Genomic DNA, 72,089 nt, shown 5'->3' with positions numbered 1-72,089 from the left:
TGATGTTATTATCATATAAAGTCATTCTAAAATGGGATCACCTACAAAAAATCTCTAATACAGAACATGAAGAATTTTAATTATTTAATCTATATAAAACAATTAGTATTTTTGTCACTCTTATGAAAGTTTTTTCAGTTTTCACATAATAGTTGCTGATATAAAACATATCAGTCAGATTTTATAGTTATGCATTAATAAAAACCTTTTTTGTTATATATATATTTTCTAGATAAAGTATCATCTCAGACATTGCAATATTTACCATTCTATTCTACTACACATTAGCACAAGAAGAAAAAGACAAGTGCTTTAATCCTATGATAAATGATTATTTCCAAGGAGCCAGTCATTTGTTCTCAAACACAGTCATGGACATTCTCTATATCCACCAGTAGGTCAGGAGTAGGGCATCAGCTATGAATGTTTGTCACGGTGGAAATTCTTTGGATTGTATTTAGTCCTCACAGCTGCATCAGTTAAAGGGATGCTTTCTCATGAAAAACAATGGTATGAAATAATATGCTAACGATCAAATGCATTTCACTGAAAACTTTTGCCATTTTACCATGATATTCTGTAGATTTGATCTCTATCAATATGAGATCAACTGACTTAACTGAAACTAATTTTGATGAAGTAATACACAGACACACAGACACAAACATGAATGCAGGCACAGGAAAAAATGTATTATAAAATTTGAAGTATGCTAAGAGCATGTATACAAAAATGCTCATACATTCATGTAAAATTGGTGTGCGGAAAATAATAAAACAAAAAAATCTGGGTATTCCATTTTGTTCTTTCTTTTTTAAAAGCCATGAATCCTGTGCTTTATCAGGAAGGCCAAGTGCTGATCCTCTGATCTCCTGCATTATGTCAGGGGCAATGCTCAGCATGTAATTACATTATAACTGGTGTTCATGCAAATGGGTCATGAAAATTCTCCACAGGTTTTTTTTTTTTTTTTTTTTTTGTGGTGGGAAAGCAGTTCTATCAGTCTTCACATTTGGAAAATAAAACCTATTTTCTTACTTTGACACTTCTTTCTATATAAAATCTAAATATATTTAATGTAATTTCCATGTTCATATCATGAATATAGAAAAATTTATGTACATATAGAAATTTTATTTTAAAATAGTAAACACAATATTATTTTTGCTGCATATATATATGTATATATTTAAAGAATTTTGCATGGGTCAAATAGTATATGTATGTGCTATGGTTTGGCCTGAAGTTATCTGTATTTTGATGCTAATTCCATTGCCCCAAGGACAGCTGCCTAGTCACTACTCAGGAATCATGTGACTTCACCAGAACCTTCTCCCCATTGAATTTGTGAAGTACAGGAGAGGGGCAGGTACAGGATAGATGGAGGCCTGTTATTGGAGGAGAAGGAAGGATGGGCGGGAGAGAAGTTTGAAGGAAGAGGAGACTGGACCAGAGAGAGTAGAAGAGAGAGGGACAAGCTGTGGCAGAAAGATGGAGGCTGACATAAAGATCTCGCTCTGTGTATTTACAGGTTGTTATTAATGTTCGCAAGGGATGGATGGTACTGGGCTTTGTATGTTTAAGTGGGCAATTATATCTTACCAATTGGGTCAAAGGTTATTGTGTTGTGTGTTCTTTTATGTGATGGTTTGAGTGTAGGAAGGTGTGTGGCAGCAAGAGACACTGGGCCGGGGAGGAGTTGGGTTGTGTTTCCGCCAAGATAACTAGCAGATATCTTGGGGCACTTCGGTTTGGATCTAGCAGGATAAAAGACACCAATACTTTTTATCATATATATATATATATATATATATATATATATATATATATATATATTGCTGTTGTTTTTTTTCTTTATTGAGTATTTCTTATTTACATTTCGATTGTTATTCCCTTTCCCGGTTTCCTGGCCAACATCCCCCTAACCCCTCTCCCTCCCCTTCTATATGGGTGTTCCTCTCCCCATCCTCCCCCCATTACTGCCCTCCCCCCAACAATCACATTCACTGGGGGTTCAATCTTGGCAGGACCCAGGGCTTCCCCTTCCACTGGTGCTCTTACTAGGATATTCATTGCTACCTATGAGGTTGGAGCCCAGGGTCAGTCCATGTATAGTCTTTGGGTAGTGGCTTAGTCCCTGGAAGCTCTGGTTGGTTGGCATTGTTGTTCACATGGGGTCTCGGGCCCCTTCAAGCTCTTCCAGTCCTACAACAACATGTATGTGTGTCCCTTTGTGTGTAGAGAATATGTGTGAGTGCATATATGGGTGGAGGTTTGCATGTAGTACCCAGAAGTCACTCTCAGTGGTCTCTGTCTATCATCCCCTACCTCATTTTTTAAAATTTATTTTGTCAGCTCTCAATAGAATATCTGTGCCATACTTCATATTTTTATGGCTCAGTCATCATACCTGAAGAATGGGTAGAAAGATTGTGAGAGTCAGATGTGATAGATAACAATAAACTGTTATGTTTCCTGGTTACGTCAGGGTAGGTGCATATATGACTTATAGTAGTTGTGACACCACGTGCAAGACTTTCACAAACTCCAAAGAAAATTTCTGATGGTCGTTCTTTCCTTCCATCCTGGGTGATAGGGATTGAACTAGGGATTTTAGGTTGCCAGGGTTTCATGGCAATTGACTATAACTTCTGAACAATTTCACTGGCACATCTAATCCATTTTGGAAGAAGGAGCTGAGAGATCACAGATTTGTTAAACCTGACTTGCTAGAGAGCCCTGGAAATTTGCCTATATCCATCTCCAAATCTCAGCTTTGGGATTGAAGATGCACACTATCATATCAAGGTTTATGCAAGTACTGAAGCTCTGTACACAGGGTTTTTTTACTTGGTCAGCAGGCAATTTATTGACTGAGATCCTTTATTTTTCTTATATAAATTTATGCAAAATTCAACTCATTCTAATTTCAAATAAAACAACTCTATTTTTAAGATTGAGAATTCAGGCCACATATATATTGTATTTTATAAATATGAAGGACAAATATATTACAATGTAGCTATTATGAAAGATGAACTATTATCCAAGTTTTAAAAGGCTGCTTCCTGTCTCAGCATTGACAATGGTATCAGCGATTATCCATTGATTTCTTTCTTCCTAAGACAGAGCCTCTAATGACTGACTACAGCTGGCTGCCTCAGCTGAGGGTGACCTTAAACTTCTGACTCTCTAGCTTCCAACCTTTCAGGGACTGGGATTACAGGAAGCATTGCCATGACCATTGTTCTTGCACGGTGCTGGAGATAGCACACAGGGCTCTGCAATTTTAGGCAAGCCCTCTACGAGCTAAGTTATATTCCAAACCATCTTTCCAATTCCATTCATAGTTTATGACATAACAGTGAGACACTAAGACTTAAGACAAAACCCAACAAGAAATTCTCTTATCAGTCATTCATTTTTAAGCCCCTACATGGGAGGTGGTAGGGGAATATCTGTAGGAATACAATTTATTGTCTGCTCTTCCACTCAGATGTAGCACTGCATCTGTCCAGTCCACACAGAATTTTATGTTCATGAGCAGCTAGATTGTAGAGAGGAGCCATACAACTTTGTGTATCTCATGGCTTCATAATATTATCTAAAGAGCCTGAGATCAGCTGCAGTTGATGGGTAGGAGACCACTTCATAGATGTTACCCAGCCTGTAACTACCACCATCAATATTTTTCTGATCACAGATTTTCTCATCGACCTGTGTCAAATGTATGCTTATAGTTGCAAAATGAAAGTAGGTTAAATAAAGCAATACATAGAATTTGGTGACTGTGGATATACTTCCTTATTACTGGAATTTCTCTCAGATGAAAGCAATCTATTTTACATTTAATAAGTATTTTAAACTTACCGTCTTTCAAACACTGAATTACATTGGGTGTGGTTCTTCTGAATTTGTTTCATGGGCCCTTTTCTCCATTTCTGTTGACAAACTCTAAGTGTATTTGACACATAGATATGTTAATGCACAGATGCATGATAAACAATATACCTATGCCTCCAATTAAGTTCAGAAAACTACTTGATTGAAAAGAATAAATTGATGATATTACATTTTCCAATCAGATATTGAAGGCATGGTTTTGTTACACTCTTTCTAGAAACAAGAGGTATAAATACAGTATACAGGTTCACATACAGGATGAACTAGAGTTATTTAATTAGCAGAGGGTGTGAACAGAAATGTAAGCAAGAGTGTTTGGTATGGATTCTAGAGAATGAACAGGCGAGACAACATAAACATGTGCAAATTGGGATTGAATAGTCTAAATAAGGTCAGAAGCCCATGATGTATAAAGGTTGTTCTGAGCTGCCTGACACCATGGCTTTTAATTAAGTTAGACAGTGGTTAAGAACCTAAGTACCTCTGATAAGGAATATGATTGGACTATATGTTCTGGATAAATTAATTTGCAAGTGAAAGTTGTTCTATCTTTGTATTTGATTCTCTAAATCTTGGAAATATTTACTCCTAAGAGTTGCAGCAAGGCAATGTGTGAAGTCATGAGAACACAGAAAATAAAATCTATCATTATTGAAAGTGTGTACTCAGGATGAAAGACTCAGTTTACTTGTATGAAAGGTTTGTGGGATCTCCTAGTGAGAAACTGTCTTATTTGTCACCTTGTATTCATGTAAAACATAAAAATATCTCAACCTAGAACGATGTAATAATAGAAAAATTTTAAAAAATTAGTGTATTCTATGGCCTAGCTTTTACTACTACTATATTTTCATTCCATATATGTATATATGTAGAAACCAAAAGATCAGTGTCAACCTCTAATTTATCTCATAGTAATATTAATCAGTAATATTTCTAAAGTACTTATGAATTTCTAAGTCCTTGTATATGCTTACTGGTAGTTGATTGGCATGATTTTATTTTCTTTTTTAATTAGATTATTCTTTAATCTTTTGTTACAGTCCAGTCATTATTCCCATTCTGGTCTGCCCTCCAACTGTTCCTTACCACATACATTGTCCCCTTCACCAAGAGGATGCCCCCCCACCCTCCCATCAATTCTCCTCACTGGGGGGGGGGTCAAGTCTCTCAAGAGTTAGGTGGTTCTTCTCTAACTAAGGACCTACCAGGCAGTCCTCTCCTGTATGTGTCAGGGGCCTCATTTCAGCTGGTGTAAGGTACCTGGCTGGTGTCTCAGTGTCTGAGAGATCTCACGAGTCCAGGTTAGTTGAGACTGCTGGTCTTCCTAATAGACTCGACCACAGGGTTCTCTGGCTTCTGTCTATTGGTTGTGTGTAGGTATCTGTATATGTCTCTTTCAGCTACTTGTTGGGCCTCTCTCTGAAGGTAACTATGCTAGGTTCCTGTCTGTAAGCATACCATAGCATCAGTAACAGTGTCAGGCCTTGGAGTCTCCCCTTGAGCTAGATCCCAATTTGATCATGTCACTGTATCTCTTTTCCCTCAATCTCTTCTCCAGTTTTGTCCCTTCAGTTCTTGTAGACAGGAATAATTCTGAGTCAGAGAGTTTGATTGTGGGATAGCAACCCCACCTCTCCACACGATACCCTGTTTTTCTACTGGAGGTGGACTCTACAATTCTCTCTCTCCACTATAGGGAAGTTCATCTAAGGTCCCTCTATTTGATTCCTGAGAGTCTCTCACCTCCCAGGTCTCTTGTATACTCTAGAGGCCGTCCCTCTTACCTCCCAAGGTTGCCTGTTTCCATTCTTTCTGCTGGCCATCAGGGCTTCAGTCCTCCCCTCCCTCAAACTTGAGCATGTTTCCATATTTACTCCCTGTCCAGTTTCCTACCCAGGTCCCTCCCTCCCTCTGCACCCATGATTGCTTTCTTTTCCCTCGAAAGTGGGATTCAGGCATCCTCACTTGGGCCCTTCATTTTGCTAACTTTCTTGAATTTTGAGGGTTTTATCCTGGGTATTCTGTAGATTTGTTTTGGCTAATATCCACTTATTAATGAGTACATATCATACATGTCCTTTTGGATCTGAGTTAACTTACTCAGGATGATATTTTCCAGTTCCATCCATTTGCCTGAAATACTCAGAATGTCTTCATTCTTAACTGCTGAGCAGTATTTCATTGTGTAAATGACCCATATTTTCTGTATTCATTCTTCTTTTGAGCGACATCTGGGTTAGAGTGGTAAACTTGTGTTTTCAGGTAGATCTAATTCCAGTTTTCTCCACATTGATTTCCAGAGTAGTTTTATCATTTGCAATTCCATGAACAATGGAGGAGTGTTCTTCTTTCTCCACCTCCTCGCCAACATGTGGTGTCACTTGAGTTTTTGATCATAGCCATGCTGATTGGTGTAAGCTGGAATCTCTTTGAACATTTCTTTAAGTGTTTCTGAATCATTCGAGATTACTCTCTTGTGAATTCTATATTTAGTTCAATGCCCCATTTCTTGATTGGGTTGATTGGTTTATTGGAGTTCTCAATATATTTTGGTTATTGGCCCTCTATCACATGTGAGGTTAGTGAAGATTTTTTCCCAATCTGTAGGTTGCCAATTCGTTCTGTTGACTATGAACATTGTTTTACAGAAACTTTCCAGTTTCATGAGGTTCCATTTATCAATTCTTGATCTTAGAGCATGAGCCATTGGAGTTGTGTTTAGGAAATTTCTGCCTGTGCCAAAGAGTTTGAGGCTCTTGCCCACTTTCTCTTCTATTAGATTCAGTGTATCTGGTTTTATGTTGAGGTCCTTGACCCTCTTGGACTTGAACTTTGTTTAAGATGACAAAATGGATCTAGTATCATATTTTTTTACATACAGACTTCCAGTTAGAACAGCACCAATTATTGAAGATGCTTCCTTTTTTCAAAGTATACTTTTGGCTTCTTTGTCAAAGATCAAGTGTCCATAAGTGTGTAGTTTTATTTCTGGGTCCTCAATTCTATTCCTTTGATCAACCTGGCCATCTCTGTACCAATACCAAGCAGTTTTTCTTACAATTGCTCTGTAGTATAGTTTGAGATCAGGAATGGTGATTCCCCTAGAAGTGCTTTTCCGTTAAGAATGGTTTGCGCTATACTGAGTTTTTTGTTTTTCCATATGAAATTGAGCATTGCTCTTTCCACCTCTTTGAAGAATTGTGTTGGAGTTTTGATTGGAGTTTTGTTCAATCTGTAGATTGCTTTTACTATGTTAGTTCTACCAATTCATGAGCACAAATGGCACATTGGACTCAGTTTTTGAACATATTGAGAAATGCTACCCACTTTCCTACTCATGTCTCACTTGCTAAGTCTCCATTATCTTTTGTAGCATTTCTGTGCCTGTTTCAGCTCACTACCACGGTGCTTAGGAGATCAAATAGATATGTCAGTCAGTTTGACAGCAACCATTCATTAAGCCTGCAGGGGAGCATATAAGCCACAGAGTGAACCACCATGAATAAGAAGAACTGAGCTAAATTACTGTTGCCAAAATGAGTGTAAGCAACAGGCTTCACTTTAAGGATGAGCAAATTCAAATTGTTCTAATTTTCAAGGATATTTTTGGAGTAATGAATTCAGAAGACTTTGTCAAGCATTATCCCTTAAGTTTTAAAAATTAGATTATCTCTGAGGAAATTTGAGTGCATATAAGTTTATCTCCTATGATTTTACCCAGTATAAGTTTATAAAAGCTGACTCATGTTCTGTAAAACTTTTGCGATTTGTTAATAAAATTGTTAAATTAAAAAGAAAAGTATCTAAGAAAAGTTATTCCAACACTTGAAAGTTAATAACTTTTTAATTGAATTTTTTTATGTGTAGGAATATTTAGCCTGCCTGTATGTCTATGCACCTTATGGGTGCTTGGTATATGAGGAAGCAAGAGGAGATTTTTGGGTCACCTAGTATTAGTTACAGATAGATTTAAATTGCCACTTTGCTGCTCAAATTTCAATAATGGTTCTCTTAAGTGCTAAGCTACTCCCACATTAATAACTATTAAATATATTTCTTTAGGTGTTTAGATTAAGACCTGCTTATTTCTTTCTAAATTGAAAGTGAGAGTTGAGAATTCATGGGGAGGAGTTTTATATGTTTTATAATCACAGTTTTTATTCTCACCCAGCTAGAATAAAAAGTATATATTGTATTATTCAAATGATTCCACACACAAATGAGTCCACACACTTCTAGTATCCTTTAATTTGACAGTGTTTTGTATGTTGATCAGACTGACTGAGAGGAAAATTTTAAAGGAAGATTTATTTTGACTCATAGATTCAGATGTTTCAAGTTATGATTGTCTTACTGCATTTTTTTCTTTTTACCTTCTTGAATCAAAATATTAAAATAGAAGGATACAAAAAATAGCTGTTCAATTCATAGAAGTCGAAACTAGAAAGAGGCAGAAAGAATGGTCCAGAACAAGTGTGATCTTCAGCAACGTATCTCCAAAAAAAATTATTTCCTCCATCATACTAGTCTTTCCACAAGCCTGGCACCTCCAAATCATCTACTAAAATTTCGTTATCTATCAATGGGTTAACTATTCAATTGAGCACATAATCCATTGTATTATTGTATGTGAAAACAATATTACAAATGCATTATGGAGGAGTCCAAAGCATCTTTCATTCAATTCAATTAGGTCGAATATCAAAACAACTCACCACAATTTGTGAATCTATTTTTGAAACTAAGAAAGAGTACATCGCATATTCAAAGGCCTTGAAGCCAAATCAAATGATCATTATTTGCAACTCATCTCTTTCCTAACAACCCACTGTGTTGTGGGACTGAGCACTATCTAAATCAAGTAAGATCTCAATCATTCCTCTGTTTAATAGATGATCGCAGATGAAATAGTGATATAATAATAAGTTGAGGTGATGAAGACATAAATGGACTAAATCCATGAATGGATATCTATGAAACTAAATATATATTTATGTAAGATGTTGAATTCCAGAAACAGTAAATCTATCAACACGGTAGGAAATCAGTGCTTTTAATATGTCATATGACATATGGATCAGTTGGTTCTGGGAACTCTCACAATTTACTATTATTTTGGGCTAAAATAAGACATTCGGTTAGTCCTTTACTTACTGAACTATTGTGTTTTAGTTTTCTTTTAAATTGTTGTTTTGTTTTTTACAACTGTTGATCTATTTATCAATATGGAGTGGGCATGTTGTGCATATGCAGGAGTTGTTTCTCTTTTCCCAAAATGGGTTCAAGGGATTAACTCTGGTCATAAAGCTTAACATCAGATGCTTTTATCTGCTAAGTCATTTAAACACTCACCTTCCTCAATTATTTTACTGTTACATAATCACACAGAAAATGTAGTTATGCTATAAACCGAAAGTAAAAATGTGCTCAGGTTAATTCTACAAATAGTGGATCTAATTATCTTTATGTAGTGTAAAATATAATTTTTTATCCTGGATATACCATAGTATGTTGGGATGAAAATATCACTTTGACTTGATCAACATAAAGGGAAAAAAAGAATGTTATTTTTCTATTAAACCTCATGGTTCATCAGAGATATAAAATGCCACTCAATGAATGAACTTCCATTATGGGACTTCTTCATATATATATCATTTAATTATATGATATATTAAATGTCTGTCTTCACTATTAATGCAAAATATCACAATCTAAACCTCCTTTTAAAGGTATAGAGTCCTTCGATACAAATCAATATATTCTATGATCATATAGTATGCTAATATATACTACTGTTTGATCTTTACTGGGAAGATTTATTAATTACCACAGGCAGGATACTAACAGTAGACCAAATAAATTATTATACCAACCAAATTTTAGTGGACCAGTGAATTGTTTTGGAGTTATCCACAGGGATATGAATGAACATTGCTTATAGGTGAATGGGTGACTCAATAATGGCTACATTGCTAAATATTCCAATCCAGCATAGTTAAAAACTCACAAAAGTCACATTAATGGAGTGCTGTTGCATGATGTGGTGGTTTGAATGAGATGTTTCTCCATAGTTTTGAGCATTTAAATATGTGTTTCACAGTTGGTGGTGAAGGGTTAGAAGGTGTGGCCTTGTTAAATGAAGTATGCCACTTGGTATGAGTTTTGAAAGTAAAGCAGGCTTGTAGAATCCAACTTTGTTCTCTCTGCTTCAAATTCAGGATTCCAAATGGCATCTCCCGGGATTGTATTCTTGTCATCATTCCTATAGCTTGGTCTTATGCTTTTCCACTATGAGAGACTCTTATCCCTATGGAACCATAGCCATATCTAAAAGCCGCCTAAGTTATGGGTCTTTATTTTACCAATACAAGGTAACTTATATATAAGACATGCAGGGAGCCTTTAAAGTCAGAGTACATTATCTGCAAAGCAAATGCTACAATGTCTAAAAATCTTGGAGAAAGGCCTTGTGAATCTTTTGAGTTTTAGGAATAAGCAGAGAATTTTGTTTTCTTTGATTTCTTTGTCTAATGAGCTTCCTTCTTTTCTTTCTTCCTCCAGGGTAGAAGGCTATAGTAATTTACAGATAACTGACTTCTACTTTCATTATTTTTTCAAGAATCACTTTGAAGCACATAGGTCATGATAATAGTGCCTGAAGATATATGATATAAAGTAAAAGAGGAGAAAAATCTTCAAAACATATCACTGTTTCCAGGTCCCCATAAGTGTTGATATATAAACCTAGACTAAAACAGGATAATATATGAGGAAGTCTAGGGATGTTGAAAGATGAGGGGAAAAGGAGCCCTAGGTGTTGAACAGTCAAGATCCCTTTCACATTGATAAATGCCCCCCCCCCAAAATTAAATTAAAAACCCACACCAGATTTTAGAACATATTAGTTTAACTCAGTAAAGTACATAAACAAAAAAGGGGTAATTTATTAAAGAAAATAAAATGTAAGTTTGAGAGGAAAATATGGTCAGTTAGGTTTTATTTGCTAAATAGAATTAAATGATTTTATTTGTGCATACTTGCCATTTACTACATTTTACATATTGTCTCTAGAAATATCAAACTGTTTTAGGACAAGGTTGATTTCTACTGCAATAGTAGAAAAATATTTTAAAACCTTATGTGAAAAGTGCTTTCATCTCTAGAATTTTTTTTCACTAGAAGCACAGTTACTTAATGACAGTTGCTAGTTGCAGGAAATATCAAGGAGAATAGAAAATGGGGGTGGCTGATGTTGAAGAGCAAACAGCATAGTAGGGCAAGAAAGAAAGAACAAATGTATCCTTATCTTTCCAATTTCCTTAAGTATCTAGACAGCTTTCTGAGTACAAACTTAATGGAAGACTTACTTCACATTAGCTGACTAGAGATATACACTGCACATCAATCCATACATGCTGAATCACTGAGTTACTTATTTGTATTATTTGTAGTAAATCTACTTCATAATTTAGGGTATTGAATTATGGCCATTTATTTATGCCATTATATAAAAATTTTCCAAAAGGTTCATAAAAACTCATGGCTTCTTGAATATTTGCTCAGAAGGGCTTGAAGTTTTGTTTTTATGAAGACTTACACTATTATTTCATTCACACTTGTTTTATTTTCTTGATTCATCATGCCACAGAGTATCTGCTTTGTTATTGTCTTACTCTACCACACCACACACATTTCTTTCTCTAGAGAAATAGTGATCAACTCCAAAAAGACCTCTTCAGCAATAGCTTGCAGGCCATGACCAGGGCTTCAAGGATTTTAATGCGCTCCTTAAAATAAAGGGCAAGAAGAGGAATATGCTACCAAATAACTGCCAGCTATCAGTGAACAATCTATTTTATGAAATAGTGCTGCTTTAAAGAAGTAGTGATGCTGTTATTTTCAAAATTGAGTGTTAATTTGGTCAAGCAAAAGATGTCAGACAACTTATCAATGTCCAATAAGATGGCAAATTACTCAAGTGAAGTGATTTGAGTATTGTTATTAGGAATTGGCCATTGGACACCTCTGGAACCCTCAGGACACATGAACCCAGAAGCAGTCTGGGACAGGACACTTTCAGTTTCTGCCTGTGCCTGGAGCTGAACTGGTCCCACAACCCTATGCACCCAGATCCCTCTGGGAGAAAGCTAGTCTCCAGGAGTGCTGACACACAGGCTTACAGGAGGGTCAAACCAATACCAGAGACAAACAGATGGTGAGAGGCAAGCCAGGAACCAATGCAAAAGAAACCTAGACTGCTTGGTATCATCAGAGCCCAGTTCTCCCACCAAAGCAAATAATGGATATCCAAACCAACCAGAAAAGCAAGATTTGGATTTAAAATCACATCTTATGATGATAATAGAGGACTTTAAGAAGGACTTAAATAACTCCCTTAAAGAAATACAGAACAACACAGGTAAATAATTAGAAGCCCTAAAAGAGGAAACACAATAATACCTTAAATAAAACACATACAAACAGGTGAAGGAATTGAACAAAACCGTCCAGGATCTAAAAATAGAAATAGAAACAATTAAAAAATCACAAAGGGTATCAACCTTGGTGATAGAAAACCTAGGAAAGAGAGCAGAAGACATAGATATAAGCATCACTAACAAAATATAAGAAATTGAAGAGAGCATCACAAGGGGAGAAAGTACCACAGAAAACATTGACCCAATTCTCAAAGAAAATGAAAATCAGAAAAGACTCCTAACTCAAACATCCTGGAAATACAGAACAAAAGGAGAAGATCAAACCTAAGGATAATATGTATAGAAGAAAGCAAAAACTCCCAACTTAAAGGTCCAGTAAATAGCTTCAACAAATTTATAGAAGAAAACTTCCCTAACCTAAAGAAGGTGACGTCCATAAACATACAACAAGCCTACAGAACTCTAAATAGATAGGTCAAGAAAAGGAATTCCTCCTGTCACATAATAGTGAAAACAAAAAAATGCACAAAACAAAGAAAGAATATTAAAATCAGTAAGGGAAAATGTGAATTAACATATAAAGGCAGACTTATGAGAATTATACCAGATTTTGCAACAGAGATTAGAAAAGCCAGAACCTCCTGGACAGATATCATACAGACCCTAAGAGACCACAAATGCCAGTGCAGGCTACTATATACAAAGAAACTCTCAATTAACATAGATGGAGAGTTCAAGGGATTCCATGACAAAACCAAATTTACATAATACCTTTCCACATACCCAGCCCTAAAAGGTATAAAAACAGAAAACATCGAAACAAGGAGGGAACATAAACTCTAGAAAAAGGAAGAAGTAATCTTCTTGCAAGTAAACCCATAAGAAGAGAGCCACACAAACATAACTCCACCTCTAACAACAAAAATAACAGGAAACAACATTCACTATTCCATATCTCTTAACATCAATGAACACATTTACACAATAAAAAGACATAGATGAACAAACTGAATACCTAAAGAGGACCAAGCATTTTGCTGCATACAGGAAACACACCTCAGTGACAAAGACAGACCCTACCTCAGAGTAAAAGGGTGGAAAAAATTTTCCAAGCAAAAGTAGCCACTCTAATATTGAATAAAATCAACTTTCACCCAAAAGTTATAAAAAAGATACAGAAGGAATCTTCATATTCATCAAAAGTAAAAATCTACCAAGATGGATTCTCCCTCCTGAATATCCATGCTCCAAATGAAACAGAACCTACATTCATAAAAGAAACTTTACTAAAGCTCAAAGCACACATGGCATTTCACATGATAATAGTGGGAGGCTTCAACACTCCACTCTCATCAATGGACAGATCATGAGAAGAGAAAGTAAACAGAGACGTAGAGAAACTGACAGAAATTATGAACCAAATGGACTTAACAGATATCTATAGAACATTTTATCCTACTTTAAAAGAATATACCTTCTTTTTACCTCCTCATGGTACCTTCTCAAAAATTGCCTATATAATCAGTCACAAAACAGACCTAAACAGAAACAAGAAGGTTAAAATAATCCTTCACATCCTATCAGATCATCATGGCCTAAAGCTGGTCTTCAATAACAACAAAAAGGACAGAAAACCCACATGCAAATGGAAGTTGAACAACACTAAACTCAATGATAACTTTGTCAAAGAAGAAATAAAGAATTTAAAGACTTCTTAGAATTTAAAGAAATGAAGGCACAGCATACACAACCTTATGGGACTCAATGAAAGCAGTGCTGAGAGGAAACATTCATAGGCCTCAGTGCCTCCAAAAAGGAACAGGAGTGAGCATACACTAGCAGCTTGACAGTACCCCTAAAAGCTCTAAAACAAAAAGAAGCAAGTATACCCAAGAGGAGTAAATATAAGGAAATAACGAAACGCAGGGCTGATATCAACAAAGTAGAAACAAAAATAACTATACAAAGATTCAACACAATAATAGCTGGTTCTTCAACAAAATCAACAAGATAGATAAACCCTTAGCCATACTAACCAGAGGGTGTAGAGACAATATCAAAATTAACAAAATCAGAAATGAAAAGGTAGACATAACAACAGAATATGATGGAATTCAAAAATCATCAGATCCTAGACCAAAAGCCTATATTCAAAAAACTGGAAAATCTGCATGAAATGGACAATTTTCTAGACAGACTCCAGGTATCAAAGTGAAATCAGAACCACATAAACCATCTAAACGTTCCCATAACTCTTAAAGAAACAGAAGCAGTTATTAAAAGTATCCCAAACAATAACTCCCAGGAACAGATAATTTTAGTGCAGAATTCTATAGGACCTTCATAGAAGACCTGATGTAAATACTGTCTAAACTGTTCCACAAAATGGGATCAAAATGAACACTACCCAATTTGTTTTATGAAGCCACAATTACCCTTATACCTAAGGAACACAAACACCCACCAAATAAAGAGAACTTCAGACGAATTTCCCTTATGAATATCTACGTGAAAATGCTCAATATGATTCTTTCAAACTGAATCCAAGAACACATCAAAACGATCATCCATTATGATCAAGTAGGCTTCATCCCAGGGATGCAGGGATGGTTCAATACATGGAAATCCATCAACATAATTCACTCTATAAACAAACTCAAAGAATAAAAACCCCACATGATCATCTCCTTAGATGCTGAAAGCAGATTAGATAAAACTCAACACCCCTACAAGGTAATTGTTTTGGAAAGATCTGGAATTTAAGGCTCATACCTAAACATAGTAAAAGCAATATATGGCAAATCAGTAGCCAACTTTAAACTAAATGGAAAGAAACTTGAAGCAATCTCACTAAAATCAGGGACTAGATAAAGTTGCGCACTCTCTCTCTACTTAATTTAGTACTCAAAAATCTAACCAGAGTAATCATACAACAAAAGGAGTTCAAAGGGATACAAATTGGAAAGGAAGAAGACAAAATATCACTATATACAGATGATAAGGTAGTATAGTTAATTGACCCCAAAAGTTCTACCAGAGAACTACTAACCCTGATAAACAACTTCAGCAAAGTGGCTAGATATAAAATTAACTCAATCTAATGAAGAAACCTTCCTCTACTAAAAGGATAAACAGGCTGAGAAAGAAATTATGGAAATTACACCCTTCACAATAGTCCCATATAATATAAAATACCTTGGTGTGACTTTAACCAAGCAAGTGAAAGATCTGTATGTTGAGATCTTCAAGTAACTGAAGAAAGTGACCGTGAACTCCTGGTCCCTATGATTTCTTACATAGTCTTCTAAATTTGAATAAGCCTTTAATTTTAGATTACACATAGATCTAAAGAAAAGTAGCAAACACAGTTCAAGAAGTTCCTATGTACTCCACATAATTTCACTATCATTAACATCTTATATGTCACATATGTCTTACAACACAAAAATAAATGTTAATAACTTACTCTTTAGTATACATTGTATTCAGATTAACTTGTTTATAACATTTGTTATTTTCTGTTCCATGATCATAATTAGCATGGCAACTATTACTCACGTTTCTGAATTACTCTGATTACCTTTGATGAGGTTTTCAATTTTTTGCCTGTTGATGTTTTGAAAATTACTAATGGAATGTTAGATTTTTCTGTGGTTTCCTCATGGATTGACTAACTTATGTAATTTGGGAAGGAAGACTATAGAAGGAAGAAACAATTCTCATCAAATCATATCTAGGGTCTATGCTGTCAATTCCTTGAGGACTGAGATCTAGCTAAATTGTTATACTAAACAAGTTATTTCACATATATTCCACAATTGCATAAGTATTTGATCATTCACTTACATTCATATGGAAACATTCATTCATATTTATTTAATGTTTCGTGTGTGTGTGTGTGTGTGTATGTGTGTGTCCGAATTGATCCTGATTTTGATTAATGGAAATGGCATTAAATACTTTTCTTCTGACTCTGACAAAATACCCGAGAGAAAAAGTTAGACAAGGAAAGATTCATTTTGATTCATGTTTTCAGTGATTATCGGGCCATCATGATGTGGCAGTGGACACTCGTGGAATAGCTTATTATATCTCAAAAGATAGAAAAGATAGAAAAGAGTTCAGGCCAGAAGCTAGATACCTCTATCAGCCTAAATGCTACATGCCACCGTCCCATTTTCTATAGCAAGTCTCTAGTTTCTAAAGGTTCCACAAATCCATAAAACAGCAACTGTGGGTGGGAAAAAGCAGTCTAATTACTTTTAGGGATATTTCATGTCCAAACAGCAACAGGAATATTCTCATATTGACGTATGTGAACTTCAGATAAGCTTTTCTCCTTTTGTTTGTAGAACATTTTATTCATTAAATTCTTGTTCCCAGACTCACTTCATATATTCTGTTCCCCAGCTACTTCTTTAAGAATTATACAAATCTTTACTAAAGAAAGCTATTGACAAATGTGTTCATCAATACAGAGTATTCTTGAGTGTGATCTATCTGAATTAATAATGAAATTAATAAGAAATTTATGTGTATATTCTAAAGCATTTAAAAACACACTGAAAGGTTGGGACACTTATTCTTGCAACAGTTTGGTTCCCAGGACCCACATGGCAGCTTAAAACTATCTATAAATCCAGTTCTATGGTCTCTGAAATATTGTAACATTTGGAGATACTAGGCAAATGTGAATTGCACATAGAGATATGCAGAAAAAAGCACTCATACTCATAAAATAATTCTAAAAAGATACTGTTGAGGTTTTTTTTTTTTTTTTTTTTGTTTTGACTATACACAGCATGGGGCCTGTCCTTAAGAATGATGCATACTCTGGTAAAACTCTGTTAGAAAAAAAAGCTATTTTTTGTGAGTACTTATGAATAGGATATACCTTGTACATTAAGAATCAGGCTTATGTTTATTTCTCCTCTAAGCACTGGGATCCTATCTGGAACTTTGTGTGTGGCTATTGTCTTTACAATTCCATATGTACACTGGTTCCAATGTATTTCCTTGGTGTCCTTTATCTACTCTGGCTCTCACATTCTTTCTACCTCTTATTCCATCATGTTCCCTGCACCACATTGTTTGTTGTAGATGACCCATTTAGGGCTGAGTGTTCAAAGGTCTCTCACTATCTACACATTGTTTGGCTGTGGGTTTCTGTATTATTTTCTATCAACTGCAGGAAGATGCTTCTATAATGATGGCTGCATAAATCTAAAACTATAGCAAAATATCATTAGGGGTGATTTTTATTGCTATATTCATTAGTTTAACAAAATACTAAGTAGTACTTGGTTTTCTTCTTGGTACTTGAACTATCTAGACCCATGTTCTTGGTTACCCAGTTATTGTCTGGGATGGGTTCTATCTCATATAATGGATATTTTTAACTCTTATCTATCTTTTTATTTTACATTATGGTTTCTGGTTGTATGTTTCTATGAGATTCCTGTGTGTGCAAATGGGTGTGTTTTTACATACATATGTGATTCTAGTACTTTTTGACTTACTTAATTGTTCTATTCCAATTTGTTTTTGTTGTATCTTATTTTATTTTATTTTATTGCTTTTTTAGATTCATGTTTATTTTATAAGGAAAGACACAAAGGGCAAGCATGCAAACGGGAGGGGGGATCTTGGAGTAATTTGGGGGAAGGAACACCATAATCGGAATATATCATTATGAAAATGTCTTATTTTCAAAAAAGGAAAAAAATCTATTGCAAAATTTTTGTGCATACATAGTCAACTATATTAGATAAAGCTAAAATGCTTTTATACTGATATGTACAATTCTTAACTAGAATGAAAGGGAATTTTTCTATCTCCTTTATGTGGAACCTCCCATTAACTCCAGTGAAAAACCTGAATCCCATCAACCTTATTGTTTACATTAAATTGCAGTATACCTATGTACCAACTTTAGTGTTGCTTATCTATATTCCTGTGATGTATAAAATACAGATGGATATGTGGACACAGTTATAGAAAAACAAGATATAGTATTCACATTTAGTTTCTTTTTGTTCTTTTTCATAGTTTCTAGACAGAAGATACCTTTTTCAAAAATAAAAACCATATTTAATACATCAAAATGCTCTTGAACTTCTGACATTATGATGTTTATTTGTATGCTTTTTTTGTCTAATAGACTATAAACTCCAGAAAATCAGCAAAACCTGACTTGTCTTACCATAAATTCAAACTCTGATTTCAAAGAAACTACAAATATACCATGAACAGTGTCAAACATAATCTTCAGAATAAGACATTCTTTTATTCTTTCAGTCTATTCACTTTGCTGAGTATAATTAGATGATCAAAAATATTCTCTATAGCATGTAATAATTGCTCTTGATAAATAAAACGCTAAAACATTATTTGTATTGAGAGCTGAGACTTGCTAAAGACATAGATAATATTGAATTATCTATCTTCTTTATCTCTTTGTAGGAAAGTGATAACTGAGCTTTATAAGGCAAAGGAAAATGAAGATAGTGATAATTACCAAATAACTGGAAGCATGAAGCATAATCCTGAGATTCTGGTATATTTTTGATTTGTTGTGTATTCAAATAGTTCATTCTTTTCAGTGAGGGTGTGATAGTGTTGTTTTCTCTAGGCAAATCTGTAGGAAATTACACAGATTCCAGACATGAGATAGAGAATTATGTTGATTAGGTTAATTAAGCCTGGGGTGGGAGAGATAGTAGAATACCCATGCTAAAAGCTAGAAGCATCGTTTCCTGAGTTGGGATATTAGACTGTATAACATGAAAAAAGCAAGTTGAGAAACAACGTTCAATGTTTTCTTAATCCTGAGTGAATATGCAAGGTGATCAGGTAATTCAAACTTCTTATGCCTTGACTTCCTTACCACCATGAACCTTGGAACTGCAAGTCTAGATAATCTCTTTCTTCCTTAAGTTTGTTTTGCTAAAGCAATTTACCACAGCAACAAGAAAACTAAGACAGAATGCTTTTCTTATTTCAAAAACATGTCTGCTTATATATTTAAAAATCATTTTTTGTAAGGAATAGTTCTGTCACTTAAATCTTTTTCCCCATTCATTCTTCACTTGTCAATAGAGAAGGGGGGTGGTCAATTGTGCAGTGGAGGATACAGGTGGGACTTCTGGGTCCCAGGAAGAAAAGGAGACACAGGAAAATAGATGGTTTTTTTGTTTTTGTTTTTGTTTTTTTTTGTTGTTGTTGTTGTTGTTTTTTAACATGCTTTGAGGGGAATTATGGTGCTTCAATCATGTAAGGCCTTGGGGTAGCCAGGGTCTGTGGCCTCTACCATGGGCAGATGGCCAAGGAGGTTTGCTGGGGCTAGCTGATACAAGCCACTAAGTTTAGGGCAAGAGGAGAAACAATGATAATTTAGAGGGGCATGACATTCCAGTCAGGAGATTTCTATGCCCAGCAATTTCTAACCAGCAAGTTCTAAAACAGTAAAGCTGTCCTGTGTCCTTATCTACGGATTCTATGATCTGGGAAGTAGGCTGGTAATGCAAACCTTCCTGGAGCAAAGGTGGGTAGGAAAGAGAAGCCAGGTCAGTGCTAGAGGTTTTATGCCTGGTGGAATAAAACGGAGCCAGGAGTGGCTGGTAGCACAGCATCTTTCAGTCAAAGGTGGTAGCACATTTTTAAAACTAAACCATCATCCCAAGAGCACACAGGGATAGACCTATGGCTCCATCTGCATGTGTAGCAGAGGATAGCCTTGTCTGTCATGAATGGGAGGTGAAGACCTTGGTCCTGTTAAGGCTCGATGACCCAGTAGAGGGGAATGTTAGGGTAGGGAGATGGGAAGGAGTGGGTGGGTGGGTGAGGGAGCACCCTCACAGAAGCAAGGGATGAGGAGGATAGCAGTTTTCTGGAAGGAAACACAGGAAAGGGGATAATATTTAAAATGTAAACAAAAATGCAGTTAATAAAAATGAATAAAAATGAAATAACAAAAATCTATAGACAAAAAATATCTACACACAACCATTTTAAACTTATATTCTGAAATTACTCCTGATATAATCTATTTTCTTGGACTAATCACCAGAAGAAATTGAGAGACCAAATCTTTTAAGTTCAGATTCCATTTTAGATAACCTGATCCAAGGTTAATTAACAGGCCTGTACCTAGCATTAGTTTCTATGTTACCCCCTCTCGCCCAACAAGAACTACATCTCCAGGATAATCTGCCCCAACAAACCTGCATCCAGCACCAGTCTCCAGCTTATTTCCTGCAACAAATCTGCACCTCCAGGTTACAAGCTCACACCTACCTAGGAAGAAGTCAGAAGTTAAGTTTAAGGTTTGGCTCCCAGGACCAGTCAATTATGGTAAAGACTACAATACCAAACCAATTTGATGCTTGCTAAGTTAGAAACACCTCCGACTTGCCTTTTTCTATAAAACCTTACCCAGATGAGTGTTCTGGGCTCTTCAGAACCAAAACCATCCTGAAGTGGGCTGATTCAAACCTCCAATTTGTAAATAAAGATCCTTGTGCACGTTCATCAGATCAGCTCATGACTGATATTTTCAGGTTCATTAATGTTAAGTGTCACAACAAAATATTATTCTAATTAATGTTTTTTTATTATTATTATTAACTTGAGTATTTCTTATATACATTTCGAGTGTTATTCCCTTTCCCGGTTTCCGGGCAAACAACCACCTCCCCCTCCCCTTTTTTATGGGTGTTCCCCTCCCCATCCTCCCCCCTTGCCGCCCTCCCCCCAACAATCTAGTTCACTGGGGGTTCAGTCTTAGCAGGACCCAGGGCTTCCCCTTCCACTGGTGCTCTTACTAGGATATTCATTGCTACCTATGAGGTCAGAGTCCAGGGTCAGTCCATGTATAGTATTTAGGTAGTGGCTTAGTCCCTGGAAGCTCTGGTTGCTTGGCATTGTTGTACATATGGGGTCTCGAGCCCCTTCAAGCTCTTCCAGTTCTTTCTCTGATTCCTTCAACGGGGGTCCTATTCTCAATTCAGTGGTTTGCTGCTGGCATACACCTCTGTGTTTGCTGTATTCTGGCTATGTCTCTCGGGAGAGATCTACATCCGGCTCCTGTCGGCCTGTACTTCTTTCCTCCATCCATCTTGTCTAATTGGATGGCTGTATATGCATGGGCCACATGTGGGGCAGGCTCTGAATGGGTGTTCCTTCTGTGTCTCTTTTAATCTTTGCCTCTCTATTCCCTGCCAAGGGTATTCTTGTTCCCCTTTTAAAGAAGGAGTGAAGCATTCACATTTTGATCATCCGTCTTGAGTTTCATTTGTTCTAGGCATCTAGGGTAATTCAAGCATTTGGGGTAATAGCCACTTATCAATGAGTACATACCATGTGTGTTTTTCTGTGATTGGGTTATCTCACTCAGGATGATATTTTCCAGTTCCGACCATTTGCCTACGAATTTCATAAAGTCATTGTTTTGGATAGCTGAGTAATATTCCATTGTGTAGATGTACCACATTTTCTGTATCCATTCATCTGTTGAAGGGCATCTGGGTTCTTTCCAGCTTCTGGCTATTATAAATAAGGCTGTGATGAACATAGTGGAGCACGTGTCTTTTTTATATATTGGGGCATCTTTTGGGTATATGCCCAAGAGAGGTATAGCTGGATCCTCAGGCAGTTCAATGTCCAATTTTCTGAGGAACCTCCAGACTGATTTCCAGAATGGTTGTACCAGTCTGCAATCCCACCAACAATGGAGGAGTGTTCCTCTTTCTCCGCATCCTCGCCAGCATCTGCTGTCACCTGAGTTTTTGATCTTAGCCATTCTCACTGGTGTGAGGTGAAATCTCAGGGTTGTTTTGATTTGCATTTCCCTTATGACTAAAGATGTTGAACATTCCTTTAGTTGTTTCTCAGCCATTCGGCATTCCTCAGCTGTGAATTCTTTGTTTAGGTCTGAACCCCATTTTTTAATAGGGTTATTTTTCTCCCTGCGGTAGACCCAAATAATATAAAGTACCTCGGTGTGACTTTAACCAAGCAAGTAAAAGATTTGTACAATAAGAACTTCAAGACTCTGAAGAAAGAAATTGAAGAAGTCCTCAGAAGATGGAAAGATCTCCCATGCTCATGGATGGGCAGGATTAATATAGTAAAAATGGCCATTTTACCAACAGCGATCTACAGATTCAATGCAATCCACATCAAAATACCAATCCAATTCTTCAAAGAGTTAGACAGAACAATTTGCAAATTCATCTGGAATAACAAAAAACCCAGGCTAGCTAAAACTATCCTCAACAATAAAAGGACTTCAGGGGGAATCACTATCCCTGAACTTAAGCAGTATTACAGAGCAATAGTGATAAAAACTGCATGGTATTGGTACAGAGACAGACAGACAGACCAATGGAACAGAATTCAAGACCCAGAAATGAACCCACACACCTATGGGCACTTGATTTTTGACAAAGGAGCCAAAACCATCCAATGGAAAAAAGATAGCATTTTCAGCAAATGGTGCTGGTTCAACTGGAGGGCAACATGTAGAAGAATGCAGATCGATCCATGCTTATCATCCTGCACAAAGCATAACTCCAAGTGGATCAAGGACCTCCACATCAAACCAGATATACTCAAACTAATAGAAGAAAAACTAGGGAAGCATCTGGAACACATGGGCACAGGAAAAAATTTCTTGAACAAAACACCAATGGCTTATGTTCTAAGATCAAGAATCGACAAATGGGATCTCATAAAACTGCAAAGCTTCTGTAAGGCAAAGGACACTGTGGTTAGGACAAAACGGCAACCAACAGATTGGGAAAAGATCTTTACCAATCCTACAACAGATAGGGGCCTTATATCCAAAAATATATAATTAATGTTTTTGATCTATGAAACAGGTTTAAATTAATAAATAATTCAGGAGAGTAATTTGAAAGATGTGTGTTATACATCCCTTTGTGGATCTACATTCTTAGATATTCTTTTTTTTTTCTTGTTTTTTCGGAGCTGGGGACCAAACCCAGGGCCTTGCGCTTGCTAGGCAAGCGCTCTACCACTGAGCTAAACTCCCAACCCCCATTCTTAGACATTCTTAAGTGAAAGTCTGGTTACTAGATCAAGAATACATTATACTGGTGTCTTTTCTTGACACCAATCTATGCAGATATTTAATACACCATGTTAATGAAATAATCATATTAAATTATGTGGGTTGTTGCAGTAATATTAAAATAGAGGCAAAGTAGTCACTGAACCCTAAATTTTAGTAATTATCTGTGCTTCATATTTTATTTTTGTTTGATTTCAGATCCTGGGAGAAGGGGCTAAGGTGTATACTTTATATATCAAAGCAGACCAGGCCTCCAGATTCTTCTACCGTCCCTCAGTCCCTATTTGGCATAACATAACTCTGCCCACAACTCTGAAATTTACAGCCCAGGGACTGGGTTGCACTTCTTCCAGAAGCTCCTCCCTATATAATCATTTTACTTTCTGTCTCTGTCTCTGTCTCTGTCTCTGTCTCTGTCTCTGTCTCTGTCTCTGTCTTTCTCTCTCTCTCTCTCTCTCTCTCTCTCTCTCTCTCTCTCTCTCTCTCTCTCTCTCCTCACTCTCTGTACACACACATTTTCTCTCTCTTCTCCTTCTCCATTCTGTCCCATCCCATGTCTACTTCGCTGTCCTCCTTCCTTGGGGTCAGTGAACTCACATGACAAAGCTCAGCTTCAACCTAAATTTAGTATACACTAATCTGTCTTGAATTGGCTATTTTCACTTGCAGAACAAATAACTAATCAATGGTAGATGTAAAAATATATGAAGATAAAATTGTCATTTTTTACATATAGATGTGTTCATTACTTTTTACTAATTATTGATTATACTCAACTAGACACTTTTGTTGACTTTCATGCAGTTTGAAAGTAAAAGGAAATGGACCCACTTGTGAGAATCTAATTTATAAATGGCTGGCAGAGAGCTCCTTCTTGCTATAATGCTAAGAATTTATCAAAAGCTGTCCATTGAACATATCTGCGTATGGCTTCTTCACAAGCCTCAAGTTTTCACGGTAAGCATCTTAAGAGGCATACAGAATGCTGAGGGAAAACATATTGCCTTTTCATATTTTGTCAAGTCATGGTGTTTTAAATAAAGAAAATAAATTCTCGAGAAGAGAAAAATTCTGCTTCATGTCTTAATAGTCAAGGTATCAAATAATTTGTTGTCATGCTTTCAAAGTATTCCACACAGCTTGCTCATTAGTGTTGACTCTTAAGATAATAGGTTTTCCTATCTACATCTGCCGTTTTTGAATGTGCAATTTTTTCATGAGCCTGTGTCTATCTATCTATGAAAATTGACATTTATTCTTCAATAAAATGTTTTTGTTAGTATGTTTTGTTCTACAAAATATAAAACATATTTGAAATCTATAATTGAGTTTATGGTTAAGGAAAAACTTTCTTTTGTGAAAGATTAATAAAATCTTTGTTGTTAATAAAAATAATCCAGGACTTTATTTATTTATTTAGCCTCACTCCACATACCCAGGGAGGGTTTCTTTCTTTCTTTTTTTTTTTAACTTGGGCATTTCTTATTTACATTTTGATTGTTATTCCCTTTTCTCATTTCCAGACCAACATCCCCCTAACCCCTCCCCCTTCCCTTCTCTATGGGTGTTCCCCTCCCCATCCTCCCCCCATTACCACCCCCCCCAACAATCACGTTCACTGGGGGCTCAGTCTTGGCAGGACCAAGGGCTTCCCCTTCCACTGATGCTCTTCCCAGGCTATTCATTGCTACCTATGAGGTTGGAACACAGGGTCAGTCCATGTATAGTCTTTGGGTAGTGGCTTAGTCCCTGGAAGCTCTGGTTGCTTGGCATTGCTGTTCATATGGGGTCTTGAGCCCCTTCAACCTCTTTCAGTCCTTTCTCTGATTCCTTCAACAGGGGTCCCATTCTCAGTTCAGAGGGTTTCTTTTTTATTGGATATTTTATTTATTTACATTTCAAAAGTTATCCCCATTCCTGGTTTCCCCTTTGCAAAGCCCTGCTTCTATGAGGGTGCTTGCCCACCCACCCATCCACTCCCACCTCTTCTCCCTGGCATTCCCCTATACTGGGGAAATGAGCCTTCACAGAACCAAGGGCTTCTCTGCCTATTGATGCCAGAGAAAGACATCCTCTGCTGCATATGTGCCTGGAGCCATGGGTCCATGTGTACTCTTTGGTTGGTGCTTTAGTCCCTGAGAACTCTAGTGGAGCTGGTTGGTTGATATTGTTGTTTTCCTATGAGGTTGCAAACCCCTTCATCTGTTTCAGTCCTTTAACTCCTCCATTGGGGTCACTGTGATCAGTGCTCAGAGCCAATAAAAGACTATGAATTTTCTATATCTACTAGATATTTTGATTGTTTTGTACATGTTTGTCTTCATCTAAGTATCCTTATTTTATACATGTGATTCTTTGTGTGTTTTTGCTTGCTTTCAACTTTTATATCAATAGCATCCCATATAGTAAGTCAGATCAAACAGGGACTTCTTTTCATGGCATAAATACAAACAATGAGACTCTTATTGTTACTATATGTACATAAGATCACAGTAAAGAATTAAAAGTTTTACTCACAACTTCTCTTTCTTGAAGTGTGCTAGATTTTTAATAAATTGGATTTATGATTACCCTATAGTGCTTTCACTAAAATAGGAAGTAAATGGTCTATGTATCAGTTACTTTTCTGTCTCGGTAGTAAACCTCTTTGAATACAATTTAATTTATTTTCATTAAGGTAATACGTTCAATTTGATAACTCAAGACAACTAAAGGAAAATAGTTTCAGAGTAAGAATCTACCATGGAAGGTTCTTGATATCACTAATCACTAATTAGAAACAGAATGTTTCTCTGCCATTTTAATTATATAAAATATATAAAATATAAAAAAGTATAAAATATAATTATTTTAAGCATTTTATATTATAGCAGTATCATTAGTCAAAACAAGACTTAATATTTTTAAAGTTAGGAAAGCCATAAGAACTATAGAAATGTTATTTGCATTGCTGTAAGTGGATATCTGTTAGTTAAATATAGCAGAAATTTTGTAGGCTAAATGTGTTTATATGCGCTCAAATATTTTAATTGAAGTAGAACACATTTTGCTAACTTAGCAGTATATGACATATTTACAGAACTTTCATTTTCAAATAAATATAACTTTGTCTCAACAGATATCATGCACCTACCCTATTTGTTACTCAGCAACTTAATGTTTTTGAAATAAGTGACTTTTAACCTTTTAATTACAAATATCAAGTCAGTGGGCATCTCACAGTGCACAGGTTGATTTATTTTCATTAAATTAATATATTCAATTTGATAACTCAATGTCTTTTGTTAAACACAGCTGCAGACAATTTTTATCAGAGGAATAATATTCTACTGTGTATAAACTTTAAATGTATTTATAAGGGTTTATTTTCATCTCTCCATAGTCACTTTCTGGTAAATTATGTCTTTCAAATAATTCAAGAAGTAGAAAAAAATAGATTTTCATACAGAATACTAAACAAGTTTGGTTAAGATTTAGTATTTGTACAACATTGAAGAATATTAGATGTGTAAATGTGTTTAATAATGTACTTTATATTATATTAGTACTTTTGTTATAGACCGTAGGGCATTTTGAGTAGACATAAAATATTCATTTTTCTTTTGATTCAGAAAATGTCCACATCTTAATTATACTTGTCATGTGCCTCCTAGTTTCAGAACAGTTTTAACGAATAATTATAGAATAAGCAAGTCCAACTATAGAATTAAAAATTAGAATCATTCATGAAAGCTATAGTATGCTAAAGATTTTTAATAAATTATGTATATGTATATGTGTTTTGTCCCCACAAAGATAAAACACCATGACTGAGGCAACTTCAGAAAGACAGAGTTTACTTTGCCCTATAGTTCTAGAGGAAAAATAGTTCATTCTCATTGGGAGGTTGGGCAGCAGAACAGAGTAGCAAGAATATGAAAGATCATGTCTTCAACAACAAACATGGCAAAGAGAAAGCAAACTAGATGTAGAGCTAGGCTATGAATTCTCAAAACCTAAACGTAGTGACCTACTTCCTAGAGAAAGGCTGTTCCAAACAGCCCACAATGTTCCAAACACTGCTATCAACTGAGGACCATGCTTTCAAATACTTGAATCTGGTGGTGACATTTGTCAATTTTACAACAGATTCTAAGATAATTTTTTGTGTCATATAATAAATCATCTTTCACATAAATCTCAGTCAAATATCCCTTCCCAAACAAAAGAAATTGGGGGATCCTCTCTCAACCTGAAAAATAAAGACCCATTTAAAATATCAATGAGTAGAATATCAGAAAACTTAGTGTTTTGGATTTCTCTTTCATACTTACAAATTCGTACTACAGGCCAGCAAGATGGATCAGTAAGTAAAGGGCTTGCCACTGAGCCCAGTGATGATGATATGCATTCAATCTCTAGAACCCACATGGTTGAAGGAGAGAATCAATTCACAAATATTATCCTGTGACTTCTTCTCAATCACTCATGACCTGTATTCAGTTATGTAAATACTAATTAATACTGTTTTAAATTAGATTAGGCCACAAAGTGTCAGTCTTAAAAGTTAAGTATTTAGTAAGTAGTGTCCATAATTCTAAACTATCAAATATTAGCTAAGTGAAGTCAATTTATAGTTATTTCTCACATGGGAAAAATTTTAGTTACCTACACTTACTTTTCAAAGGTGAAATGTAAAATAGCAAGCAATTTTTAAAATTGTCTCCTCTAAGTTGGAGGTAAGCAAAAGAAATCTATGTGAAATTTAGTTTCCTTTCAACAGTGGGGAAATCATGCCTGGCACTATAAACCTAAATAATTATACATGGCTAGTGATGCTATAAATATCAGAGAAGAATCTGCTATCACCAGTTTTCTGAACCAGTATAATTCCTAAGTACAATGCAGATAGATGCTTATCCTTATGCTATCAAATGGGTGTTCACACTGCCCCTCATTTATGAAGTTCCTTTTTCAGCAGAAGTAAACTATTACAGAAATTAACAAATTGACAAAACACAGAGAACAACTGACTAGCCTCAATACATCTACAATACAACTGGTACACTAAATGCTCATGAAATATTTTGAATGTGGGTTAGAAATATTTTAAGAGCCAGATGACCAGGAAGTCAGTTTTAAGATTGTGCCTTCTAGCTATGGTAAGGGATCTACTCCTATGAAAGCTCAACAACACAGCTACATAAATATAATCTGAGTAATTCAACATGAGTTGATATCTCATAGTAGATGGGAAATTTTTATGGGGCCCTAACTCTAGGTGAATAGGTACTAGCTATTAAAAATTGCAGAGAGAAAAAAATTAACTTTCCTCAGATATGAGCTAGTGACTGATTATCTAATACTAAATGGTCAATCCTATAACATATGCATTCATTAAAACTGAATGTATTCAATAGATTTTGTTTATTTACCTATTTGGTTATTTGTAATGGCTAAAGGAGAAGCTGTGAATTTGGGAGGCAGCTGAGAGCAGAAACAGGAGGTATAAGAAGGAAACAAATTATGCAATTATATTTTCATTATGTTAAATATCCCAAAGTTCCATCTCTGGATTTAAAAAATAATAAGTTAAAATTCAATAAAGAATTCTACCATATTTTAGGTTTACCTTAAGCTTTACATAATAAGCATTTGAGACAAATTGTCAACATCTTTTTGGAGTTTATATTCTCTTGTTTCTGATTCACAACACCTCATGTACTAAACCAGTTCTCCATGTTTTATTATTTTCAATTTGTAACAATTATTTTATTCTTTTGACAATTTCATACATAAGCACTGTATTTACCTCATTTCTTTTTACCACCTTTCTCCTCGATTTCCTCCCATGTCACTTCTCCCTTTCATGACCTCTTCTTCTTTTATTAGTATTACATATGTATATATACACATATATAAATATAACTTGCTGAGTTCATTTAGTGTTGCTTAAATTTACATGGCTTTAAGTCTGACCATTTTGGGATTGGATCATTTAAAAGAGTGATTTTCTCTGAAGAAGATCCATTCTCCCAATCTCAGCAGCCATTTACTACCTACTGCTCTCCACGTAGTGATAGGGGCTTATGGGATTGTCCCTATTACTGATGTGATATTGACTGGTACCATCTATTTTGAAAGTCTTGCTTTGATAATCATACTGTCGAGATTCATGGATTTATCATGTCTCATATATAGAAGTGACTGTCTTGAAGTGCTCTTGAACATTTTATATAAAATGAAATATGATCATATGCATCACTTTATCTCCCCCTTCAAGCACTATTATCCCTTATCTCACCTTACAATATCACTTCCTTTTCTCTTGACCCTTTCTTTTATCATTCTAAAAGCTTAATTTTGATTTTAATTTTGCTTTCCTAGTTCGCACCCATGAAGATTTTCTTTAACGATGACCGCTAAACCTTGTGTCCTCTGTTGATACCCTCAAATGAAGCATTAGCATGGTTATCTAGTGTCAATCAAGTTAAATGTATTATTATTACAAGAGAAATTGAATAAGGAACAAAAATTCACTATAATAAGAATTAGGGGGATTGTTCTAGAATATGAATACATTTTAAACAAAGATATACAAAAACTTTATGTATGTTCTATAGAATAAATTGCAGAAATCACGAACAGTTCTTTGCAGAAGAAAAAAATGAGCAAGACTAGAGGTACAATACCTCTACTTAGCAAAGAGATAGAAATATTGGGTATGCATTTTTAGAGGGGATTCATTTTTTTACTGCTGTTTAAATTTCTTTTAAAACAGCATCCTAGGATGATCTTAGTTTTGTATTATTTTATATTCAGAAATAGTTTCTGTCTGCTTTGATACACCGTGAAAATATGTTCAATCAGAAATCTACTTAGTGTGATGACAACAAAACCAACCACTAACTGTAAACTATTAAGACTCTCTTTCTTTCTCATATATAGAGTTTCATGCTGCGATCTTTCCAATTTGTTATGAAAACTGTTCCTTCTTGAGCTCTCATACCTTAGCAATTCATTTATAATTATTGCCTTTATTTACATTTCCATAATGAAAATTGATAAGAAAACCAGGGAATTATTTGCTACTATGTCTTACAACTAAGAATTAGCAAACATTAATTTTTGTACGAAAAAGAGTTTTACTTTAAATTTTTTCTAACCATTTTCATTGTAAAATTAAAGGATGTTGTTATGAATGGAACAAGTTGAAGAAAATATTTGTAAATTAGTACTTTGAGAAGGGAGTTACTATGTGGAATACGTAAAGAACTAAAACAAGCTAAACACCAAAATTCTCTATGGGAATAGAATTGATAGAATTAATATATATTAAAAGATATTTATTAGACTGCCTTAGAAGGTATGTTCTTGATCCAACAATGTCTCTCTCTATTGTAGAAAGGCTCACAGGACACTAGATGTTCAATAAAGGTGACTGTATACATCACAAATGCCAATTTTGTCATAAGCTGTAGAATTGAATGGCCATAATATATATTGGTAGACCAAAGACACTGTTTTGATGTTAGTGACTGATGGCAGGATCAGGAGAAATAAAAGTATAGGTGATTTATTCTCTCACCTTTGATGATTTTTTCCTACTCATACAAGATTTTGTTACTATATAACATGGGCTGTGACATTTCCATGAGTTATTGTAAGTATTGTCCCACAGAGATAATTCCTGTTATTTCTTTCTTTTCTAACCAAAATTGGTAGACCAATTTTACTGATTAAAACCTAGCTTAAATTCATTGATCTAATAAATTTTTCATTTAACTTATTTTTGATCAGAATTTACTGTTATTTTTTCCTCCAAATTATCAGTGACAGATGTCATTAAATCAAATGATAAAAATAAGTTGAGTGTCTGATTCTTTATTTCATTGAAAGAACAACACACACACACACACACAAAATAGGACTCATTGTTTCAACCATCCTGAGCTTTGTTTTAAAACATTTTTTATGTTGGAAAATAATGAAAAGAGGTTTAGAATGGATAGCACCTCCTGTAGTGTTTCTGTTGTTGAGTACATCTCACCTCCCTCAATGCTTGGATGGAACTATAAATTAAGAAATTAAATATGTCTCCTTGGTCGCCAGCCATCCTAAGTTAGCAGCCAATTGCAGAAACTCAAAATTGTTTCTGTAACACAGCCTAACACATAGCTTTAATGAAAGAAAAGTAATGTGTATTTAAATATATATTCATCAATGAAGTTTAGAAAGTTCTATTTAAAAGAGGTATGATTAACCAAAATTACCAGATAAGTGATGATACTTTTCCTGCTGAGATTCCTTTGTGCTTCCCAATACAGAATTTGAGTAAACTTGAAGCATTGCTTCATCTTTACCAAAAAAAAGAATTGATGCTAATTCTGCTGGCTGTATCCTACCCCTCTTAGTAATTTTCACCCACCTAACCAAAATGAATAATAAAGCATGTTCTCTGTGCTACTTAGATCCCACATGTCTCCACCCACCCATCTTCTGTTTCACAACCAAAAAATAAACCTACATACATTTTTACATTTTATGGTAGATTTTATTTAAAATTATGTGCTGCAATGTTAACATAGTTTGTTATTTCTCATAAGTATGCATGAATATCAAAATTAGCCATCTCTTTCTAAAACTAGTCATAAAACTACTATTTGTAAATTAAATTGTATCACTCTAAATAGTGTTTAATTCCCTAAGATAATGTTATTTAAACTTGTAGATTTGCATTTTTGAATTTATCTTTTTTTTTAAAAATACATCCGTATTCTAAAATAAAACTGTGCATCTTTCAGGAAGTCAGGATGTATCTACTGATCATAAGACAAGACATCTGAGTAATTTATATTTGTATAAAATAATAAATTGTATAAAATAGACAATTCTCACTAATTTAATCTCTTCATTCACCTTTCAGCATGATATCTTTTATATATTTCTTTGAGAAAGATATATCAGCAACAAGTAATCTTTATGGATGAGTGTAATATCAAGGAAGAAATTAATATCACTTATCCAAAGAGGCCTGAGAAATAGTTGAGAAGTTTCAAAACCAGAATCTATATAAACATGAATCATATTGCAGCAAAACCATTAAGGATATGTTTCCTGTTCATAAGATTATACACATCCAGTTATCAGTGAGTACATACTATGTTGTCGGGCAGCAGGCTGTGAAAGGAACCCTGATTCCTCATTAGATAGGTTGAATCTCTGGAGACTTAAAAGGGACAGCAGGAACATCCCCAAACTCCCAGAAGATCAAGGTCTCACAAACAACCCCTCCCTCATCCCTGTAGAGAGATTTCAGACAGACCAATCACTTAGGGCAATACCCCAATATCCTTCTCCACAGGTGAGGACATGACCACAGGTCAGGTAGGCTCAAGATAGATCAGTCATAGAAACAAGACCATACCCCCAAATATGTAGATCAGGTATTCCCAAGCTCTCAGGACAAACCAATAGGATATACTTAACAATTGTGTTCAGACTCCGCCATTGTTGGTGGGATTGCAGACTGGTACAACCATTCTGGAAATCAGTCTGGAGGTTCCTCATAAAATTGGATATTGCACTACCTGATGATCCACCTATACCTCTCTTGGGCATATACCCAAAAGATGCTCCAACAAACAACAAAGACACATGCTTCACTATGTTCATAGCAGTCTTATTTATAATAGCCAGAAGCTGGAAAGAACCCAGATGCCCTTCAACAGAAGAATGGATACAGAAAATGTGGTACATTTACACAATGGAATATTACTCAACTATCAAAAACAATGACTTTATGAAAATCATAGGCAAATGGATGGAACTGGAAATTATCATCCTGAGTGAGGTAACCTAATCACAGAAAAACACACATTGTATGTACTCATTGAAAAGTGGATATTAGCCCAAATGCTCAAACTACCTAGATGCACAGAACACATGAAACTCAAGAAGGATGACCAAACTGCAAATGCTTCACTCCTTCTTTAAAGGGGGGACAAGAATACCTTTGGGAGGGAATAGGGAAGCAAACTTTAGAACAGAGGTTGAAGTAATGCCCATTCAGAGCCTGCCCCACATGTGGCCCATACATATATACAGCCACCAAACTAGATAAGATGGATGAAGCAAAGAAGTGCAGGCTGACAGGAACCGGATATAGATCTCTCCTGAGAGACACAGCCAGAATCTGGCAAATACATAGGCAAATGCCAGCAGTAAACCACGGAACTGAGAATGGGACCGCCGTTGAAGGAATCAGAGAAAGGACTAAAAGAGCTTGAAGGGGCTTGAGACCCCATATGAACAACAATGTCAACCAACCAGAGCTTCCAGGGACTAAGCCACTACGCAAAAACTATATATGGACTGACCCTGGGCTCCAACTGCATAGGTAGCAATGAATTGCCTAGTAAGGGCACGAGTGGAAGGGGAAGGACCTTTGGTCCTGCAAAGACTGAACCCCCATTGAATGGGATTGTTCGGGGGAGGGTAGTAATGGGGAAAGGATGGGGAGGGGCACACCCATACATAAGGGGAGGAGGAGGGGTTAGGGGATGTTTGCCTGGAAACTGGGAAAGGGAATAACAGTTGAGATGTAAATAAGAAATACCCAATTTAATAAAGATGGAGAAAAAATTCAAGCCAACACACACACACACACACACACACACAAATTTGTTCGGAAGGATTAAGTGTGTGCAAGAATTATTCCATCATCTGAGAGTTTCTGTCATAAGAGTTGTAACCCTACAGCATGGGGAAGAGATCTGCTCTCTGGAAATCATTGCCAGAAGCTCCCTTGCACTCTTCTCAGGCTAGTGTGTCTCTTGCCGAGAAGCTGAAACAGTAGTGGCACAAAGGGAAGGACCAGCAGCTGGAGCAGTGAAAGGTGTTTCCCCTCCCTGCCTGAGTTCTCTTCCCTTCTCCTGAATCCAGATCTCCATGAGGAACCCCTGGTGCATGCAGCCCCATACTATGCATGTTCTTTTGTGTCTGTGTTACATCACTCTGGACGATATTTTCAAGTTTCAACCATTTGCCTGCAAGATTCAGGATGTCCTTGTTTTTTAACAACTGAATAGTATTCCATTGTATAAATGAACCATATTTTCTGTATCCATTCTTCAGTTGAGGGACATCTGGGTTGTTTCCAGCTTCTGGCTGTTACAAATAAGGCTACTATGAACATAGTGGAGCACTTGACCTTGCGGTGTGATGGAGCCTTTTCTGGGTATATGCTGAGGACTGGTATAGCTGGGTCGTCAGATAAAACTATTTCCAATTTAATGAGGAACTACCATATTGATTTTTAGAGTGGTTGTACCAGTTTGCAATCCAACCAGAAATAGGAGAGAGTTCTTTCTGCACATCCTTGCCAGCATGTACTGTCTTTTGAGTTTTTGATCTTAGCCATTCAGAATAGTGTAAGGTAGAATCTCAGGTTGTTTTGATTTGGATTTCCCTGATGACTAGTGTTGTTATCACTTCTTTAAGAGATACAACTCACAGACCATATGAAGGTTATCAAGAAGTATACGTCCAGGGTGGATACTCCAATCCCACTTAGTAGGGGAAACAAAATAATCACAAGAGGCAGAGGGAGTGCGTAACTGGGTAGCAGAGAAGAGGAGGAGGAAAGGGGGGGCAGGACAGGTATGGAAGGAGCTAGGAGAGAATCCCAGAGGGCCAGGAAAATGAATAGAAATATGTAGCAGTGTGGGGTAGGTACATGTAGAAAGTACCAGATCATCAGGTATATATCTGTGTTGTGCTTACAGACTGGAGCCTAGTATGGCTGTCCTCTAAGAGGTACAACTAATAGCCAGTTGAAACAGATACTTACAGCTAACCATTGGACTGTAGTCAGGATCCCTATCGAAGAGTTAGGGGAAAGACTGAAGGAGCTGAAAAGAATTGCAACTCCATAGGAAGAACAATAGTATCAACTCACAAGGACCCCTCAGAGCTCTCCGAGGCTATCCACAAGCCAAAGAACATACATGGGCTACCCTATGGTCCCCACTACAGATGTAGCAGAGGACTGCATTGTCTTGCCTCAGTGGGAAAGAGTGAGCTTAATCCTACAGAAACGTGTTGCCCCAGAGAAGAGAAATGATAGGAGGGTGAGGTGGGAGTGGGTGCATGGGTGCTTTAACACCCTCTAAGAAGCAAATATATTGGGGGACAGAGGGAAGAGCTTGTGGAGGGTGTACCATAAATGGAGACAACATTTGGAATGTAAATAAATAAAATAAATCTTAAAAAGATCATACACATTCAAATCCGTATAATTCATAAGAGAAATACAGATATTTAAGTTATAATTGCTTATTTATCTTCTCATACATACTTTCCTGTTCTCTTATTTAGTTTCATAAACATTTATTATTGAAATTTTTCTGTATATTTACAACATTTAGTAGACTACAATCAGAATATAATGTGTATGAGGAAGAAACTCATGTACATCTGGTGAAATACATGCTTCACATCTATTTTGGATCTGACACTAATATATTTATCAGGTTAAGAAAAGTACATATTGCTTCTTACCAATGTATTTATTTTTCAAATATGATATCATACCAATTCAATCAAAGTTCTATTCAAGTAGATGAGCAGAAAATTACTTTCTTTTACCAAGAGTATTTTATAATTTTTCCTCTAAAACACAATGAAGGCAAGTGGTGTTTAATAACCATAGAGATGAGTAAGGGTTAGTGGATACATAATTATTATAAAGAAATATCAAAGATAGACGGACTTGTCTAAATTAATTTATTTGTTAAAAACATTGATGAAGATAGATAAAGATGTCAAAAAAATTTAGTGGGATCAGATAACAAAAACGCTATTATTTCCTAAAGTGATTTAGCAAAAAACTTGTTCAAACTGTTTTGTGTAAAATAAGGAAGAAACTCCAAGGTATAATCTTTTCAAACATAGGAATATGATAATTGTTTTGGAATATGGAAAAAAAGTTTTATTTAAATAAGCATTCAATCTTCAGCCTAGATACAAAACACTAACACTGTATAATTGAAACTTCAAAGTTCTAAACTAACTTCATTCTAACTATACGATAAATTAAAGTTATTAATTTGACAACCCACTACAGCTAGATACTGCATTCTTTATCTTATAAACTTATTAATTCTCTAAGTTGTCTAACCCTCAAAAATTAACTTCCTCTTCCTGGTTGCTGCCGCTGCAGAGAGCCCCTGGGCAGCACCCCACGAGCGAACTTGAGCCTCGGGACCACAGGTAAGACCAAATTTTCTGCTGCAAGAAAGCTGCCTGGTGAGCTTGGGACACACGGAAGCAGAATTTCTCTAGAACCGGGCACGTTCTGTGTTTACCGGAAGTCCCACACCCGCGGATCCCGGCCCGCAGCAGCTCTCTGCTCCCAGACCCTGTGAGAGAGAGACCCAACCGCCTGGTCAGGTGGGCACTCCTGAGGCTGCAGAGCGGAAGAGACCACCAACACTGCTCACCCCTGCCCACATCCCTGGCCCAAGAGGAAACTGTATAAGGCCTCTGGGCTCCCGTGGGGGAGGGCCCAGGAGCGGCAGGACCCCTGCCAGAGACACCGCCGGACCCTGAAGGAAACAGACCGGATAAACAGTTCTCTGCACCCAAATTCCGTGGGAGGGAGAGCTAAACCTTCAGAGAGGCAGACAAGCCTGGGAAACCAGAAGAGACTGATCTCTGTACATACATCTCGGACGCCAGAGGAAAACACCAAAGGCCATCTGGAACCCTGGTGCACTGAAGCTCCCGGAAGAGGCGGCACAGGTATTCCTGGTTGCTGCCACCGCAGAGAGCCCGTGGGCAGCACCCCACGAGCGAACTTGAGCCTCGGGACCACAGGTAAGACCAACTTTTCTGCTGCAAGAAAGCTGCCTGGTGAACTCAAGACACAGGCCCACAGGAACAGCTGAAGACCTGTAGAGAGGAAAAACTACACGCCCGAAAGCAGAACACTCTGTCCCCATAACTGACTGAAAGAGAGGAAAACAGGTCTACAGCACTCCTGACACACAGGCTTATAGGACAGTCTAGCCACTGTCAGAAATAGCAGAACAAAGTAACACTAGAGATAATCTGATGGCGAGAGGCAAGCGCAGGAACCCAAGCAACAGAAACCAAGACTACATGCCATCATCGGAGCCCAATTCTCCCACCAAAACAAACATGGAATATCCAAACACACCAGAAAAGCAAGATCTAGTTTCAAAATCATATTTGAACATGATGCTGGAGGACTTCAGGAAAGACCTGAACACACTTAGGGAAGCACAGGAAAACATTAATAAACAAGTAAAAGCCTACAGAGAGGAATCGCAAAAATCCCTGAAAGAATTCCAGGAAAACACAATCAAACAGTTGAAGGAATTAAAAATGGAAATAGAAGCAATCAAGAAAGAACACATGGAAACAACCCTGGATATAGAAAACCAAAAGAAGAGACAAGGAGCTGTAGATACAAGCTTCACCAACAGAATACAAGAGATGGAAGAGAGAATCTCAGGAGCAGAAGATTCCATAGAAATCATTGACTCAACTGTCAAAGATAATGTAAAGCGGAAAAAGCTACTGGTCCAAAACATACAGGAAATCCAGGACTCAATGAGAAGATCAAACCTAAGGATAATAGGTATAGAAGAGAGTGAAGACTCCCAGCTCAAAGGACCAGTAAATATCTTCAACAAAATCATAGAAGAAAACTTCCCTAACCTAAAAAAAGAGATACCCATAGACATACAGGAAGCCTACAGAACTCCAAATAGATTGGACCAGAAAAGAAACACCTCCCGTCACATAATTGTCAAAACACCAAACGCACAAAATAAAGAAAGAATATTAAAAGCAGTAAGGGAAAAAGGTCAAGTAACATATAAAGGGAGACCTATCAGAATCACACCAGACTTCTCGCCAGAAACTATGAAGGCCAGAAGATCCTGGACTGATGTTATACAGACCCTAAGAGAACACAAATGCCAGCCCAGATTACTGTATCCAGCAAAACTCTCAATTAACATTGATGGAGAAACCAAGATATTCCATGACAAAACCAAATTTACACAATATCTTTCTACAAATCCAGCACTACAAAGGATAATAAATGGTAAAGCCCAACATAAGGAGGCAAGCTATACCCTAGAAGAAGCAAGAAACTAATCGTCTTGGCAACAAAACAAAGAGAACGAAAGCACACAAACATAACCTCACATCAAATATGAATATAACGGGAAGCAATAATCACTATTCCTTAATATCTCTCAATATCAATGGCCTCAACTCCCCAATAAAAAGACATAGATTAACAAACTGGATACGCAACGAGGACCCTGCATTCTGCTGCCTACAGGAAACACACCTCAGAGACAAAGACAGACACTACCTCAGAGTGAAAGGCTGGAAAACAACTTTCCAAGCAAATGGTCAGAAGAAGCAAGCTGGAGTAGCCATTCTAATATCAAATAAAATCAATTTCCAACTAAAAGTCATCAAAAAAGATAAGGAAGGACACTTCATATTCATCAAAGGAAAAATCAACCAAGATGAACTCTCAATCCTAAATATCTATGCCCCAAATACAAGGGCACCTACTTATGTAAAAGAAACCTTACTAAAGCTCAAAACACACATTGCACCTCACACAATAATAGTGGGAGATTTCAACACCCCACTCTCATCAATGGACAGATCATGGAAACAGAAATTAAACAGTGATGTAGACAGACTAAGAGAAGTCATGAGCCAAATGGACTTAACGGATATTTATAGAACATGCTATCCTAAAGCAAAAGGATATACCTTCTTCTCAGCTCCTCATGGTACTTTCTCCAAAATTGACCATATAATTGGTCAAAAAACGGGCCTCAACAGGTACAGAAAGATAGAAATAATCCCATGCGTGCTATTGGACCACCACGGCCTAAAACTGGTCTTCAATAACAATAAGGGAAGAATGCCCACATATACGTGGAAATTGAACAATGCTCTACTCAATGATAACCTGGTCAAGGAAGAAATAAAGAAAGAAATTAAAAACTTTTTAGAATTTAATGAAAATGAAGATACAACATACTCAAACTTATGGGACACAATGAAAGCTGTGCTAAGAGGAAAACTCATAGCGCTGAGTGCCTGCAGAAAGAAACAGGAAAGAGCATATGTCAGCAGCTTGACAGCACACCTAAAAGCTCTAGAACAAAAAGAAGCAAATACACCCAGGAGGAGTAGAAGGCAGGAAATAATCAAACTCAGAGCTGAAATCAACCAAGTAGAAACAAAAAGGACCATAGAAAGAATCAACAGAACCAAAAGTTGGTTCTTTGAGAAAATCAACAAGATAGATAAACCCTTAGCCAGACTAACGAGAGGACACAGAGAGTGCGTCCAAATTAACAAAATCAGAAATGAAAAGGGAGACATAACTACAGATTCAGAGGAAATTCAAAAAATCATCAGATCTTACTATAAAAACCTATATTCAACAAAATTTGAAAATCTTCAGGAAATGGACAATTTCCTAGACAGATACCAGGTATCGAAGTTAAATCAGGAACAGATAAACCAGTTAAACAACCCCATAACTCCTAAGGAAATAGAAGCAGTCATTAAAGGTCTCCCAACCAAAAAGAGCCCAGGTCCAGACGGGTTTAGTGCAGAATTCTATCAAACCTTCATAGAAGACCTCATACCAATATTATCCAAACTATTCCACAAAATTGAAACAGATGGAGCCCTACCGAATTCCTTCTATGAAGCCACAATTACTCTTATACCTAAACCACACAAAGACCCAACAAAGAAAGAGAACTTCAGACCAATTTCCCTTATGAATATCGACGCAAAAATACTCAATAAAATTCTGGCAAACCGAATTCAAGAGCACATCAAAACAATCATCCACCATGATCAAGTAGGCTTCATCCCAGGCATGCAGGGATGGTTTAATATACGGAAAACCATCAACGTGATCCATTATATAAACAAACTGAAAGAACAGAACCACATGATCATTTCATTAGATGCTGAGAAAGCATTCGACAAAATTCAACACCCCTTCATGATAAAAGTCCTGGAAAGAATAGGAATTCAAGGCCCATACCTTAACATAGTAAAAGCCATATACAGCAAACCAGTTGCTAACATTAAACTAAATGGAGAGAAACTTGAAGCAATCCCACTAAAATCAGGGACTAGACAAGGCTGCCCACTCTCTCCCTACTTATTCAATATAGTTCTTGAAGTTCTAGCCAGAGCAATCAGACAACAAAAGGAGATCAAAGGGATACAGATCGGAAAAGAAGAGGTCAAAATATCACTATTTGCAGATGACATGATAGTATATTTAAGTGATCCCAAAAGTTCCACCAGAGAACTACTAAAGCTGATAAACAACTTCAGCAAAGTGGCTGGGTATAAAATTAACTCAAATAAATCAGTTGCCTTCCTCTATACAAAAGAGAAACAAGTCGAGAAAGAAATTAGGGAAACGACACCCTTCATAATAGACCCAAATAATATAAAGTACCTCGGTGTGACTTTAACCAAGCAAGTAAAAGATCTGTACAATAAGAACTTCAAGACACTGAGGAAAGAAATTGAAGAAGACCTCAGAAGATGGAAAGATCTCCCATGCTCATGGATTGGCAGGATTAATATGGTAAAAATGGCCATTTTACCAAAAGCAATCTACAGATTCAATGCAATCCCCATCAAAATACCAATCCAATTCTTCAAAGAGTTAGACAGAACAATTTGCAAATTCATCTGGAATAACAAAAAACCCAGGATAGCTAAAGCTATCCTCAACAATAAAAGGACTTCAGGGGGAATCACTATCCCTGAACTCAAGCAGTATTACAGAGCAATAGTGATAAAAACTGCATGGTATTGGTACAGAGACAGACAGATAGACCAATGGAATAGAATTGAAGACCCAGAAATGAACCCACACACCTATGGTCACTTGATTTTTGACAAAGGAGCCAAAACCATCCAATGGAAAAAAGATAGCATTTTCAGCAAATGGTGCTGGTTCAACTGGAGGGCAACATGTAGAAGAATGCAGATCGATCCATCCTTATCACCCTGTACAAAGCTTAAGTCCAAGTGGATCAAGGACCTCCACATCAAACCAGACACACTCAAACTAATAGAAGAAAAACTAGGGAAGCATCTGGAACACATGGGCACTGGAAAAAAATTTCCTGAACAAAACACCAATGGCTTATGCTCTAAGATCAAGAATCGACAAATGGGATCTCATAAAACTGCAAAGCTTCTGTAAGGCAAGGGACACTGTGGTTAGGACAAAACGGCAAATAACAGATTGGGAAAAGATCTTTACCAATCCTACAACAGATAGAGGCCTTATTTCCAAAATATACAAAGAACTCAAGAAGTTAGACCGCAGGGAAACAAATAACCCTATTAAAAAATGGGGTTCAGAGCTAAACAAAGAATTCACAGCTGAGGAATGCCGAATGGCTGAGAAACACCTAAAGAAATGTTCAACATCTTTAGTCATAAGGGAAATGCAAATCAAAACAACCCTGAGATTTCACCTCACACCAGTGCGATTGGCTAAGATCAAAAACTCAGGTGACAGCAGATGCTGGCAAGGATGTGGAGAAAGAGGAACACTCCTCCATTGTTGGTGGGATTGCAGACTGGTAAAACCATTCTGGAAATCAGTCTGGAGGTTCCTCAGAAAATTGGACATTGAACTGCCTGATGATCCAGCTATACCTCTCTTGGGCATATACCCAAAAGATGCCTCAACATATAAAAGAGACACGTGCTCCACTATGTTCATCGCAGCCTTATTTATAATAGCCAGAAGCTGGAAAGAACCCAGATGCCCTTCAACAGAGGAATGGATACAGAAAATGTGGTACATCTACACAATGGAATATTACTCAGCTATCAAAAACAACGAGTTTATGAAATTCGTAGGCAAATGGTTGGAACTGGAAAATATCATCCTGAGTGAGCTAACCCAATCACAGAAAGACATACATGGTATGCACTCATTGATAAGTGGCTATTAGCCCAAATGCTTGAATTACCCTAGATCCCTAGAACAAACGAAACTCAAGACGGATGATCAAAATGTGAATGCTTCACTCCTTCTTTAAATGAGGAAAAAGAATACCCTTGGCAGGGAAGGGAGAGGCAAAGATTAAAACAGAGACTGAAGGAACACCCATTCAGAGCCTGCCCCACATGTGGCCCATACATATACAGCCACCCAATTAGACAAGATGGATGAAGCAAAGAAGTGCAGACCGACAGGAGCCGGATGAAGATCGCTCCTGAGAGACACAGCCAGAATACAGCAAATATAGAGGCGAATGCCAGCAGCAAACCACTGAACTGAGAATAGGTCCCCTATTGAAGGAATCAGAGAAAGAACTGGAAGAGCTTGAAGGGGCTCGAGACCCCAAAAGTACAACAATGCCAAGCAACCAGAGCTTCCAGGGACTAAGCCACTACCTAAAGACTATACATGGACTGACCCTGGACTCTGACCCCATAGGTAGCAATGAATATCCTAGTAAGAGCACCAGTGGAAGGGGAAGCCCTGGGTCCTGCTAAGACTGAACCCACAGTGAACTAGTCTATGGGGGGAGGGCGGCAATGGGGGGAGGGTTGGGAGGGGAACACCCATAAGGAAGGGGAGGGGGGAGGGGGATGTTTGCCCGGAAACCGGGAAAGGGAATAACACTCGAAATGTATATAAGAAATACTCAAGTTAATAAAAAAAAATTAACTTCCTCAGATTAGTGTATTTAAAATGTCTCTAAGTATCTTTTAAATAGATGGCTTATATCCAAAATATACAAAGAACTCAAGAAGGTAGACCCCAGGGAGACAAATAACCCTATGAAAAAATGGGGTTCAAAGCTAGACAAAGAATTCACAGCTGAGGAATGCAGAATGGCTGAGAAACACCAAAAGAAATGTTCAACATCTTTAGTAAAAAGGGAAATGCAAATCAAAGCAACCCTGAGATTTCACCTCACACCAAGTGAGAATGGCTAAGATCAAAAACTCAGGTGACAGCAAATGCTGGCAAGGATGTGGAGAAAGAGGAACACTCCTCCATTGTTGGTGGGATTGCAGACTGGTACAACCATTCTGGAAATCAGTCTGGAGGTTCCTCAGAAAATTGGACATTGAACTACCTGAGGACCCAGCTATACTTCTCTTGGGCATATACCCAAAAGATGCCCCAACATATAACAAAGACACGTTTTCCACTATGTTCATCACATCATTATTTATAATAGGTAGAAGCTGGAAAGAACCCAGATAGCTTTAAAGAGAGGAATGGATACAGAAAATGTGGTACATCTGCACAATGGAGTATTACTCAGCTATCAATAACAATGACTTTATGAAATTCATATGCAAATGGATGGAACTGGAAAATATCATCCTGAGGGAGGTAACCCAATCACAGAAAAACACACATGGTATGCATTCATTGATAAGTGGCTATTAGCCCAAATGCTCAAATTACCCTAGATGCACAGAACACATGAAAATCAAGAAGGATGACCAAACTGCAAATGCTTCACTCCTTCTTTAAAAGGGGAACAAGAATACCCTTGGGATGAAATAGGGAGGCAAAGTTTAGAACAGAGGCAGAAGGAACACCCATTCAGAGCCTGCCCCACATGTGGCCAATACATATACAGCCACCCAATTTGATAAGATGGATGAAGTAAAGAAGTGCAGGCTGACAGGAACCGGATGTAGATTTCTCCTGAGAGACAAGGCCAGAATACAACAAATACATAGGCAAATGTCAGCAGCAAACCACTGAACTGAGAACAGGACCCCTGTTGAAGGGATCAGAGAAAGGACTGGAAGAGTTTGAAGGGACTCTAGACCCCATATGAACAACAATGCCAACCAACCAGAGCTTCCAGGGACTAAGCCACCATCCAAAGACTATACATGGACTGACCCTGGGCTCTAACCTCATAGGTAGCAATGAATAGCCTAGTAAGAGCACCAGTGGAAGGGGAAGCCCTAGGTCCTGCCAAGACTGAACCCCCAGTGAACGTGATTGTTGGGGGGAGGGTGATAATGGGGGAAGGATAGGGAGGGGAACACCCATATATAAGGGGAGGTGGAGGGGTTAGGGGGATGTTGGCACGGAAACCGGGAAGTGGAATAACAATCGAAATGTAAATAAGAAATACTCAAGTTAATAAAGATGGAAAAAAAGAAAAAAATTCTAGCAAACCAAATCTAACAATGCATCAAATGGATCATCCATCATAATCGCTTAGGCTTTATCTCAGTGATGCAGGGATATGACAATATGTGGAAATCCATCAATATAATTCACTATATAAACAAACTCAAAGAAAAAAATCACATGATCATTTCATTAGATCATGAGAAAGCATTTGCCAAAATTCAACAACACTTAATGATAAAGTCCTGGAAAGATGAAGAATTCAAGTCCCATACCTAAACATAGTAATAGCAATATACAGCAAGCCAGTAGATAACATTAAACTAAATGGATAGAAATTTGAAGCAATCCTACTAAAATCAGGAACTAGACAAGGCTGCCCACTGTCTCCTTACTTACTCAATATAGTACTTAAATTCTTATCAGAGCAATCAGACAATGAAAGGAAGTCAAAGGGATACAAATTGTAAAGGAAGATATCAAAATATGACTGTTTGCAGAGGATATGACAGTATACTTAAGTGACCTGAAAAGTTCCACCAGAGAACTACTAAGCCTGATAAACAACTTCAGCAAAATGTCTGGGTATAAAATTATTTCAAACAAATCAGTGGCCTTCCTCTACTCAAAGGATAATCAGGCTCAGAAAGAAAATAGGGAAATGACACCCTTCACATTAGTTCCAAATAGTATAAAATAGCTTGCGTGATTTTAACCAAGCAAGTGAAAGATCTGTATGACAAGAACTTCAAGTCTCTGAACAAAGAAATTGAAGAAGATCTCAAAAGATGGAAAGACCTGCTGTGCTCATGGATTGGCAGAATTAATATAGTAAAAATGCCCATTTGGCAAAATCATCCTACGTATTCAATGCAATCTCCAACAAAATTCCAACTCAATTCTTAATAGAGTTAGAAAGAGCAATTTGTAAATTCATTTAGAATAACACAAATCTCAGGATAGCAAAAGCTATCTTCAAAAGTAAAAGAACTTCTGGGGGAATCACCTTTCTTGAACTCAAGCTGTATTACACAACAATAGTGATAAAAACTCTATTGTATTGGTACAGTGACAGGCAGATAGATCAGTGGAATAGAATTGAAGACCCAGGAATAAACCCACACACCCTTGGTCACTGGATCTTTGACAAAGGAGCTAAAACTACACAAAGGAAAAACGATAGCATCTTTAACAGATGGAGCTTGTTCAACTGGAGGTCAGCTGGTAGAAGTATGCAAATAAATCCATTCTTATCGTCCTGTACAAAGCATAAGTCCATGTGGATCAAGGACTTCCACATCAAATTCTGATACACCTAAAGTAATAAAAGATTATGTGGGGAAGAGTCTCAATAACATGGGCACTGGGGAAAATTTCCTGAGCAATAACTTATGCTCTAAGATCAAGAATCAACAAATGGGACCTTATAAAACTTCAAAGCATCTGTAAGGCAGAGGACACTGTCATTAGGACAAAATGACAACCAACATATTGTGAATAGATATTCATCAGTCCTACATCTGATAGAGGGCTAATATCCAAAATATATAAAGAACTCAAGTAGTTAGACTCCAGAGAGCCAAATAACCCTATATAAAAATGGGGTACGGAGCTAAACAAAAAATTCTCAGCAGAGGAATTGTGAATGCCTGAGAAGTACCTAAAGAAATGTTCAACATCCTTAGTTATCAGGGAAATGCAAATCAAAACAACCCTGAGATTCCACCTCACACCAGTCAGAATAGCTAAGATAAATAACTCAGGTGACAACAGATTCTGGCGAGGATGTGGACGATGAGGAAGACTCTTCCATTGTTGGTGGGATTGCAAACTGGAACAATCAGTCTGGAAATCAGTGTGGAGGTTCCTCAGAAAATTGGACATTGAACTACCTGGGGACCCAGCTATACCTCTCCTGGGCATAAATGGAAAAGATGCTCTAACATACAACAAAGACACATGTTCCATGATGTTCATAGCAGCCTTATTTATAATAGCCAGATACTGGAAAGAACCCAGATGTCTTTCAGCAGAGGAATGGATACAGAAAATGTGGTATATCTACACAATGGAGTACTACACAGTTATCAAAAACAGTGACTTCATGGAATTCATAGGCAAATGGATTGAACAAGAAAATATCCTGAGTCAGGTAACCCACTCAAAGAAAAAACAAAGGTAGTACGCACTCGCTGATAAGTGGATATTAGCCCAATAGCTCAAATTCCCCAAGACCACAATCCACAGACCATATGAAGCTCAAGAAGTATGACCAAAGTGTGGATGCTTCACTACTTCTTAAAAGTAGGAACAAATATATTCATAGGAGGGGATATGGAAACAAAGTTTGGGGCAGAGAGTGAAGGAACAGCCATTCAGAACCTGCCCCACATGTGATACACACACACACACACACACACACACACACACACACACACACACACGCACACAGCCACCAATACTAAATAAGTTTGATGAATCTAAGAAGTGCATTGCTGACAGGAACCTGATAGAAATGTCTCCTGAGAGACACAGCCATAGCATCTCCAATACAGAGGCAAATGCTAGCAGCAAACCATTGAACTGAGAACAAGACCCAATTTGGAGGAATTAGAGAAAGGATTGAAAGAATTTAAGGGGCTTACAACCACATAAGAGCAACAATACCAATCCTCCGTAGGTCCCAGTGACTAAACCACTACCCAAAGACTATGCATGGACTGACCCATGGCTCCATCTGCATATGTAGCAGAGGATGGCCTTGTTGGGCACCAATGGAAAGAGAAGCTTTTGGTCTTGCCAAGATTGGGCCTCCAGTGTAGGAGAATGTTGGTGGGGAAGGGGGGTGGATGGGGAGGGGAACATCCTTATAGGAAAAAGAGAGTGAGATGGGATAGGGGGATTATGTCTGGGAAACCCAGAAAGGGAATGACATTTGAAATGTAAATAAAAATATTCAATAAAAGAAAAATAAAGATTAGTCACTGAAAAGCCAATTTGTGAAATTTCTTGAACATAACATGTTGCAATATGTTATTCTTCTCCTTTAGCTCCTACCATGCCTAAAGTAAACAAATTGCATCTAAAGACTAAATTAGAAAAGTTTTTAATGGAGACAAGAATGCCTAACCCAGTAGTTATGTCCAACTGATACTCATTGTAAGTGAAAAATATCTTCTTCAATGAAATCTCATTGGGAAAACAAAACACTCTTAGGCCTAGTCCTCCGTACACCAGTAGCTGGCCAATAGAGTACAAACACTATGGCATCTTTGAAGGTTCTTTGTTTAATACTGTTAAGTGAGGAAGTAATTTTTATCTACCTTACATGTCCTTTGCATGTATAATATGGCTTTAAGTTTGGAGGTTTTATGTGGTTTTCACATGTCTGAATGTGTCTATCTCTGCATATGTATGTTTTTCTTGTGCTTTTTCTTTGCCTCTTTTTCTTCTGTGTTGCTTTGTCATATTACAATCTTTTGTTTTTATTATCTTTTATTTTTGTTCCTTGGATACTTGCTTTTTGGGTTATCCTATTTTATTTTATTACTATACCTTACATACCTGTACTTTTTCCTAAGAAAAGACATTAAGTGTTTGGATCTATATGGAAGAGGAGGTTGCGAGGAACTGGAAGGAATAGAACGATGAGAAGCAATAATCAGAGTATATTGTATGAAAAATATATTTAATAAAATATTAAGAAAAGAATCTACTATATGTTTCTTTTAATATTCAAATGGAAAATAACTGAAACATAAATCCTAGTTACAAAACACTAAAAATAATTGCGACATAACAGTAAAGCCGTTGGCATTAAAACCAAAGAAATGACAAGATATTATATGCAGAATACTATGTAAGAACTTGGCCAGGAGAAATAAAATGTGCTGTCTGTCTCCCAGCAAGGAGGAATAAGACAACCTTAACATTTCCCTAAGGAACCCCACTGTGAGAACAAGAATAGAGACAAATATAGATTCTAATTGTATACCGTTTATATCTTTTGACATTTCAAAACTGTTTCTACAAGACTAATCACAGCTAGGATTAGTCTGACAGAGTCTTAGTTGCATCCTACAACAGAAAAGCCAGGAAAAAAGGTAGATGAACTTCAGAGTTTGAGTTTGGTGAATATAAAACTAAGTTTTTAATTATTGGAATTGTTTAAGTGGGGTTAGTTTATAGTATAAATGCTTTAATTTGCTTTAGCTGTTTCACTCTTAGAATTCAGAAAAGACGATTTCTTAGCAAAAAGTAGCTACATTATTTTTACTTAGTCTCAAATGTCTTATTTTATGACCATATTGTCAAGGCATGTAGGAAGTAGAAAAGAGAAGGTGCTGCTAATGCATACATTTAATTCTTGGGGAGTAATACATTTTTAAAGTGTGTGGAGAATGGTTGTAAAACTATGTGAAACCACAAGGTCCATTACATCACTGGTTCTCATATTTTCTAATACTGTGCATCTTAATAGAGTTCCTCATGTTGAGATGATCCACAACAACAAAATTTTTATTCCTGCTTCATAAGTGTAATTTTTCTTCTGTTATGATTCATAATGTAAACATCTTGTGTTTTCTGATGATCTTAGGCAACTCCTGTGAAAAGTTCATTTGAACATGCTTCCACACAAAGTGTCCTGACCCAAATGGTGAGAACCACCGGATTAAATCATATAAACAGGGAATTTTATGGTCTTTGAATTTTATCTCAATAAAGGTATTAAACACATCTATGGTAAATTGACATTAAATATGACCACTGTGGTTGGATACAACCGGAACTCATTTCATTAAGTAAAATAAATGCCATCTGTTTTCTCTCATGTTTAAAAATTAAATTGAATTGTGCATGGGTATGTCTGCTTGTCTGCTTAAGTCAAAACTAGAAATAGAATTATGGTGGGATGAACCTTCTTAACGGGTGGGAAATTGAGAAGTTAAAAGAACATACTAGTTTGAGGGGGAAATGATAATGAGCTGCAGGATGTAGTGTTATAGAGAAAGCAGTGGAGGAAAAGGTGAATTAATGAGAATAAGGTAAAATGATATATTTGAAGATGCCATGGTAAAGCTCATTATTTTGCATTCTTAATTTTTGAAAACTTTTTACTGATCCGTCATGAGTTTCAAATTATGCACTCCAATCCCACTCATCTCCCCATCCTTCCATATCCACGATCTGTCCTAACATCTTCCAAAAGAAAATGACAAAAACAAAAAAATAAAAACAATAATAGAAAAAAAGTGACATAAAAATCAGAAATAAAATACAAACAAAGAAGCTGAAGTGTGTCACACATTTATTGTGACAGATTTTATCCAATTTTACTTGCAATCACTTATTGCAGTGAGTTGTGGCCACTGGCTTCTACTACACTATCTATACTAGATCCTCCTGGTGCTTCTCTCTACACCTTTAGTTCTGCAGAAATGAACCCTTTATGTACCCCAGTAGTTCATAGATGGGATAAAGGTTGTGGTGGGCCAGCTCCTGGCACTAGATCTAAGCCTCAGTTGAAGTTGTTTTGCTCAGCCCATCAGTTCTCCTTGTAGCAGCCTGCAAGGGACAGAACTGGCTTTCTAGTAGCCAAATCATTTGGTCAGCTCTCAAGCACCCATGCCACCAGGACCACCTTTCCTGCACTGCCTCAGCTAAGTGCAGGTTCGGCTGTCCCTAGTGGGGTGTATTCTTAAAAGCAAATTCTTGGAGCTAGAGAGATGGCTCAGCAGGTAATATAATTTGCTATTCTTACAGAGAACTCAGGTTTGATTTCTTACACCCAAATAGCAACTCACATCCATACATCCATATGTAACTCCAGCTCCAGGGGATCTGACACACTTTTCTGCCCTCTGCAGACAAGGCATGCAAAAGGTACACATATATGTATGCAGGAAAAAGACAAATATACAAAATAAAAATAAATTAATATATTTTAAAAGTTAATTCCTAATCAATGTCCTCTTCCTCCCAATCCCCTAACACATTCCCTCCCTGAATCCATTCACAGTCAATCATCCACCCCCATGCTTTGTCTCTACCAATGCCACAACTGCCACACACTACAAGATTGCTCCCTCACCAGCCTACCACACAGAGGCCAGATCTGCTAATGCCATTGCTCCCATGTATGTGCTTTCTCACTGGTCCACCTGAATTGTTGGAAATGGAAAAAAAACATGATAACTTTAATTTTAAAATAAACCAGAAAGGCACAACTTCTGGGTGTAGAATCTATTTTCCTAAATTCATGATGAAAATGCTTTCTGTGGTGGAAGCTGCCACCAGGTTTGACAATCCCCTGGTCTACATCCTGCAAGTCCTCTCACTCTCTAACTCAATGAAAAAGGGCCTTATTTTCTCTCCTGTCCCCTAGCCCTCTCTCTGACCAGAAAAAGCCACCTCCTTATCTTTGCCCAGATATTGATTGGCTTCCTGTCATCTTTACTAGCTAATTGAGTAATTAGGGGACAAAAAGTAACTATTTCCCCCTGCAAAAGTAACTATTTTTCATATTATTATCGGTTATTTTATTTATTTACATTGCAAATGTTATCCCCATGCCCAGTTTACTCTCCACAAACTCCCTATCCCCTCACTCAAACACTGGTTCTATGAGGGAGATCCCCACTCCCACCCACTCACTTCAGGGTCCTGTCCCCAGCATTTTCCAAAACTGGGATATCTAGCCTTCCCAAAACCAATGGCCTCTCCTCTCATTGATGTTGGATGAGATCATCCTCTATTACATATGCGGATGGAGCCATAGACCCCTCCATGTGTACTCTTTGCTTGGTGGTTTAGACCCTTGGGACTCTGGGGTGTCTGGTTGGTTGATATTGTTGTTGTATCCATGGGGTTGCAAACCCCATCAGCTCCTTCAGTCCCTCAGCCTTCCCTCCCTTCCCAACTCATAATCTCACCCCACATGCCCTCTCTGTAAGATCCATTGCTTCTCTGTTTCCCTTCAGAAAAGAAACTTCTCCCAGGGATATAAACCTAACTCAGCATAGCAGGGTGAAATAATACTAGGCATATACCCTCATAACAAGGCTGGATGAGGCAATCTAGTAAGAAGGAAAAGGTTCCAAGGGCAGGCAAACGAGTCTGAAAAATCCTCATTCTTACTGTTAGGAGTCCAACAAGACCACCAACAAAAAGAATCACAGCATGTATACACATAGCCTGGTGCAGACCTATACAGGCTTCATGGTTGCCTCTTCCTTCTTCCATCAGCTGAGGCCAGTTTGTTGGTTCCATACATAAAAGTGCTCGTTGCAAAGCTCAATGACATAAACTAAATACCCAGACCTCACATGGGGTTAGGGAAAGCAGACTCTCAAATGTTGTGCTCTGACCTCTATATGCACAGGTGCAGAGAAACCTACCTATCACCCAACACATAAAATAATAAACAAGTGTCTTGCAAAACAAAGGAATAAAGAGTGAATGTACTGGTAGTAGTTCTTATGGCCTTTACCTACTAAATTCCTTTTTAAAACCCTCCCAGTGGAACAAAAAATGTACCACTTATTCCTTTGAACCCAAATTCTCCACTAGTTGAAAAATATTGATGCAGAGTTGTTGACTTGTACAAGTTTTAATTTTTCTCTAAATTATTCAAAGAAATAATCTTTAAATTTTGCCACGCAAACACTTCCTTGATATATTTGAAACCTACTCTGGATGGTGGGTATATTTTGAAACTTCCTTCTTTAGTCATATAAGGATTTGTGTGTGTCTGTGTGTGTGTGTGTGTCTGTGTGTGTGTGTGTGTGAGAGAGAGAGAGAGAGAGAGAGAGAGAGAGAGAGAGATCATTGATCACTTCCTTCTTTCTCTTGTCTTTTTTTTTTTACAGGAAAACAAACTATTTTTATTTGCAGATGATGTGATATTATATATAAAAGAACCAAAAAAATTACAAGAGAAAGGTTATAGAATTGATGAACAGCTGTATCTAAGAGGCAAAATCAACATAAAAAAGTAATCTTTCTATAAACCAGTTTCTTTGGATGCTATGATTTATATTTAGGAGTATATATGTATATAAGAATAAAAATATGCATGCAATAACAGTAAATATAAAGACCATGATTTTGAAGAAGAGTAGAAAAGTTTACATGGGAGAGTTTTCTTCAAGAGAGAAGAAATAGAAGGGAATGATGTTCTAATTAAATATATATTTTAAACTTTTCCCTCCATCTTTATTAAATTGGGTATTTCTTATTTACATTTCAATTGTCATTCCCTTTCCTGGTTTCCAGGCCAACATACCACTACCTCTCCCCCTCCCCTTCTGTATGGGTGTTCCCCTCCCCATCCTCTCCCATTACCGCCAACCTCTCAACAATCACGTTCACTGGGGGTTCAGTCTTGGCAAGACCAAGGGCTTCCCCTTCCACTGGTGCTCTTACTAGGCTATTAAAATAGGCAGGCAAAGTTTAGAACAGAGGCTGAAGAAACGCACATTCAGAGCCTGCCCCACATGTGGCCCATACATATACAGCCACCAAACTAGATAAGATGGATGAAACAAAAAAGTGCAGGCTGACAGGAACCGAATGTAGATCTCTGCTGAGAGACACAGCCAGAATACGGCAAATACATGGGTGAATACCAGCAGCAAACTACTGAACTGGAATGGGACTCCCGTTGAAGGAGTCAGAGAAAGGAATGAAAGAGCTTGAAAGGGCTCGAGACCCCATATGAACCACAATGCCAATCAACCAGAGCTTCCAGGGACTAAACGACTACCCAAGGACTATACATGGGCTGACCCTGGGCTCTTAAGTCTTCTTATCGAAGACCTTTGTAAGGTAGCTACCTGGTTGGCCTCTGAATCCAGCACAGACAAATTAACACAGCTAGAAAAGGACTCCAGAGGTATTGATGTTCAAAGTATAACATGCATAATTCTCACTTGAAAAATCTTGTAAAAGGTAAGTTTTGGTTTTCAATGTTTTGTGAAATGTCAGTAATTATGATTTCCTAACACTTATGTGATTGTTTCCTTTAACACATAGCTACTAGTTCTATCCTAGCATGTTAGTGGTAGAATTGGGTATGTATAACAGTTCCTGATATCATTCCTGCCTTATTACAATTATTAGCATGCCCTCCTGAAAGTACTTTTCTGCCTGATGCATTAGAAATAGTGAATAGATACATGATTCCATTTTATCAATGACAGAAAATTCAATGGTACACAAAATAATTAAAGGTACAGGCCACTTTAAGCTGCATGTTAGTATTATGTGAGGCATTTATAAATTTGCAGATGAAAAGCCCAATTATATTAGAAAATCTAGGGCTTATAGCCAGAACTGCCCATATTCTACAATCTTCATGTAATTCCAATACAGAGAATTATTGAGCAATTACAATTTACTTTCGTGGTGTACTTGCATAAGCATCACCTATTTACCATAAATTAACATAAATTAGATAAAGCCGCAGATTAGACTCACTGAATAGCAGTATACCCTTTATCAAAATCCCAAGAGATGCTTCATGTTTAAAAAAATATATATTTCGGTCCCCAGCTCCGAAAAAAAAAAAGAAAGAAAAAAAAAGAAAAAAATATATTAAGATGATCTTTGAAATTTTTAATCTAGGTTAGTTTCATTTAAGAGAAGTCAAATATTTATAGTAATCATGTCATGAGGAGAGGACTATCAGAATACTCTAATATGAAATGTTGAACTTGACCTCTAAATAAAAATAACCATAGTTTTCATGTTCAAATTGTTTCCATTTTTATTCCATGTCATGGTTCAGGAACTTAGTAATGATAAAGAGAAACAGTGGACAGGAGGAACTTTAAACTTGTGTAAATATCAAGTCTAACCAAAAAATTTCATTCACAGAAGACTAAAACTTGAAGCAATCCCACTAAAATCAGGGACTAGACAAGGCTGCCCACTCTCTCCCTACTTACTCAATATAGTTCTTGAAGTTCTAGCCAGAGTAATCAGACAAAATGAGATCGAAGGGATACAGATTGGAAAAGAAGAAGTCAAAATATCACTATCTGCAGATGATATGATATTTAAGTGTTCTCAAAAGTTCCACCAGAGAACCACTAAATCTGATAAACACCTTCAGCAAAGTGGCAGGGTATAAAATTAACTCAAATAAATCAGTAGTCTTCCTCTACATAAAAGAGAAACAACCCAAGAAAGAAATAAGGGAAACGACACCTTCATAATAATCCCAAATAATATAAAATACGTGGGTGTGACTTTATCCAAGCAAGTAAAAGATCTGTATGATAAGAACTTCAAGCCTCTGAAGAAAGAAATTGAAGAAGACCTCAGAAGATGGAAAGATCTCCCATGCTCATGGATTGGAAGGATTAAGATAGTAAAAATGGCCATTTTACCAAAAGCGATCTACAGATTCAATGCAATCCCCATCAAAATACCAATCCAATTCTTCAAAGAGTTAGACAGAACAATTTGAATATTCATCTGGAATAACAAAAAACCCAGGATAGCTAAAACTATCCTCAACAATAAAAGGACTTCTGGGGAAATCACTATCCCTGAACTCAAGCAATGTTACAGAGCAATAGTGATAAAAACTGCATGGTATTGGTACAGAAACAGACCGATAGACCAGTGGAATAGAATGGAAGACCCAGAAATGAACCCACACACCAATGGTCACTTGATTTTTGACAAAGGAGCCAAAACCATCCAATGGAAAAAAGATAGCATTTTCAGCAAATGGGCTGGTTCAACTGGAGGTCAGCATGTAGAAGAATGCAGATCGATTCATGCTTATCACCCTGTACAAAGCATAACTCCAAGTGGATCAAGGACCTCCACATCAAACCAGACACACTCAAACTAATAGAAGAAAAAGTGGGGAAGCATCTCGAACACATGAGCACTGGAGGAAATTTCCTGAAGAAAACACCAATGGCTTATGCTCTAAGATCAAGAATTGACAAATGGGATCTCATAAAACTGCAAAGCTTCTGTAAGGTAGAGGACACTGTTGTTAGGATGAAGCGGCAATCAACAGATTGGGAAAAGATCTTTACCAATCGTACAACTGATAGAGGGCTTATATCCAAAATATACAAAGAACTCAAGAAGTTAGACCGCAGGGAGACAAATAACCCTATTAAAAATGTGGTTCGAAGCTAAACAAAGAATTCACAGCTGATGAATGCCGAATGGCTGAGAAACACCTAAAGAAATGTTCAACATCTTTAGTCATAAGGGAAATGCAAATAAAAAAAAACCCTGAAATTTCACCTCATCCAGTGGAAATGGCTAAGATCAAAAACTCAGGTGACAGCACATGCTGGCGAGGATGTGGAGAAAGAGGAACACTCCTCCATTGTTGGTGGGATTGCAGACTGGTAAAACCATTCTGGAAATCAGTCTGGAGGTTCCTCAGAAAATTGGACATTGAACTACCTGAGGACCCAGCTAGACCTCTTTTGGGCATATACCCAAAAGATGCCCCAACATATAACAAAGACACAGGCTCCACTATATTCATAGCAGCCTTATTTATAATAACCAGAAGCTGGAAAGAACCCAGATGCCCTTCAACAGAGGAATGGATACAGAAAATGTGGTATATCTACACAAGGGAATATTACTCAGCTATCAAAAACAATGACTTTATGAAATTCATATGCAAATGGATGGAACTGGAAAATATCATCCTGAGTGAGGTAACCCAATCACAGAAAAACACACATGGTATGCACTCATTGATAAGTGTCTATTAGCCCAAATGCTTGAATTACCCTAGATGCACAGAACACATGAAACTCAAGAAGGATGATCAAAATGTGAATGCTTCACTCCTTCTTTAAACGAGGAACAAGAATACCCTTGGGAGGGAACAGGAAAGCAAGTTTTAGAACAGAGAGGCAGAAGGAACACCCACTTAGAGCCTGCCCCACGTGTGGCCCATACATATACAGCCACCCCATTAGATAAGATGGATGAAGCAAAGAAGTGCAGGCCGACAGGAACCGGATATAGATCTCTCCTGAGAGACACAGCCAGAGCATAGCAAATACACAGGCGAATGCCAGCAGCAAACCACTGAATTGAGAACGGGACCCCCATTGAAGGAATCTTAGAAAGGACTGAAAGAGCTTGAAGGGGCTTGAGACGCCATATGAACAACAATGCCAACCAATCAGAGCTTCCAGGTCTAAGCCATTACCCAAAGACTATACATGGACTGACCCTGGGCTCCAACCTCATAGGTAGCAATGAGTTGTCTAGTAAGAGCACCAGTGGAAGGGGAAGCCCTTGGTCCGGCCAAGACTGCACCCCCAGTGAACGGGTTTGTTTTGGGGAGGGTGGTAATGAGGGGAGGATGGGGAGGGGAACACCCATATAGAAGGGAAGGGGGAGGGTTTAGGAGGATGTTGACCTGGAAACTGGGAAGTGGAATAACAATCGATATGTAAATAAGAAATACTCAAGTTAACAAAGATGGGGGAAAAAAGAAAAGTAGAACAGGAAAATGTTGCTATATATTCCTAATATTTTATTGTTTCTCTTTTCTTAAGCAATTCAAGAAAAGATAGGGAAATATTCCATAATAGAAGTTACATACTGAATAATAGGTTCAAAGAAGAACTGACAGGTAAATAGTGTTCCTGAAAAAAAACTGTAACAGTGTATGAGTCTAACCACAAGTCCATGGATTTGTAAGTATGTAAAGTGTGAATGTCGAGTGGGGGTGGAGAGAGAGAAGTGGAGAGAGAGAGAGAGAGAGAGAGAGAGAGAGAGAGAGAGAGAGAGAGAGAGAGAGAGAGAGAGAGAGAGAGAGAGAGAGAGAGAGAGAGGATTAAAACATACTGATAGAATCTGCCATTTTCTCTACCTGAGTAATTCATCGTTGTCTGGAATTCTCTAGTTTTCTTCACAAGCAGTATACTCCCCACTGGCCCACCACCTCAGTGGAAAGATGGCCACAGAGTCTACAGCCACTCTTACCATTGCCATGGAACTGGTTTCTGCTGACAAAATTGAAGATGCTCCTGCTCCTTCTACCTCTGCAGATAAAATGGAGAGTCTGCATGTGGATAGTGAAGCTAAGAAACTACTGGGATTAGGACAGAAACATCTGGTGATGGGTGACATTCAGGCAGCTGTTAATGCATTCCAGGAAGCAACTAGTCTTTTAGGTAAGAAGTATGGAGAAACGGCTAATGAGTGTGGAAAAGCCTTCTTTTTTTACTTGAAGTCACTTCTGGAGTTGGTCAGAATGGAGAATGGAGTGTTGGGAAATGCCTTAGAAGGAGTTCATGTAGAAGAGGAAGAAGGAAAAAAACAGAAGATTAATCTTTGATAGAAAATAATGATAATGTAGATGAAACTGAAGACTCAGAGGAAGAAGACAAAGAAAATGACAAGGCTGAAGAAATAACAAATGAATCAGTTCTTGAAAAAAAGACTCTTCAAGAAAATGAAGAAGAAGATATTGGGAATTTTGAACTTGCCTGGGATATGCTAGATTTAGCCAAGATTATTTTTAAGAGGCAAGAAACAAAAGAATCCCAGGTTTATGCTGCACAAGCCCATCTTAAACTTGGAGAAGTTAGTGTTGAATCTGAGGATTATATTCAAGTTGTGGAGGAGTTTCAGGCTTGCCTAAGCCTGCAAGAACAGTTTTTGGAAGCTCACAATGGTCTCCTTCCAGAGACTCACTACCAATTGGGTTTGGCCTATGGTTACAACTCTCAGTATGATGAGGCAGTAGCCCAGTTTGAAAAATCTATTGAAGTCATTGAGAAAAGAATGACTGTACTACATGAGCAGATGAAGGAGGCTGAAGGATCATTTACTGAATACGAGAAAGAAATCGAGGAGCTGAAAGAACTGCTACCTGAAATTTGAGAGAAGATAGAAGATCCAGAGGAATCTCAGCGGAGTGGGAATGTAGTTGAACTGGCTCTAAAGATTACTCTGGTTGAGAGCTCTACTTCAGGTTTCACTCCTAGTCAAGCTGGTGCCTCGGTATCCATGATTGACAGTAGAAAACCAACAGACGGCGCTTCCTCATCAAATCGTGTCACTGATATTTCCCATCTTGTCAGAAAGAGGAGGAAACAAGAGGAAGAGAGTCCCCGGAAGATGATGCAAAGACAGCTAAACCAGAGCCAGAGGTGAATGGAGGCAGTGGGGATGCTGTCTCCAATGGAAAATGAAGTTTCAGAAAACATGGAGGCTGAGGCTGAGAATCAGGCTGAGAGCCAGACAACAGCAGAAGGGACAGTGGACCCTGCAGCTACAGTTAAAAGCAATGCATGTTAAAAGGCGAGCAGAACCTTCCTCCTGAGGGAAAGTGGTTTTGTACATAATGTATTTTTTTTCACTTTTGGGGATTCGTTTTGTATAAATCCAATAAAGATTGTAGGCAACAACAACAACAACAACAACAACAACAACAACAACAACAAAAAACAACATACTGATAAAGATGATAAAGATGGCTCACTGGGTAAAGACACTTGCCATGTAAACCCGGTAACCCAACTTCACATTCTGTAGTCCCTGTGTGGGAAGGACATAAACAGACCCAGAGCTATATTCTGACCTCTACACATAATATTTTGAATCACCTGCATATGTCATAAATATAAACAATAATAAATAAAATATTTTAAACCATAGGCATATAGAAATTTCTAGTATTCAAAGACTTTATATTGAGGTATAATTGGTCATTTGCATGACATGATTTAATACTTATTTTAAATATATATTTTATATTAATGAAAAATTACATTAAATACATCGTGTGATGACCTCAAAACAAGCAAATCAATAAAATATATGAAACTTCTGATTTCATTCCAACCCTTGGAATTAGAATCAATATACTAAATCATTAAACTTCTTTTGGGAAATGCATTTTTTGATCTACTATCAAGAATATGTTCCTTTTGCTTTGTCAATGTAAGCATTTATACTTCGTTTATTTCTGTTATTATATTGTAATTCCAGAGACAGATTAATCCAGACAGAGTAAATTAATATCCACAGAATACTGGGTGATTTCAATACCACATTTTTTCTAATTGGACAAGAACATCTGAAAAAAAAGTAAACAGAACTATTAAAAATCCATTGGCATGATTTTTCAAATGTATCTCATAGATATCTACAGAATATTCCACCAAAACACCAAAGAGTACACCTTCTACTTGTTAGCACATGTAAATTTCAATAATGTAAAGCACATAATGGTATAAAAAAATAAATCTGAAGAAATACAGAAGAAAGTAAAATGACATCATATATCTATCTGACCACAATCCAATGAAACCAATAAAGCTCAAAATCAATAGCAAAAGAAACCCTAAAATTATATAAACTCATAGATCTTATATAGAGCACTACTGAATGATTTATAAATCTTTACATTGATAAAACAAATGGAAGGTATTTATTATTGTTGTTGTTGTTGTTATTATCTAATCTTTTTTTTTACAGTCTAGTCATTATCTGCCTTCATAGTCTTCCTTCTGACTGTTCCTCATCCTATACCTCCCTCATTTCCATCGGGATGCTCCCCTACTCCCACCCTGCCAGATCTCCCCACACCATGTGTCCAATTCTCTCAACAGTTAGGTGAGTCCAGACCAGGCAGTCCTCTGCTGTATACGTGTCAGGGACCTCATATCAGCTAGTGCATGCTGCCTGGTTGGTAGCTCAGTGTCTAAGAGATTTCGGGGATGCAGGTCAGGTGAAACTGCTGGTTGAAGTTGCTTTCCTCCTCAGCTTCTTTCAGCCTTTTGTAATTCAACCACAAGGTCCCTGGATTCTGTCCATTGATTGAGTGTGAGTATCTGAATCTGACTCTTTCAGCTGCTTGATGGGCCTCTGGAGGGCAGTCAGGCTAAGCTCCTGTCTGTAAACACACCATTAATAGTGTCAGATCTTGCTGAAGAGGCTTGCAACCCTGTAAGAACAACAATGACAATCAACAAGACCTCCAAGGGATTAAACCAGTACCCAAAGACTATATACATGAACTGGCACATGGCTCCAACTGCATATGTAGCAGAAGAAGGCCTTGTTGGGCACCAATGGAAGGAGAAGCCCTTGGTCCTGTCAAGGTGGGACCCCCAGTGTAGGGGAAAGTAGGGAGTATAGGAAAGGGGGTGGATGGGGTGGAGAACACCTTTATAGAAGAAGGGGAGGGGATGGGATATCGGGCTTATGTTTGGGAAACCTGGAAAGGGAATAACATTTGAAATGTAAATAAAAAAATCCAATTAAAAAATAGTGTCAAGTCTTGGAGCCTACCCTTGAGCTGGTTCCAAATTTGGGCAGGTCATTGGACCTGCTTTCCCTCAGGATCTTCTCCATTTTTGTTTCTGCAGTTCTTTTAGACAGGAACAATTCTGGGTCATAGTTTTGACTGTGGGATGGCAACCCCATCCATCCAACCCCATCCAAAAATGATGCCCCATTTTTCTACTGGAGATGCAATTTACAAGTATTCATGGTAGTAGAACAAAACATGCTTTCCCCAAAAAGTGTCTAATAATTTAGTATTTTAATTCAAATGCCAAGAATTAGATTAATATTAGAAGGAAACTTTGTGTATTTTATGAGTTTGTTTGGGGGATCATTACACATTGTGTTTAAGACAATTTTTCTTTATTGTAAGATCAACCTTTAAAAATAAGTGTTAAAAATTGTTGTACAAGTAACCAGTTATACCTCAAACTTCACAAATAAGCTCTGATATACATTAAAATAGGCTTTAGGTGTAAATTTGTAGCTCTTAGTGCCTATTTTATTAACCTATAGTATAAAGCACAAATCAATAATTTAATGATGTGCTTCAAGATCTTGGATAAATCAACACAAACTAAAAGCAGTTCTAGTACACATGGAAAAAATGTTAAAATCCGAGGAAGAAATTAATGAAATATAAAAACAACAATTAATAAAACAAATTATCATTTAATATATCACCTGGTTCTTTAAAATCATAACCAACTTTGATAGATTATTAGTTAAGTTAACCAAAAGAGAAATAAGCGCCCAAAATTAATAAAGCTAGAGATGGACAAGGAAACACACAAACACTAAAGAAATTTAAAAAATTATATATGAATATTTTAAAAGCCTGTACTCTTTTAAATTAAAAAAGTCTAAATGAAATAGATTTCTATATTCATATGAATAACTAAAGTTAAACCAATAAAATATCAACAACTTCGATTTATCACCAATAAGGAGATTGAAACACTAATAAAAAGTCTTCCTACTTAAAAAAGTGCACAGGTTCAGATTGGTTCACTGTAGAACTTTTTAAGACCTTTAAAAGGAACTATAGCTAATATATCTTAAATTTTTAAAGTAACACAATAAAGAAAGAAAATGAGCACTTTGAAACTCCTGTGAAGCCAGTGTTATAAAAAGAAAGATGAGAAGGAAAAAGAGGAACAGGAGGAGGAGAGAACAATAGGCCACACTCTCATTGATGACAATAGATACATAAATTTCCACAAAGTAATTTTGAAACGCATACATCCATAGGTTTAGAAGATCATCTATCATTGTGTTAAAATTGTCTTTATAACAAAGATGCATACATCATTTGAAATTTGTATATACAAGAATATGAACTGAATTCATTAAATGTAATGAAAGATTTGGAATACATGCAGTGTCTCGTCTCTTATAGTTTTAATATACTATTATGACTAGGTAATCCAATGCCTATTATACTACTCTTCACATTCAGATTGTATCAAACTCAAGATGAGACAAATATGGTTAACAAGTGGGGTGAATTAAAGGCTTTAGATTTACTTCACATGGGTCTTGAAAGTGGCAATGAACTTATATTTTATGTACTTTCAAACCAGTAGGAATAAAGGACCATGTATTTTTCACTAGTGTGCACCTGTATACACAGTCTCCACCTCCTCCAACTTCTGCTTTCATTATATAGGATGCACATCAATGCTAATCACAACCAGAAGCCATTCTTAGTATATATAAAAGTCTTGACCTTACATACCTTCTGTTTGTGTGCCTTTATACTTCTCAAGAGTGAAGAAAATGAAATAAGCCAGTAAGAGTGTATAGTCAATGTCTGCTGTGAGCATGGCCTGTGCAAGATATGAAAGATAAAAATGTCAAAAATATTTCATTTTCATGAGCTTATATACAGCCGAAGCATTATATATAGCTGGATCTACGGTTCTCATATCTGATCCCACTGCAGCTCTGACAGCATCAAAGAAACACAAGGTTATCAAGGTCTCTAAAGCCTGTGTTCAGTGAAAAACAATGTTCACCTTTCCGCATGGCTCATGAGTAGAGAACTGGTTATTAAAATTAGTTAAGGGCTGGAGAGATGGCTCAGCGATTAAGAGCACTGACTGCTCTTCCAGAGGTCCTGAGTTCAATTCCCAGCAACCACATGGTGGCTCACAATCATTTGATATTCTCTTCTGGTGTGTCTGAAGATAGCTACAGTGTACCATTTAATAAATAAATAAATCTTTAAAAAATTAGTTAATTGTGACATTGGGTTGGACCACTGCCTTGAGATAAATGTGTTCGGCAGTATTTTCTCATGAAGAACTGAAGACTGAACATTCCTGCCTTTAATTAGAAGAGATAGTTAAGAAAACTTACACTAAATCAAAGAAATGGCAAGATTTGGACTATGTTTATATTGTAAGGTCTGTATGTACTGTTATGTATCTTCATTGATAAGCCTAAAACAATGATAACTGTACAAGTAGAAATGACTACTAAATTTCATTGCCTAATTTATCACATACAGATAAAGAAACATACTATCTTTGCATACAGAAAAAAAGATATTATTTTATCCCCAGTACTGGGGAGAGTAAGATACAAATAGATAATTGTCTACTAATTGAGTTCCAGAACAGCTTGTGCTACACAGAAAGACACTGTCTCAAAAAAAGAATTTAAGTTTTACCAGTTTTCCTGATAGATGACTTAAAAGTGTACTATTGAGAAATCGATAACACATAAGTACTATCCCTGAGGACCATCTCATTGTAACCACAATGAATTGAATTAATTTCTTTCTAGGGGGTGTCATTTCATGTATTATTTTATTAGCAATTTTTTATTTACTTTTCAAATGTTATTCCCTTCCCCAGTTTCACATCCATAAGGCCCCTATCCCATCCCCCTCTCTTTCTTCTATAAAGGTGTTCCTCCTCCCTAACCACCCCCCTTCCCACCTCCCTGCCCTGACATTCCCCTACACTAGGGACTCCAGACTTGGCAGAAACATCTTTTAACATGGAGGGAGAATAATGATAATAGTTAATGAACTGTGGTCTAGTTTACAAGTATTAATTGAATCACAGTCTAGCTACTAATTTAAATTTTTATAAATTATTCATTATGTGCCTGTACCTTAGCAGTCATATTTAACTCATTTAAGATTCAAAGTAACCAATGAAGAATTATTTGAGACTATTTTAGTAGTAGTTCAGAAAAATAATCATTACTTTTAATAAGATAGTTTTCTCTTTTTATTATCAGTTCATAATTGTATCTGGATAGGCATATAAAATATATGACAGAAAATAAAGCTTGCTAATGCAGCTTCATATGGAATTTTGTAAAAAAAATAAAAGAGAGAAACATTAGAGAACAATAAAATTGGAGACATTAAACATATGCATTTTCATTTAGCATATAAATAGCTATCTGAATTTCATCATATAAACTTGATGAAAGCAGTGACTTTTGTATTTTTCATTCCAACCTTGTGTAAGTCTTATGCCAATGTCTACAATAATCATGATTGTAAATATTATTTTAGCAATAGTTTCATAATAATGTTTTCTATGTGTGTGTGGTTATATATTCACACATTATTACAGAAACTTTCCATCTATATGTCCATACTGGATGTTGTTCATGATAATGTAATAATTTTTAATATAGTACTCAAATCCATATCTTTTTAACACTACAACTAGCTTTGATTTTATTTATTTGATCCGTTCCCATTATAAAACAATTTTTATATATGCATTAAATTATAAGCCATCAATCTAGCAAATAATCTAAGCTTCAGGAAATGAAATCATCCAATGCCTGGAATTTGAGTTGATATACAGGGGATGATACCACTTGACTTTCTTCCAGGTTTGCCCTTTTCTTGGATGATGACCAGAACATGGTAATTCTCAATGAAAGTGTGATGAAATGGGCAGATACTATTATGGGATTAACAGTATGACATAAAATTTCCTTCAAAATAAAAGCAGAACCACCTTGCCTGCAATTCTGCAATGTTTCTTTTCACCATAATTATGGACTATCACTCCTTAGACATTTTCCAACGTTTGAGTTATTTTCAGGCTTGTAAGAGTCAAAGTACATAATTTGCCGATTAGAACCTTGTTGTTATAAAAATATAAAAATAAAAGAGTAAGTTGGTCTTTTACTCTGCTGGGTCTACACCTCGGTGCCCAAGATATCTGCTAGATATCTTGGCGGAAACACAGCCCAGCCGCACACTTTCCTACACACAAACCCTCACATAAAAGAACACACAACACAATAATCTTAGATCCAATTGGTAAGATATAATTGCCCACTTGAACATACAAAGCCCAGTACCATCCATCCCTTAGGAACATTGATAACAACCTGTAAATACACAGAGAAGAATCTTAACATCACCTGCCATCTTGTCCTGCCATGGCTTCTCAGCCCCTCTCTCCCTCCTGTCTCTTCCTCTCTCCTTGTCTTCTCCTCTTCCTTCAAACTTCTCTTCCTTCTCCTCCAATGACAGGCCTCCTTCTATCCTATACCTGCCCCTCACCAGTACTTTACAAATTCAATGGAGAGGTGGTTCTGCTGAAGTCACCTGAGGTCTGAGTCCTTGACTAGGCAGCTGTCCTTGGGGCAGTGGAATTAGCATCAAAATACAGTAACTTCAGGGCAAACCACAACAGAACCTGCCTCATATTAAACTTCTAGAGAAGGTAAGACAGGAGCACTGGTTCTTAACATGTGGTTTGACCCCTTTGGAGGTTGAATGACTCTGACAAAGTCACATATCAGATATCCTACATATCAAATATTTACATTACGATTCACAACAGTAACGAAATTACAGTTTTCAAGCAGCAATAAAAATGATTTTATGGGTGGGTGCTACCACAATATAAGGAACAGTATTAAAGGGTCACAGCATTAGAAAGGTTGAGAACCACTAATATATGATAAGATGATCAAGACACCATTTGACTTGATATTTTACCAGTCACAGTAGTCTGTTACAGACTAAGAGTAGAGGGGAGAAATTTGAGGATGGAAGTCTTTAGTTTACTACCGTGTAAACCGAGTACATCTGGACAATATAGCCATGAATAGTAAGTGTACTAAGTAGGCTCATTTTCAAATATCATCCCTATACTTTTCTAATGCTGTAATGTTTTCCTGTTTAGTGGATTCCAAAGCTTCAATTTTCTCATGAAATAAGGGTTGTAATTCACCCCTGTAAACACTGTAAACAATTTAAAGATAATAGTTTGTGGTATTTTTCAGTTACTTGCCATAATTATTATCAGTAATTATTACTTTTCATGATGAGGAAAGTCATATTGGTGCCAAAGAATACTGATAATACTGGAAATTTTATGGCTGTTATTGGGTTAGAAAATTGATGCCAAAGAAGTTAGTGGCTTCTCCTTACTGTAATAAAAATACCCAAGGTAAACAAATTATAAGAAGGAAGTAATGGTTTGAGCTACATCTTTGGAATTTTAAGGAGGACCAACATGTGGATTTTCAGGCCTTCTTAGAAGGGGGAACAAAATACTCACAGGAGGAAATATAGGGACAAAGAGTGGATCAGGGACTGAAGGAAAGGTCATCCAGAGAATGGATCTATCCCATATGCAGACACCAAACCCATTTACTATTGATGATGCCAAGAAATGCTTGCTGACATGAGCCTGATATGGATGTCTCCGGAGAGGCTCTGTCAGATCCTTATTGATACAGATAAAAATGATTGTGACTAAATATTGGACTGAGCACTGGGACCTTAATGGAAGAGTTAGAGAAAGGACTGAAGGAGCTGAAATGGTTTGCAACCCCATAGGAAGAGCAACTATATCAACCAGATAACCCAGAGCTCCCGAGGAGTAAACCACCAAAAAAAGAGTATACATGGAAGGACTTAGGGCTCCAGCCACGTATGTAGCAGAGGATGGTGTTGTCTAGCATCAATAGCAAGAGAAGCCCTTGGTCCTATGAAACTTCATTTCCTCAGTGTAGGGGAATGCCAGGATGTTGAGGTGGGAGAGAGTGGGTTGGAGTGGGACCATCTTCAAAGAAGCAGGAGGCGGGGGCTTTGCACAGGGGAAACTGAGAAAGGGGATAACATTTGAAATGTAGATACATAAATATCCAATAACATAAATAAATAAAAAAGACCATTATTGAATGTATGCATTGCTCATATGAAGAGACACTATTGTTTTAATAGCATCCTTTAATAACAGAAAGACCTCTCACTAGGCTCAACTCTTGCTGCTGTTACTGTTTTGTTTTGAGGTAGGTATTCCCTGTGTATCTTGGGCTGGGCATGAAGAGGTCTCTTGCATTAATCTCCTAAATTCTAGGATAATAGGCAATTTATCTATTCTTGGCAAATGCATAATCTTTTAAAATTTCCAGTTCTCCCAGGGGTACTAAACTGACATCTACCCTTTACCCAATAGAATTTTGACATTCACTCTAAGTTCAAAGTAGAGTAGTATCATGTAAAATTCTAAGCATAATTTATATGGTCAGACTTCACACAGTAAAAATTCTTGGGGGCTGAGCCAATTTTCCTTTAGCTGATTAGAAACATTTTTGGGAAATATGTGATTATGTGTTCCCAATCATTCTGTCTAATTAAGTAAGATGATTTACAAATGTTCTTAAAATGTTTATAACTTTTAACAAACACTAATTGGGTTGACATTTGTGCTAGTGCTACTGTTTAAGATAAAGCTAAGCCAGGAAAAAAACTTTAAGAAGTGAAAGAGCCAAAGATGTGAGAAAAATAAGAGTGCATAATTGTCATGGGATTGTATGATATTTAATATAAAGTCCTTCATTCCTTCCTATGGTTTTCCTTTGTGGACTCATTTAGCCTAAACCTACAGGTTGTCCTCATCATCTAGGTCCTGATGACAAACTGTCTGTAATGATTGTCATTCTAAACACCAGAAAGTAGTTGATCATTCCATATGAAGTTGTGTAATCACAGCTGTTAAATAACTGATATTTAACATAAACAAAAGCATAGTTAGTGCTATGGCAACACATCCTAGCAAAATCACCCACTACATCGTACCAGAAGGAAGTTAGGAGCAACAATGTAGCCCACCACACTACTTCTACCACACAAAAAGCTTCCAATTACCTAGATATATAGATGCTTGTCAAAGTATATTATACGGGTTATCTGGTTAACTGAAACTCCAAATATGAACAACAGACCAGTCATTGGTGTTCCTCCTTAATTATTTTACCCCATGTTTATATATTTTCTTTTTTTATAATAATTTTATCTTTCTTGGTTATTTTATTTATTTGCATTTCAAATGTTATCCCCCTTTACTCCCTCTTCCATACCTCTACACCTCCCCCTGCTTATATGAGGATGCTCCCATTTCCACACACCCATTCCAACTCAGTGCCCTAGCATTACCCTACATTGGGGAAACAAGCCTTCACAGGACCAACGGCTTTTCCTCCCACTGATGCTGGACAATGTCATCATTTGCCACTTATGTGGCTGGAGTTATGGGTTCCTCCGTGTGTACTCATTAGTTGGTGGTTTAGTCCCTGGGATCTGTAATGGGGTTTTGTTGGTTGATATTGTTCTTCTTCCTATGGTGTTGCAAACCCCTTCCGTTCCTTCAGTCTTTTCTCTAACTCCTCCACTGGAGTCCCCTTGTTCAGTCTAATGGTTAGCTGCAACCATACTCATCTGTATCAGTAGGGCTCTGGCAGAGCTTCTCAGGAGATACCAATATCTGGCTCCTGTCACCAAGCTCTTCTTGGCATCAGCAATAGTGACTGGTTTGGGGGCTGCATATGAAATGGATCCCCTGGGCAGTTTCTGAATGACCTTTTCTTCAGTCACTGCTCCACTCATTGTCCCTGTAATTCCTTCCGTGAGTTAGTTTTTGTTCTCCCTTCTAAGAAGGAATGAAACATCCACATTTTGATCTTCCTTATTCTTGGGTTTCATATGATCTGTGATTTTTTTCTTAGGTATTCCAAGCTTTTGGGCTAATATCCACTTATCAGTGAATAGATACCATTTCTATTCTTTTGTGACTGGGTTACCTCACTCAGGATTATTTTCTACTTCCATCCATTTTTTGCCTATGGATTTCATGTAGTCATTGTTTTTATAGCTGAGTAGTACTCCATTGTGTAAATGTACAACATTTTCTGTATTGATTCTTCTGTTGAGGAACATCTGGGTCCATTCTATCTTCTGGCTACTATAAATAAGGCTGTATGAACCTAGTAGAGCATGTGTTCTTTTTATATGTTGGAGAATCTTTTGGGTGTATGCTCTGGAGTGGTATAGCTGGGTACTCAGGTAGTACTTAATCCAATTTTTTTGAGGAATCACTAGACAGACTTACAGTGTGATTGTACCAGCTTACAATCCTACCAACCATGGAGAAGTGTTCCTATTTCTCCACATCCTCAATAGCATCTACTGTTACCTGAGTCTTTTTTTTTTATATTAGCCATTGTGATTGGGGTGAGATGGAATTTCAGGGTTGTTTTGACTTACATTTCCCTGATTACTAAGGATGTTGAACATCTCTTTACGTGATTCTCAGCCATTCAGTATTCCTCACTTGAGAATTCTTTGTTTAGCTCTGAACCACATTTTTTAGTAAGATTATTTGAATCTGTGGAGTTTAACTTGTTAAGTTATTTGTATATATTAGATATTAGCCCTCTATCAGATGTAAGATTGGTAAAGGCTTTTCTCCCAATTTGTTGGTTGCCATTTTGTCCTATTGACAATGTCCATTGCCTTACATAAGCTTGGCAATTTTATGAGGTCCCATTAGTTGGTTCTTGATCTTAGAGCATAAGCCATTGGTGTTCTCTTCAGGAAAATTTCCCCACTGTGTGCATTTGAGGCTATTCCCCAGTTTTTCTTCTATTAGTTTGAGTGTACCCAGTTTTATGTATAAGTCATTGATTCGCTTGAACTTGAGCTTTCTCCAAGGAGATAAGAGTATATCAATTTGCATTCTTCTACATGCTGACCTCCAGTTAAACGAGCACCATTTGTTGAAAATGTCTTTTTTTCCATTCCATAGTTATAGCTCCTTTGTCAAAGACCAAGTGCCCATACATGTGTGCCTTCATTTCTGGGTCTTCAATTCTGTTACATTGATCTACCTACCTGCCTTTATGCCAATACCATACAGTTTTTTATCACAATTATTCTGTAATACAATTTGAGGTCAGGGATGGTGATTACCACAGAAGTTCCAATTGAGTTGGAATTTCGGGGGGATTCCAAATTGAATCTGTAAATTGCTTTTTGCAAGGTGGCCATTTTTACTATATTAATCCAGCCAATTCATGAGCATGGGAGATCTTTCCATCTTCTGAGATCTTCTTCGATTTCTTTCTTTGGAGACTTGAAGTTTTTGTCATTACAGACCTTTCACTTCCTTGGTTAGAATCACACCACGATACTTTATATTATATGTGGCTATTGTGAGGAGTGTAATTTCCATAATTGCTTTTTTAGCCTGTTTATCCTTTGAGTAGAGAAAGGCTACTAATTTGTTTGAGTAAATTTTATACCCAGCCACTTCGCTGAAGCTCTTTATCAGGTTTAGCAGTTCTCTGGTGAAATTTTTGGGGTTGCTTAAATATACTATCATATCATTTACAAATAGTGATATTTAGACTTCTTTTCCAATTGATATCCCTTTGGCCTCTTTTTGTTCTCTAATTACTCTGGCTAGGAATACAAGTACTATATTGAATAGGTTAGGGAGAGAGTGGGTATCCTTGGCTAGTCCCTGATTTTAGTGGGATTGCTTCAAGTTTCTCTCCATTTAGTTTGATATTGGCTACTGGTTTGTTGTATATTGCTTTTACTATGTTTACGTATGGCCCTTGAATTCCTGATCTTTCCAAGAATTTTATCATGCTGCAGTGTTGAATTTTGTCAAATGCTTTCCAGCCTCTAGTGAAATGATTATATGGTTTTCTTCCTTGAGTTTATTTATATAGTGAATTATGTTGATGGTTTTCCGTATATTGAACCATCCTTTCATCCCTGGGATTAAGCCCACTTGATCATGGTATATGATCATTTTCATGTGTTCTTGGATTCGGTTTGCAAGAACTTTGTGGAGTATTTTGGCATCAGTATTCCTGAGAGAAATTGGTTCTATTTCTTTGTAGGGTCTTTGTGTGGTTTAAGTATAAGCATAATTGTGGCTTCAAAGAAGTTGGGTATTGTTCTTTCTGTTTCTATTTTGTGGAATAGTTTGAAGAGTGGTGGTATTAGGTCTTCTTTGAAGGTATGAAAGAATTCTGCTCTAATCCCATCATGTCCTGAGCTTTTTTTGGTTGGGAGATTTTTTTTTAAACGAAGGTGTGATTTCTCTGTGACTAGTTGGTGCTTGGGTACTAATTTCTTTTCTTTTTTTTTTTTCTTTATTAACTTGAGTATTTCTTATTTACATTTCGATTGTTATTCCCTTTCCCGGTTTCCAGGCCAACATCCCCCTAACCCCTCCCTCTCCCCTTCTCTATGGGTGTTCCCCTACCCATCCTCCACCCATTACCGCCCTCCCCCCAACAATCACGTTCACTGAGGGTTCAGTCTTAGCAGGAACAAGGGCTTCCCCTTCCACTGGTGCTCTTACTAGGCTATTCATTGCTACCTATGAGGTTGGAGCCCAGGGTCAGTCCATGTATAGTCTTTGGGTAGTGGCTTAGTCCCTGGAAGCTCTGGTTGGTTGGCATTGTTGTTCATATGGGGTCTCGAGCCCCTTCAAGCTCTTTCACTCCTTTCTCTGATTCCTTCGACGGGGGTCCCATTCTCAGTTCAGTGGTTTCCTGCTAGCATTTGCCTATGTGTTTGCTGTATTCTGGCTGTGTCTCTCAGGAGAGATCTACATCCGGTTCCTGTCGGCCTGCACTTCTATGCTTCATCCATCTTGTCTAATTGGGTGGTATGTATGGGCCACATGTGGGGCAGGCTCTGAATGGGTGTTCCTTCTGCCTCTGTTTTAATCTTTGCCTCCCTATTCCCTGCCAAGGTATTCTTGTTCCCCTTTTAAAGAAGGAGTGAAGCATTCACATTTTGATTATCCTTCTTGAGTTTCATGTGTTCTGTGCATCT

General features: G+C 37.1%; 1 pseudogene across 1 annotated transcript; it reads left to right on the top strand.

The window, feature by feature from the left end:
* Positions 1 to 57,511: 57,511 nt before the first annotated feature.
* On the top strand, positions 57,512 to 58,966 carry Nasp-ps1 (nuclear autoantigenic sperm protein, pseudogene 1; annotated as a pseudogene). The gene has a single exon (XR_015647073.1). The product of XR_015647073.1 is annotated as a nuclear autoantigenic sperm protein, pseudogene 1 (transcript).
* Positions 58,967 to 72,089: the final 13,123 nt, after the last annotated feature.

Source organism: Rattus norvegicus, chromosome X (genome assembly GCF_021556685.1).
Source record: "Rattus norvegicus strain SHRSP/BbbUtx chromosome X, alternate assembly SHRSP_T2T, whole genome shotgun sequence".
NCBI lineage: Eukaryota > Metazoa > Chordata > Mammalia > Rodentia > Muridae > Rattus > Rattus norvegicus.
The sequence above is the reverse complement of the archived record's forward strand: the minus strand, read 5'-3'. Positions and strand labels throughout refer to the sequence as shown.